Genomic DNA, 72,089 nt, shown 5'->3' with positions numbered 1-72,089 from the left:
ACTTTATTTATAAAGACACAAAGGAATTACAGACATTAGCTGGCAATGGGCATTGGTTTATATCAATGGTGAAGTTGAAAATTTGTGACGGACTGGGATTCGAACCCGGGTCCTATGCTTACTAGGCAGTTGCCATGACCCTACGCCATCTTGACACAGTCGTCGCCATAACCACATGGGCTACCCCTAGCCCACCTCCCGTCAGACCCAAATTCTCAACTTACGCCGCACACCACTGATGTAGTGCCTCTGCTCATTAGCCTCATTACTCGCGGCGTCTCGAAGATTCTCGTAAGAGCTCGAGTTTGGTCTCACTAAAGGGATCAATGGCCGTCACCGCCGTAGTAACATACGTGGTGTCTGTTCTTTCGGACATGTCCAAAAGAAGACATATCTTTTTTTTTTTTTTTCTTCTTCTTCTTCAGCAGCCGCTGATCAATGCCAAGTGTGTCGCCTGACAACGCAAATGCCTCGTCTGCTGACGACCTCGAAGGGCGACAGGTAATTAACAGCAGCAACCCTATCACAACATTGAGATATGCTCGACGTCAATTCGCTTGTAACAATGCCTCTCATTAACAGCAACATACAGAATTATGTTTGCTAGCAAGTTTTCAGTACAATCGCATATATTTTGGATGCACGTATTTCGTTAACACTTTTCGCTATAATTTATTAAGTATTACGATTATCTATCAGATGACGATCGGTTTGCCTTTAGAAAAAGTAAAGGCACTAGGGAGGCAGTTCTGCTGTTTTGCTTGATAATGGAAGAAAAAGTTTACAAATTTCAAGACGAATTCGCAGCATTTGTTGACGTAGAAGAAGCGTTCAACAGTATACAATGGTGCAAGATGTTCGAAATTCTGAGAAAAATTGCAGTAAGCTATAGTGAACGATGGTTAATATACGTTATATACCAGAACTAAAAGGGGCAAACAAGAATGGACGACTAAGAACAAAGTACTCGGAATGGAAGTTGTTTAAGACAGGGATGTAATCTTTCACCCCTACTATTCCATTTACACACCGAAGAAGCTATGACGCAAGAAAGGTCCAGGAGTGTGGTTAAAGTTCAGGGTGAAACTATATCAATGATAAGATTAGCTAATGAGCTGTTGAGTGTTATGAACACTATGGATTGAGAATAAATCTAAGAAAGACGGACGTAATGAGGATCAGCAGAAATTAAATCAGTGGTACATCTACCGACTTCGTGACAACGAAGTAGACGACGTAGAGGAGTTCTGCTGCCTTGAAAGCCACCAGCCTGTGTGGCCGAGCGGTTCTAGGCGCTTCACAGTCTGGAACCGCGCGACCGCTACGGTCGCAGGTTCGAATCCTGCCTCGGGCATGGATGTGTGTGATGTCCTTAGGTTAGTTAGGTTTAAGTAGTTCCAAGTTCTAGGGGACTGATGACCTCAGATGTTAAGTCCTCTAATGCTCAGAGCCATTTGAACCTTGAAAGCCAAATAGTACATAAGTGACAAAGCAAGCAGGAGATAAAGAGCTGACTAGCACATGCCAAATGAAGTCCACTAGTATCAATCAACAACCTTGAATTGAAGAAGAAATTTTTGAGAACATACGTTTGGTGCACAGTATTGCATGGATGTTAAACGGTAACTGTGGGGAAAACCAGATAGAAGACAATCCAAGCGTTTAAGATGTGCTGTACAACGATGTTGAAAATAGATGAACTGATAAAACGTGAGGTGGTTCTTCGCAGAACTGTCTTGGGGAGGAACACACGCAAAACATTTGCAAGATGTAGGGACTCGATGACAGGACACGTATGAAAGTATCAAGGAAAAACGTCCATGCGCCTTGAGGGAGCTGAGGAGCAGTGGGTAAAAACTGTAGAATGAAACAAGAAATTGAGCTGTTTCCAACAAATTATTGAGGACACTGGATGCTAGTGCTACTCTGAGAGAAACAGTACATTAATGCGTGGGGAACCACTTCAGACTAGGCTGAAGTTTGATGACAAAAAAAAAAAAAAAAAAAAAAAAGTAAGAATGAACGAGTACCTTAAATACAAGCAACAGTTCATCGAAGAAGAGTAACTAAGTATCAGCCATGAGCGGAGTGTTTCATCCTGGAGGGGGCGCGAATTATTTGGGGAAATTTGATAATTCTACAAAATTGAGAAGTGTTATGCAAACGTGAAATAGTGAGTAGCTAGAAATTAACACCCAACATGTAGTGAAGCTTAGAAACGTTCATGTAACGACGACAGGAACAAAGCGAGCGATACAGCAAAAGCTCGTGAGCCGTTAGACCTTGCGTAAATCTTTGAAGTCCATATTAAATTATTATTATTTTTTATTTGTTGTATCAAAAACGGGCAACTCATAACTGAAAAAAGAACAAAAAAATTTAAACTTTAACAATTGCAGACCAGAACCTGGCAGCCTGAAGTGCGCTGACTGAAGATTTTACTTCTCTCTGAATGGTGCTCAAGACTGGGCACAGGCGGCACAGCAAGAAGTGCGCGCCAAGGTCTGCTTATCCCCAGATCCATAGATCATAGATTCCATAGTCAGACCCCACCTCTGGAGATTAGCTGTATCCATTGTGACGCCAAAACTGAGTCGACTGAGTGAGTTCCAGTGAGTCATTCTTCTACGTGGCCATGAGAGGGTCGTCCTTCGGTTATGATCAGTCTTTCCATCTGCTGGATGTAACACGCCACATCTGTAGTATAGAATGCAGTGACGTCTTCTGTTGTCCCCAATTAAATCTAAGACGTCGTTGCTGGTCACTGATACTCTTGCGTTGGTCTTCACTTTTCTGTCTGCTACTAAACGTCATACCATGGCCTACGATTACAGCGAAACAGTAGAGCTACTCTAGAGAAAGGGACACCAGAGAGCCCGTAAGAAAACGATGTCCCGTTGACAGCAATATCCACTATTTTGTTATGTGTTAAGCGCCACACGAGATTTCCGAATCTAGGTTTTGGAGTAGCACAAAGCTAGTGCAGAAGTTACCGCAATTTTGGTTGCTTCATACCACAAGTTATAATGTAGGCAGGAACTAATTTACATTAGAGTGGCAGTGCCATGTATGGATTCAATCTTAACTACTGGTTGCCAATTGAAACAACTAAAGAGGAATGGAAAATGTGAGTAAAATTTGTATGTTATTCTATCAACAGAAGCAAATCGGTGAAAACGTTTTATTCTATGGTTTTTTATTCTCCTAAAACTGTTCATAAAGTTAATTATTTCCACAGTGGTGTCTCACAAATTCATTAGGTTATATGAGAGAACGTTAGCTAGAAACCTACACAGCTGACAAAATTGTGTCTTATTTTAACAACGAACGCTACTCAGCGTATTGCAGGAAACTGCGGACGCAAATAACATAGCCTGCTGGCCATAGCCTGTCCTGAAATAACAGAACGCTGTCTCACGAGCGCTCGCGGCTGCTCTCAGCGCGAACAAGATTCGTCAATCGATTTCAGAGCGGCAAGAACTTTCTACAAGGTCGCTGCCAAACTGGAGAGTAGAACGGGAAAGTTCTCCATGCCACCTTAACTTCATTAGAAGAACACCATACTTATTCGCATATGAATTTATAATCTTAACATCAAACTTACAGTGCATGGTGGAGAGTACGTTGCAACTCACTCTTGCTCAAATGACATTAAATAACTCCTTCTTTAAAGTGAAAAGATGGAAGACTAGGATTTAAAGGACAGTCAATAGAGATATATTCAGAGACCATCCTCGTATTACAAATCATTCTACTTTCCCTCTTACGCACAGTGTTTAGAAGTGTCACACGTCCCTATAGGAGGTAGTATTGGTCAAAATTGAACGAAAACTGCCCATAATTTTACGTCCGGAATCCGATATCTGTTGAGATTTTAACCGTTTTCCACGTAACGAGTAATTTGTAGTATTCGGTAGTGCAAGACATCTTACTGTTGCTGGTCACTGCCCATGTCTGAATCGTTGTGATTTGCAACACACTGATGGTGGTGGTGATACCAGACATAGCATTGCAACGATCTGTTACATCAGGCAGTTGTGGGTGTGCTGCCCTTGCACTGTGTTAGCTGAACAAGATTAGTGATTCCGAGCAGTGTGGACTAATTGTACTGTAAACAGTGAAACGGAGGTCTAGTATTCCACGAGGTAAATCGCAGACATATTCTGTTACGAGTTATCCGATGACAGTGACGTCGAGGACCGTGAAATGTATCCAGATCGGCATTCATAATGCGCCATTCCATCTGCAAGAATATCCAGCAGGCTATTCCACCAACTTGCAGACATGGATAATTCGCACCAAACACATCGGACAGCGGTAGGCCTCGCACAGTTCGAACGTCGCAGATGGAGGGACAGGTACATCGACACGTAGAAGATGATCCTGAAACAAGTACATGAAGAACTGTACTTGCTGAGAGTGTCAACTATACTCTTGCGTGGTCAGTTTTTCATGAGAGTTGATTTGCCTCAATCATATGCAACATTTGCAAGTTCTTCGGCGAGCACGCATCACGATGGACTACAGTTTTGCCAATGACTTCTGCAACAGATTACTGAAGATTCGCAGTTCACAACTTGCATTTTAGTAACATAGTAAATTACCACAAGACGCACGTGTGGGTAGACGCAAGTCCTCGGATAAACCACAGAAGTGGAGCATCAGGATCGCTTCAGTACCAACGCATGGGCAGGAATTTACGGTGAGACACCCACAGGGTCATACACTTCAACGAACAGATAATAAGTGCTGTATCACCGTTTCCTGTGCGATGAGTTATCAGCGTTACTGGCGAACGCTAACCTTGCAGAAAGAAAACGATTGTGGTTTATCCGCGATGGGACGCCATTCTACTTTCTGTCGATCATGCAGCAGTATCTCGCCGCAACAATTCGCAGGCGATAGATTGGTCGAGGAGATCCGACAGGATGACCTCCCCGTTCACCGGACCTGCATCTGTTTTATTTCTGGCAATAAGCACATTTAAAGGCATTGGTGTATGCCCAACCCATCGATATCGTGCAGACGCTACAGGAGAGTGTGACTAATTCATGTGACGCAATCCGAATGGAGCCAGACATATTCGATGGAGTGCGTGATTAACTGCGAAGAAGGGCTGAAGGATGTGCTAAGATGCGTGATAACCACATGCCGCACCGCCTACGCTCTCTAGTTCTACGTTACAAACAGATGGAAATAAGAGGACAGGTTGGCCAGTATCTCAACACATATTGGTTTCCACAGGTAAGATTACAGGAACTCTTGTTCTAGTTTAGACCCATACTACATCCTGCAGGAATATGTCATTTTTAAGCACTCTGCATACATACAGTAACTTAGTTACTTCAATATCGATAAGAGTATCTCAATCAAAACAAAAATTAATATTATACGTAGCAAGTAAATTGACATTTGGGCCCTAGCAGACCACGCGAAGCACAGCAACCTACGTTTTCTGGAAGTTCCTCATTTCCTGTAAATAGAACTGTACGACTACTCTATCACCAATACCAACGCTCGATGGACATCCAAGGACACCAGACAGAAGATGTCACTCCCAGGGCTTCTCATTTGAGTTCATTAAGCTGCTCCATACTACTTGCCTGTTGTTCGAACCTACCGGTAAAAAATATGGCAGAATGCTTCTGAATTTCTTCTACGTCTTCCTTGAATCCCACCCACTGAAGATTCCAAACACACTCTTAGTTCTCAGGGATGCGTCGCACAAGTTTTCTATAGGCGCTCTCCTTTGGGGATGAGTTACACTTCCCCAAACCTCTCCCAATAAACCAAGTCGACAATTCCCTTTCCCTACAAAAATCCTTACATGCTCGTTCCATTACATATAGCTTTGCAACGTTACACCTAGATGTTCAATCAACGAATGAAGTAGCGGAATACTAGTGCTGCATCCTAATATTATGGGTTTGTTTTCCCAACCCAGATTAATAAGTGCTGTTGATCACGGATTCCTGTGCGATGAATTATCAGCGTTATGGTAGAACACTAACCCTGCAGGAAGAAAACGACTGTTGTGTATCCGCGATGGGACGCCATTCCACTCTCTATGGATCATTGAATTTTTCTAAATTTAGAACTAGTTGGCATCCATCACACCAAGTAGCGCTGTTGTCTAAGTCCTCTTGTATCCTAGCAACGACGCACCTTTCCATATACCACAGAATAATCAGCAAACAGACTAAAATTGCTGCTCACCCTATCCATCACGGCGTTTATGTATTTAGATAACGAGCAGTCCTGTAATACTTCCCTGTAACACTTCTGACGATACCTTTATGTCTGATGAACACCCGACGTCGAGGACAATGTACTGGGTTGGACAAAAGCTTCTGTCTCAAGCGAATTTGTCATACGATATTGGAGTGCCTGCTTTGTTAAGAATAAAAATACAATTTCCCTTAAGCGGCCTTAAGCGAGCGGTCGCCTTCGTGCACGACTCACATCCAGACCCCAACTTCCGTTTGTTGTCGTTCCTGCGTCACAATCTGTTCTCGTACACATATTGTATAATTTCTGTACAGGGTAGGATATTTTAATTGAAAGTCGCTGCCTGGTATCGGCGGATAAATACGATATTGCACTGCCTGTGTTTTTAAGAAGAACGATGCAATGTTCCTTCGGACATGCATATCCGAAATTCGAACTTTGAATATGCTCAAGAAATCTGCAGCAAACCACCGTTACAGATACTTGTCTGTAATTCTACGGGTCTGTTCTTTCACCTTTACATACAGCAGTAGCCTGCGCCTTTTTAGTCGCTGGAGACTTTGCACTGGGCGAGAAATTCGCGATAATTGCAAGCTAAGTAAGGGGCCATTGCCGTAGAGTCCTCTCTGTAAAACCGAACTGGGATTCCATCCAGACCTTGAGAATTACTTGTTTTCAACTCTTTCGGTTGTTTCTCAACGCCAAGGACGCCTATTTCTAGGACCTTCATACGTCAGTTTGTGCGGCGGTCAAACAATGGAATGTCTGTACGATAAACCTTCGTGAATGGATTTTTAAACCTTTCTTTTTGTTCTTTTCTGTTGCCACTCCAGACTGTTCGACCTCGGGAATATAAAGGGGGCTTCTGTCTCAAAGGGCGCAGTTCGAACACAAGAGGAATGTAGATCTAGGAACCATCGGAATGACAGTTGTAAATTGTCGTAGCTGTGTTAGGAAATTACCAAAGCTTCAAGCGCTCATAGAAAACACTGATACTCAAATCGCTAGACAATGAAAGCTGGCCAAAGATGGAGCAAGTTCAGCCGAAATTTTTGCGAAGGACCTAACGGTGTTCAGAAACGATAGGCTAAATACAGCTGGCGGTGGCGTGTATGAACTGTTCGAATTAATTTGTCTTGAAGCGAAATTTAAGTAGATGGTTGTTGTGATTTAGTATGGGTAGAGGTCATTCTTGGCAACCGGTATAAAATAACAATTGGATCCTTCTATTGATCTCCCAACTTAGGTGATTCAATTTCTGGAAGATTCAAAGAATACTTGAGTCTAATTTCAAACACGTACTAGACTCGTATAATCATAGGTGGTTGTGACTAATTTATCCTCGATATGCTGCTGCTAATACGTGCTCAAATCCGGAGGCACGCAGAAAAAACATCCGAAATCGTGCTACACGCATTCTCTGAAAATTATTTCGAGCAATTAGTGCATGAGCTCACTCTAACAGTAAACGGTTATGACAACACACTTGACCTTATAGCGACAAAAAATCGTGAGCTAATAACGAGCATAACGAGCATCAAAATCGATATAGGGATTAGTAAACACAGAATTGTCATAGCAGGACTGAATACCGCAACTCCCGAAATCCTCCAAAAGCAAACGAAAAGTGTACCTATTCAAAAAGCAAATAAAAATTCCTTTTACTTCTTCCTAAGAGACAATCTCCTCTCCCTCCAAATTAACGATGTAAATTTAAACCAGATGTTGCTTGAATACGATAATAGTATCGTCAGCAGTTGAGAGATTTATACCAAATAAATTAACGAACGACGGAGCTGGTCCCCCTTGGTACACAAAATGGATCATAACACTGTTCAAAACAACGAAAAAAGGATGCAGAATCTAAACGAACGCAAATCTCTAAGATTGGCGACCTTTTACAGAAGTTAGTAATTTAGCGCGGACTTCAGTGCGAGATACTTGTAATCGTTTCCACAATGAAATTTTGTTTGGAAACCTGTCAGGAAATCTAAAGAGATTCTGGTTGTATGAAAAGTAAACTAACGGAAGACACAATCAGTATCTTATCTGCGTGAAAACAATGGAAATACTGTCGATGACAGTGCTGCCAAAACAATGTTACTAACACGCGCTTTCGACATTCCTTCAGGAAAGAAGACGAGGTAAATATTCCAGAATTCGAATGAAGAACAGCTGCCAACATGAGTAACTAAGAAGTAGATATCCTCGGAGTAGTGAAACAATTAATGAAAGCAAGTCTTCCGGTCCAGACTGAAAACCAATTACGTTCAATTTGGAGCATGCTGATGCCATAGTTCCATACCTAACAATCATATACAACCGCTCGCTCGACGAGAGATCCGTACCGAAGAACTGGGAAGTTGCGCAGGTCACACCAATTTCAAGAAAGGCAGTAGGAGTAACCCTCTAAATAAATTACAGGCACACATCATCAACGTCGATATGCAACAGGATTTCCGAAGATACAGTGTGTTCGAACATTATGAATTACCTCTAACAGAACGGTCTATTGACAAACAGTTATTAAGGATTTAGAGAACTTCGTTTTTATGAAACACAACTAGTTCTTTACTCACATGAACTGCTGAGCGCTATCGACAAGGGACTTCAAACTGATTCCGTAGTTCTGTACTTCTAGAAGGCGTCTGACAAAGTACCTCACAAGTGGCTTGTAACCAAATTGCGTGGTTATAGAATATCGTCTCAGTTATGCGACTGGATTCGTGATTTGTCGGATAGATCACAGTTCGTAGTAACTAACGCAAAGTCGTGGAGTAAAACAGAAGTGATTTCTGGCGTTCCCCAAGGTAGTGCTATAACACCTCTGCTGTTCTTCACCTACATAAACGATTTAGTATACAGTCACAGCAGCGGTCTTAGGTTATTCGCAGATGATGCTGTCGTTTATCATCTAAGAACGTCATCAGAAGATTGAAACAAATTGCAAAACAATTTGGAAAAGATGTGTACGTTGAGAAAATTGGCAATTGAAACTGAATAATGGGAGGTGTGCGGTTATCCGTTGAATTAAGCAAATCTTAAGACCGTAAATTCAGCTAAATACCTAGTAATTACAATTACGAAAAAGTTAAATTAGAAAGAACACACAGAAAATATTGTGGGGAAGGCAAACCAAAGACTGTGTTTTATTGGCAAAACACTTGGAAGATGCAACAGTAAGACTGCCTACACTACGCTTGTGCGTCATCTTTTTGTAGCACTGTTGAGTGGTGTGGGATCTTTGCCACGTACGCTTAACGGAGTACACAGAGAAAGTTCAAGGAAGGGCAGCACGTTTCGCATTATTGAGAAATAGGGGAGAGTGTGTCACGGAGATAATACAGGATTTGGGGTGGACATCACTAAAATGCAAGTGCTTCTCTTTGCGGTGTGGTCTTCTCACGAAATTTCAATCACCAACTTTTTCCTCTGAATGCGAAAATATTTTATCGACGCCGACCCACATAGGCAGAAACGATGATCACAATAAAATGCTGCACCACGTGGAGGTGGGTCCTCTAGGTGGTCTTTTGTCCTCATTCTTCGTGTAAATGACAGCTGTGTTACACTTATAAAACTATTATACATCTTACAGGAAATAGTAAATTAACAGCGAAAAAACTGGTTTAAGAAGAGCGACAACAGAGGATAGGATAGATCAAGTAGTAGAGGTCCTTTTCACCTGCACTGCCCAGGGAGGTGGTCTCCGAATGTCATTTCGAGCCCGACATCCCTGTGCACTGTCTTCCAAGATTACTTTCTAAGTCATGTCGATATGATAGTCTATTTCATTCGAGGTTAGTGTGGTGCCTTGTACGATAACCGGCCACACTACGTCATACATACATCCCTGTGTTTAATGTTGTAATGTCTGTGTATCTACGTGTGTTGGAGAGGACTGTAGCAGACGCGCTGTAGGTGCTCGGATATGGGGCCACGCCCAGTCAGGAAATGAACCATTCCACGGCCGGGATCGGCATGAATCACCCGTAACCGTTGCCTCATGTTAGGGAAAAATTTGTACACTTTACGGCCTTTGTCCTCTTCCACTCTTAAGTGATCAGCATGCGGACCATTGTTTGATCGCTATGTCGATCGGGAAAACATCAAACAGCCCACCTAACGCCTCTGTTGAGGTAGTTTGGGGTGACCCGACAGCCTTATGAGTACACTCCTTTGTTCACGCCTCACTGCTGTCCTGTTGGTCACTAGTGCAAGCATGTGTGGCATACACGTGCTGTGAAGCTCATTAACCATTCATAGAGAGCACAGTGGTATGCTGTGATGTATCTTGTTTAAGCGTGAGTTTGTATTCTCTCTGCTTTACTGAAACTCATGGGCGTGTCTTGGATGAAACACTGGTTTTCGTCAATGTATATTCCCAGGTACCGTGTGGCTGTTTTTCTTTTAATATTTATGTACTGTATTTTGATCGATGGGTGTCATACGGCTTTCAGTAATATGTATGCTGTCTTGTGCGCTGCAACTGTTAGTCTGTTTGTGTTGCAGAAATACAGTGTAGTGTTCAGCATACCATTGGCTTTGCTTTCTAGTGACTACCAGTTGTTCGCAGAAACCACTACTAACAGATCATAGGCGTATGCCATGACCCCGTCGGTAAGATGAAGAGGGGGGATAAACTGCCATGTCCTTGGGGGTGTTCCCTGGTCATCTTTTTGATTACCTTCTGGTAATCCCGCCTGCCACTCAGTCACTCTGTTTATGCAATAACCGATGAAACTGTTTTAGAGGGATACAGATATCTGAAGCTCGCGTAGTCGAGCGAACAATAGAGTCTACCAAAGATTATCGAAGGCACCTGCGATATCTATTGAGATAGCGATAACATATGTAAGTTGAGTATACCCTTTGACGTTAAAAACTATTTACTGCGTCGTCTATTGGTTTTCCTACTGATGGGGGCGAAGTCTGTCGAGTCTTTTGGCCACACGACATGCTACCAGTTAGCCACTATCTACACTCCTGGAAATGGAAAAAAGAACACATTGACACCGGTGTGTCAGACCCACCATACTTGCTCCGGACACTGCGAGAGGGCTGTACAAGCAATGATCACCCGCACGGCACAGCGGACACACCAGGAACCGCGGTGTTGGCCGTCGAATGGCGCTCGCTGCGCAGCATTTGTGCACCGCCGCCGTCAGTGTCAGCCAGTTTGCCGTGGCATACGGAGCTCCATCGCAGTCTTTAACACTGGTAGCATGCCGCAACAGCGTGGACGTGAACCGTATGTGCAGTTGACGGACTTTGAGCGATGGCGTATAGTGGGCATGCGGGAGGCCGGGTGGACGTACCGCCGAATTGCTCAACACGTGGGGCGTCAGGTCTCCACAGTACATCGATGTTGTCGCCAGTGGTCGGCGGAAGGTGCACGTGCCCGTCGACCTGGGACCGGACCGCAGCGACGCACGGATGCACGCCAAGACCGTAGGATCCTACGCAGTGCCGTAGGGGACCGCACCGCCACTTCCCAGCAAATTAGGGACACTGTTGCTCCTGGAGTATCGGCGAGGACCATTCGCAACCGTCTCCATTAAGCTGGGCTACGGTCCCGCACACCGTTAGGCCGTCTTCCGCTCACACCCCAACATCGTGCAGCCCGCCTCCAGTGGTATCGCGACAGGCGTGAATGGAGGGACGAATGGAGACGTGTCGTCTTCAGCGATGAGAGTCGCTTCTGCCTTGGTGCCAATGATGGTCGTATGCGTGTTTGGCGCCGTGCAGGTGAGCGCCACAATCAGGACTGCATACGACCGAGGCACACAGGGCCAACACCCGGCATCATGGTGTGGGGAGCGATCTCCTACACTGGCCGTACACCACTGGTGATCGTCGAGGGGACACTGAATAGTGCACGGTACATCCAAACCGTCATCGAACCCATCGTTCTACCATTCCTAGACCGGCAAGGGAACTTGCTGTTCCAACAGGACAATGCACGTCCGCATGTATCCCGTGCCACCCAACGTGCTCTAGAAGGTGTAAGTCAACTACCCTGGCCAGCAAGATCTCCGGATCTGTCCCCCATTGAGCATGTTTGGGACTGGATGAAGCGTCGTCTCACGCGGTCTGCACGTCCAGCACGAACGCTGGTCCAACTGTGGCGCCAGGTGGAAATGGCATGGCAAGCCGTTCCACAGGACTACATCCAGCATCTCTACGATCGTCTCCATGGGAGAATAGCAGCCTGCATTGCTGCGAAAGGTGGATATACACTGTACTAGTGCCGACATCGTGCATGCTCTGTTGCCTGTGTCTATGTGCCTGTGGTACTGTCAGTGTGATCATGTGATGTATCTGACCCCAGGAATGTGTCAATAAAGTTTCCCCTTCCTGGGACAATGAATTCACGGTGTTCTTATTTCAATTTCCAGGAGTGTAGTTTCGTTGTTGTCTGGTCCACTGGAGTGTTAAAGCATATTTGCTGTTGCCACCAATGACCTTAGCGAGGTACCCAACTTCAAATCCCTCTGCATTCAGTTCCCTTCTAAACGTTCGTTTGGAAACTGGTTGGGGTAGACCTGCATTCACTGGCAGCATCAGTTGAAATGTCGTTTGCTTCAATCTGTATTCAAATAGTGCAAGGGGCGTTCAGTAAGTAATGCTACAAATTTTTTTTCTAAGTAAATTTCAGTTGAAAACATGCGGAATTTGTTGTGGGACATCGTATAATATTCCTGTTTGAGCCAAGAAGCTCCATATCCTTCAAACTGGCGTCCATAAAGGAGGTGTGTTCCAAGCACAGACCTGTCATTGAGTTTGTTTTAGCGGAAAACCGAAGCATCGTAGATATTTATAGGCACTTGCAGGATGTCTACGGAGACACAGTAGTTAACAAAAGCACGGTGAGTCGGTGAGCGGCCATCTGTCATCATCGCAACATGGTAGCACTAACGTTTCCGATCTCCCGCTTACGGCCAGCCGCACACAGCTGTGACTCCAGCAATGTTGGAACACACTCATTCGAAGTGCTCAACGGATGCAATTAGACATCTCGCTGCACAACTGGACGTCTCTTTTGGTAAGGCTGACCCACTCGTCCACCCGTTGGGGCAGCCAAAGGTGTTCCTCGTCGCTAAACACAGGACTATAAGGAGCGACGAAGAGCCACCTGTACGGAATTGCTTGGGCGTTACGAGGCTGATCATGACAATTTTTTGTCAAAGGTCGTCACATGTGATGAAACATGGGTTCATCACTTCGAACCAGAAACAAAACGGCAGTCCACTGAGTGGTGCCACACCACCCCTCCTCCGAACATGATGTTCAAAGCCGCGCCCTCAGCTGATAAAGGCACGGCGACGGTGTTCTGGGACACTGAAGGGGTTATTCTGTTTATAGCGTCCTCTCTAATGGTGCAACGATCAACTCCGTAGTGTATTGTGCTACCCCCAGGAAATTAAAGGAACAACGTGAGAAGCTTCGTCGCCACGAAAATGCAAACGAACTACTTCTCCTCCTGGCTGACAACACTGGCCTCAAACAAGTCTGCGCACAAAACTTTGATGGTCTGTTCACCCTACAGCCCCGATCTCGCACCTCCCGCCTTCCATTTGTTTCGCCTAACGAAAGATGCACTCAGCGGGAAGCAGTTCGAGGATGAAGCAAGACGTTGGCCCCGACGTTGACCAGTGGAGTGGTACCATGCGAACATACAGGCCCTCCAAGTAAGCTGGCGTAAGGCCGTCGCATTGAAAGGAGATTATGTTGAAAAAATAGGGTTTTGTAGCCAAAATAGTGGGGGATCCTGAATAAAACCAATCTACTTTCAAAAACTGTTGCATTACTTATTGAATGCCCCTCGCATATTGGCAGCGCTGCTTTGATGTCACTTTACAGACTCATGTCTTGTTACAGTCAGCAGATGATTTGATGAACTAGCAAGGCCCAACACAACTATGTATCCCGCGGGCAGAACCCTGTAATTCCAAAAAAGTTTAGAGACTGGATTAATAAACAAGTGAGGAAGTTAAGATGATTCTTTTAATACGTCAGAGAGTCTACGTAGTCTCTCCTCACCTGAGTACAACCCACCGAACGATCATGTAACCATGTGAGTGTGTCAGAAAAGTCTTTCTTACGGATGATGTTCCACTCGCATGCCATACTGGCTGGAATGTCGGTTATGTCGTCAAACCTTGACGCCCCATGTAAATTTCTGCAACAAGTCGTTATGTTATAAGTTCGTATTGATAACATCACGTCTCATCACCAGTGAAGATTTTTTCCAGAAAAGAACTTTCCACGTCTTTCGTTTCAATAAAGTCACGACAGGCGTCCAAGCGTCGCTTTTGTTCGGGAGTCAAGATGTGTGGGACAAACTTAACACACGCTTCTCTCTTCCTTAAAACATTCTGGTGAATGTCTCGATAACTTGATTTAGAAATAATGCTCCACTGCAATTTGTGACAAAACAACGCTACAGCAACACGTCCGCTGCTGCTCAACAATGCCTGCTCACAACTTACTGGTCGAATGCACATCTGTTTTTTTCACTTGTTGGCCGAAGCTGCCACCATAGTTGCTTACACCTCACGAATAATATCAGTCTCCATAAAAGCACGGTTGCCGCCGGAGGATTGGCCGTTTTCTATACAGGCGCTAATTTACGTAGCGGCTGCAACCAGCGTCGCCGCGCGGGATAGCCGCGGGCTCGCGGGCGTCTTGTCACGGTACGCGCGGCTCCTCCCGTCGGAGGTTAGAGTCCTCTCTCGGGCGTGTGTGTGTGTGTGTGTGTGTGTGTGTGTGTGTGTGTGTGTCGTCCTTAGCGTAAGTTAAAGTAGTGCGTAAGCTTAGGGACCGATGACCTCAGCAGTTTGGTCCGATAAGACCTTACCAGAAATTTCCAAATTTGTTTCAACCAGAGAGAGAGAGAGAGAGAGAGAGAGAGAGAGAGAGACGGGGGGGGGGGGGGGGGGGCTGCGCTGTCCGGCTGATATGTAATTATAAAGCGAAGGTAATTGTGCGGAATGATGACACAAACACTTTGTTATAGAAGAACAGCCTGTTGCTGCACCTAATAACAGACATCACGAGGTTGCGTGTATACCGTTCCAGTCCTCTCAACGAGGAAAATCCCTGGAAGTACCGGGAATCGAACCCAGGTCCTCCACATAGCAGCCAGTCACGCTAACTACTGGCCTATGATGGCGAACCGGGATGTAACAAATGTAAATAATAATCGCCAATATGAATGTGTGCCCTTGTTAGGAGTTCTTAGTCATAGGCGACATGGGGCAGGGTTCGTTGGAGTGTAGTTACAAGAGGCCAACACAAGATGCGTATTTCCCACTGAACACGAAAGAACAGTGGTTACATCCGATTGTCGCGTTCAGTTGTTTATGCACCGTACACGAGGTATTCAGTGCTGTAACAAATACTATGTCACCGATTGTCAATACTGTCTCACCAGCTTTATATTTCTTCTTTACATGGGTTGCTTATGCCTTTGAATAGTGTCAAATTCATGATATTATACATATTTTTATCTTCAAAGTGTTATATTCATAATTAAAGGCTAAAACCAGGAAATAGCTTCCTCAGAGCAACTCAGTCATAAGAACACAAAACACTGCCTACGGCAGAGATGTGGTGACCTTCATGGAGTATCATTGGATGGTATCACCAGGAAAACTAGCCACTAACCATCTCGAAAAGTGTAAAATCTGGAAATAGCTTTACCGACTGCGGTCAGGAACTACAAGATCCAAAGCAAATCTCAAAGCGGGAATAGCCCCTAGCGTCTAACCGCTGTAAGAGTCCTAAGGCACAGACAACCAGTCGCGTATATTCTTGGCCAGACTGCACAACACATAGAAGCCTCGAGAATATGATGTCAGCAAATTCTAATTCAACTAACGTCACCCGCTTTTGATTAAATTATCGTAACTCTTCTTTTCAGATTTATATGTATTTAGTTGTCTTTTTCCTATTCTTTGCTTTAGGTGTGCAATTTGTGATGTTATCAGAAATTCCAAGTGGTGGAGCCAAATTAACATATTGCTAGTATTTCGGAACCCTTACCTCGCTTCCAGCAAAAATGGAAAATTATAAATTAAATATTCTAAGCGATAGAGGTGTACTTGCCTGTTCTATTCCCACGATTTCTGCTCTTAATTTGTAATCTGATGCTTCTCACGCGAATAAAACCTGTAAGTATGTATTACAAAGGCATGCTGAAAAGTAATCCCTCCAATTTTTCATGTGAAAACTCTTAACTGTTTTTTAATAAGAAAACATTATTAACATTCTACATCTTTACTCATCATGTCTAGCTATTTGCAGCCCTCTGCTACTGGAGGGCTCAGAATTGTAGCATGTAACATGGCGGTGTGTAATGAAACTATATTAGTATGTGAGAAACAGCGTGCTGTAACAGTTTCGGATTCGAAGAGTTGTTCCACACATGGAGCACCCTCTCCTTCAGGATGAGAATGCCAGATCACAGAAGAGCATTACGACATCTGAAGCAATCAGACTTCTTGGGTTCACTGTCATCGATCATTCTCCATTCAATCCCGACTTGGCCCCACCCGATTTAAACTGTTTCACTTTGATAGTGAAGAAGCGGTACAAGTAGAGGTGAGACTGGCTCCGCCAACACTAACGACATCAACAAACTGGTCTCTCGTTGGGAGATATACTTTTGTCTCCAGGGGGTCTACATTGAGAAATAAATATGTAGACATGTAGAATAAAGACGTAGAACATTAATAACGTTTGTCTTATTTAAAAAGCTCTAATAGTTTTCCCATTAAAATGGGAGAGGCCTCACTTTTCAGCACGCCCTCGTAGTTGGCCTTATGATTAAAAATGAATAAAGAAACAAAAATGTTACAGGACAATTACCATGTTCCTAGTGGATGAATATCTGTACACAGAAGCTGTAATAATAATCGTTCTGAGGAGCTAATACTACAAACAGAATCCCACCCAGCTCCAGCAAACCTTTAAGAGTTGAAGTCACGAATTCAGATTAATAAAGAATCGAGCAGGAAAAGACAAACTTTTTCTAACGTAACTTCCCGGTATTCACGTTCTATGATTTATTGGAACAACTGAAACCTAACTCTAGCTGGTCGGACGACTGTTCGAATACCGTTTCCTCGCAAAGCGAATCCAGTGTGCTATCCATTGTATCAAATTTCTATTTCTTAGCGTGATTCCAGCTGGAATATGTTGAAGATGTGTGGAAAAGTATGACCTTGAAACCAACTGGACACCAGCTGTAGCAAATGCACAATGAAGTGTTACTAATGAATGGTCTCCATATTTGAGATACACCCATCTGCCATGCTACCTTACATGTATTACACATTTACTACAACTGCTACTGTCAGTTAAGTTGCTGGAGTCTGTTCAATCATAGAGATTCGGATGTTTAACAATAAGAGTAAAAATTTCTCCCTCTTCGGGAATAGTTAGTTACCACCGTTTGTAGCTATATGTAAAACGGACAAGCTCAGGTCTGTAACATAAGCTACATGGCCTCATTTTCAATTGGAGATAAAGGCATGTGGGTTCAAGTCACGAGTATTTACAAATTCGTGAAATGTCGTCTTAAAAGAATCTTCGACCAATATAGCTTTTTCACAATTCAGTTTATATACTCAATATCAAGAAAATTTTGGGAATTATCTTACAAAAATGATTCCTGAACTTACTGCGGCCATTACAGCTCAAAGTGATAATGTATCAGCAACATACCGAATTTCAACAAATGAACTTAACTTTGGGTAAATAATGTTTTTAAAATGCTTACTAAATTGGTGAGGGCTACTGGCGGATGTAGAACTGTGGGGGTGGGTCGTGCCTGGATAGTGGGTCATCTGCCTGCCCAACGCAAAGTCTCCCTGTTCGAGCACCGGTTAAAACATAGCTTTAATCTGCCAGAAGGTTTCAGATCAGCAAGAACTCCGTTGGAGAGCGAAATAATTTTCTAAGTAATACTTTTTCAACGTTCGTTCTCAGCTGTGTTCGAAGTTCAGTCTGCTCTCCGCTTTAGTTTTCATTGCTGTCAATGTCGGTGATTCACTTCAACAACTGTAAGCTGTCCTAAATTAAATCAATTTCCTTCAGGCTTTTCGCAATAATAATGGCTACGTCGAACTGAACTGCTGCTATCTTCAAAATGTCTGAAAAGTTTTACTGCCGTTCCAGTTTCACACTTCGTCGATAATGGACTCTGCCTCACGTACTGTGAACTCTATTTTTCCAGTAAATGTAATTACTCAAATGAAATTGTATGGTTCCAGAGGCCTTTTCAAGTCTCAAACATATATGATTTACATATACAGACGAAGCAACGAATGGAAATTTGTTGTAAGGCCAGGATTGGCATCTGCTCGCTAGGCAGATGCACTAACCACTGCTTTACCCTTGCACAGTGGCTTTGCACAACTGGCCGGACCACCCTAGCATGCCTCACTCCTCAACCCAAATTCCCATTCCCGCCTTAGCCCACTTGGTATTCACTCTGAACTCTAATGCCGGCTTTGGTACAAATTTTCATATTCACTTCAGTCTTCATATATACATAACAGATGTATGAGACACTAAAATGTCTCTGGAAACCTGGAGCTTCATTTGATTGAAACTACCTGTACCTGGGTTTCGGACAAAATCTCCCATTTTGTTTGAGGGTTTGGGTTGTTTTGGGAAGACCAGACAGCGAGGTCATCGGTCTCATCGGATTAGGGAAGGGCGGGGAAGGAAGTCGGCCGTGCCCTTTCGAAGGAACCATCCCAGCATTTGCCTGGAGCGATTTAGGGAAATCACGGAAAACCTAAATCAGGATGGCCGGACGCGGGATTGAACCGTCGTCCTCCCGAATGCGAGTCCAGTGTGCTAGTCACTGCGCCACCTCGCTCGGTCCCATTTTGTTTGATGCTGAGGTTCTGTTCCAATACAGTTGGAGAGCCTCTGCAATGCTGCTCGAGTTTAGGGGGAGTACCAAGTGGGCTCATGCCCGAATGGGAATGCAGACCGAGGAGGGACGCCAATTAGTGCAGTCCGTGCAGTTGTACAAACCCGCCGGCCGGAGTGGCCGTGCTGTTCTAGGCGCTACAGTCTGGAGCCGAGCGACCGCTCCGGTCGCAGGTTCGAATCCTGCCTCGGGCATGGATGTTAGTTAGGTTTAATTAGTTCTAAGTTCTAGGCGACTGACCACCTCAGAAGTTAAGTCGCATAGTGCTCAGAGCCATTTGAACCAGGGTGGAGTAGTGGTGAGTACATCTGCCTAGTGAGCAATAGATCTGGGTTCGAATGCCGAGCTTGGTAAAAATTTTCATTCATCGCTTCAATCTGCATATATACATCGCAAATGGTATTACTTTCGAGTGGCCCCGATTTCTCTGGAACAGCTCGTCGAAATCTATAGATCTCAGGGTCTTGCCTCTTCGTATTAGTCACACAAACTCTGTCGCTCATTTTAAAACAAGTGTTCACTTCCGGCGCCTGATACAGAACACACATTCTCTGAACAGCCTACAAATACTCTATCGCCGGAATACGAAAGGTGTTAGTTATGAGACGTTGCATGAAGTTTTAATAACCAGCTCCTAAAAATGTTTTTATTTGTTTGTCGCTAAATAACTGTTCTCCTGGTACACATCGCAGTCCCAGCTGCAAGTACCGTAGCTGCTATAGGTGCCAAAATGAAGTGGTGCAACCCACAGGAGAAGTGAATTATCGTGAGATAATTCAATCAGTCTTTATCTGAAGGGGAACAACACTGCAACAATCCATGCTGACTTGGTGGAAGCGTACGACAGTGTACCATCGTGACATAGTGGTCAGGTGGCGCAGACACTTCCAGTGTGATCAAACACGTCTGAATTATGAACAAAGTGGAAAATCAAGAGTCACAAGAGAAGTAGAAGCCCTGGTGACCGGTGACGGCTTTATCACAATGGAGATGACAGAGGAAAAGCGGAAAGAAAATCAGTCGTGCATCAGTTTTCAGCATCAGGCACGACATTTCAAACATCACCGCCCGCTGGGTTCAGTGACTGCTCCCAATAATTCAAACAGGCAACCGAATCTAAACAACAGACTAAATATCAGGTCAATCCAAATTACATCCTTATCCGCCTAATCTCCAGAGACGAGAGCTGCGCGTATCAGTATGATCCCGAGACAAAAGAGCAAATGAAGTAATGGGAGCATGTGGACCCGCCGAAAAAGATCGAACCATCATATGGTATGATGATGCTGGGTGGTTTTTTGAACTGATACGGTGTGGTGCTAACAGGCTATGCCGTAAGGTGCAAACTATCTCAGGATAATACTACCGAAAGTTCTGAACGAGGTGACGAGAGACGGTAAAGACAAAGCGTCGTGAAAGCTGTCCACAGGGATATATTTGCTCCACGACAATGGTTCACATCATTCCGCAGACGACGAAGCTGCTTCTTGCAGCTATCACATTTTGTCTCACCTCCCGTATTTTCCTGACGTGGCACCCACTGACTTTTCCCCCTTTCTTCGTATGACGAAACGATTCCTTGAAAGCATTTGTAGAATGACGACGAGGTGAATTTCGAGGTGGAACGTTTCCCGAACCGTCAAACTGCAGACCTATAAAACCAAGGTCTCTACCATGTCACTTATCGTTTGGAAAAAACGTACCGATTTTAAGGGAAAACATGTAGAGGACTGACACCACCACAAGGTCTCACGATTGCAGCTTTTAATTATCGCCTAAAAATATAAAAAAAACCATTTTATGACTACTACCCGAAAAAATATCGCACTGAAACATCTGTGGACTGCTAGACTTTTTTTTTGTTGTGACAGTGCTGGAGCAGGCATACAGAGTATCTGGAGGCCACTGTAACTGTGGCGGGAGGTCCCATGGAGGTGACCGCATTAAAAGCTCATCCCGGGCCAGGCGCGCTCATTTCACGGCGCGCGCCTCTGCTCTCGCCTGAGCGAGACCCGCCGCTATACGTGCCGCCACGACAAAATAAGTTCCAGTGTCTACTGCGGAGCTGTGTGCTACATGCAAGACATGCTGCCTGTACAGAACAAACATCAGGTCTCTATCAATCAACAAATGATTAAGCAGTCGCACTCGAGAAAACATTAATCACTCCTTAAGATGGGAAACTCTTCGCTTTGGGGAGCTGCAGATGCGTAGAGCCGGTACAACGCTCTCGTGTAACCCTTCAGCACTGATGTAAATCATGGTAGTGAAGTAATTTGTGTATAACAGTCTTCGCTTCATTGCCGCATCATGTCAGACCTGCAAGGAATGGTGTGCAACTCACAACTACGTAACATAACGTACAAACAGCAGTAGTAAAAAGGACCTAATCGACAGGAACCGCAGACGAGCGTCACGCCTAGTCACTAACAATCTATTTCAAATTTCATATTCATATTCATATGTGCTTGCAGAAAGTCTACGGAGACCTGACAATGAATAAAATAACGATGAGTCGTTGGGCGAGGCATCTGCCATCATCGCAACAAGGTAGTGCATACCTGTCCGATCTCAGGCGTGCTGGAATGCCGCACACACCTGTGACTCCTGCAATGTTGAAATGTGTGGACATATTCATTCGAGGTGATCGACGGATCACAATCAAACACCTCGCTGCACAACTGGATGCCTCTGTTGGCAGTGCTGACACACTCGTTCACCAGTTGGGGTACTCAAAGGGTGTGCGCCCACTGCGTTCCTCGACACCGAAGTTCATAAAGAGCACCTTCCGACTTTCATTCGTTTGGCACAAAGAAGGATGCACTCCGCGGGAAGTAGCACGTGGCCTATGGGAAGCGAATGGCTTTGTTACCATCACAGCCATAAATCTAAGGGATTAACGTCAGATGAACGCGGAGTACGAGTACTACTGGGTCGTTTGGATAGATCCCTCGCTCATCAAACGTTTGTGTTAGGTATCGTCGTAAGAAGCATAGTAAACAGGGTCCTATTGTTCATTAACCATACCCACTGTCTTTCTGCAAGGGTAGCGAACTCTAATAGCGCATAGGATTTGTCCCGCCAAATCTGGTCATGAACAGCATCCGTTAATTGTTCTGTCAATTAATATGACCCTAAGACTATGTCACCCGCAATCTCTCCCCACACACTGATACTAAAGTGAAATCTGCTATCTTGCTTCCACGTTTACTTCAAGGCTTGCATTCTTCGCACAAGTTGTGATAATTATCATACTCTGTGAGAACCCCACCTCGTCCATAAATTAAACGCAAGCTGTGAATTTGTGATCTTCACAGCTTCGACTTAGAATTGTTTTGGTAGAAATGTAAGCTAGCAATATTTTCTTGCTGACTAAGAGCTTGTACATAACATGGAGCTGATACTGATAAAGTAACTGCTGGCGCAGAATTTACCAAGCAAGAGAGCTATTTATGCCTTCAGTAGCCCTACTTCGCAGCGTATTTCTTCAAGAACCACATTTTACATTTTCCAAACGCCCGCACTTCCATATTCAGCGTGCTGACTGTGGGAGGACCACAGAAATCCCTTCCCCTTGTTGCGAATTAAGTCGTGTCTGCAACTGGCTGAAATAATATGCTGGGCATTTTCCAAATAAAATGCGGCTTTGAGGCTTTGTGTCACCGTAAATAATACGTGCCTGTCAATTACCGTCATTGGCTCAACCATAGCAGAGTATAAGTCTGCTATTTCCGGCAGGGACTAACAGGACTCAATTTCACTGTTTAATATGTTCACACTCCCCGTAATCACTTACCTTGTTTTAGTGCCAACACATCCTCTAAACGCTACGTGTGAAATAATTTATGTAGAAAACAGTAGAAAGTGTGCTGTTTTTTACAGAAGCATTAGTAGGAAGTGTAACTAAAGAGACATACACAACCAATTAAAAAAAATCAGGAAAGAATGCTAATAGGAAAACGTCTTACATCACGGAATACTGAAAGTTCTCGTCAGAAGTAAAACGGTCCATGTATCAATAAGTATTTGTTTAGAGATGTATTTTAAAGTTCCTTTCTTTTGACCAGTATTATATTCTTTAAGATTGGGATCTTTTTTCTACAGTCTTGAATATCGTCAACAGGTAAATATACACTTGAGTGAAACGGGGCAGCACACCCAGATTCCTGAATAGAGTGGATTTTTAAAAAGCTATTGCATAGTGAGGCTTTTAATTATCATTTATTTTTGAAAAAGTTAAAAGTTGGCTGGAAAAGTATTAGTCGTTCGAAGGCTGTAGTTATGATACACAAACGGCCAATTCCTTTGCTGGATAGTTATTTCCTCTAAAATGCGAATGACCATCGCATCGAGTCACGTTTGTTGAGAACCTTACACTGATAAGCCAAAACATTATGACCACCGTCCACCGCGAGATTTGATGCCGCCAGGTGACGTTGCGGGCACGTGACGCGCTATGAAAAGTATGTAAATGCAGCCGAGACGGATCACTCTAGGTGAAGATATGGGTTGACTATGAGCAAATCCACTGAGATAAGCGACCCTGTCGAAGGATAGATTATTATTATTATTTCTTTACTTTCTCAGACGTTAAGTCTGGTTAAAAACGGAAAGTGACGCGGACCTTGATCTAGCGTCACTTCCTTTTAACTGTACGGTATGTGTTATATTGCTTTTAGGAACTTTCGGGTAATTGAACATGTATCAATAATTACAGATTTCTGTAGTTGTATATATAAGTTTGGATGTAGCTGTATTGCATTGATGTACTGGTGGATATTGTGTGGTATGACTCCTGTAGTTGATAGTATAATAGGTATAATGTCAAGTTTATCCTGATGCCACATGTCCTTGACTTCCTCAGCCAGTTGGATGTATTTTTCAATTTTTTTCCTGTTTTCTTTTGTATATTTGTTGTATTGGGTATGGATATTTCGATTAGTTGTGTTAATTTCTTCTTTTTATAGGTGAGTATGATATCAGGTTTGTTATGTGGTGTTGTTTTATCTGTTATAATGGTCCTGTTCCAGTATAATTTGTATTCATCATTCTCCTGTACATTTTGTGGTGCATACTTGTATGTAGGAACGTGTTGTTTTCAAAGTTTATGTTGTAAGGCAAGCTGTTGATGTATTATTTTTGCGACATTGTCATGTCTTCTGGGGTATTCTGTATTTGCTAGTACTGTACATCCGCTTGTGATGTGATCTACTGTTTCTATTTGTTGTTTACAAAGTCTGCATTTATCTGTTGTGGTATTGGGATCTTTAATAATATGCTTGCTGTAATATCTGGTGTTTGTTTGATCCTGTATTGCAATCATGAATCCTTCCGTCTCACTATATATATTGCCTTTTCTTAGCCATGTGTTGGATGCGTCTTGATAGATGTGTGGCTGTGTTAGATGATACGGGTGCTCGCCATTTAGTGTTTTGTTTTTCCAATTTACTTTCTTCGTATCTATTGATGTTATGTGATCTAAAGGGTTGTAGATGTGGTTATGAAATTGCAGTGGTGTAGCCGATGTATTTATATGAGTGATTGCTTTGTGTATTTTGCTAGTTTCTGCGCGTTCTAGAAAGAATTTTATAAATTGTCTACCTGTCCATAATGTAGGTTTTTTTATGTCGATAAATCCCCTTCCTCCTTCGTTTCTGCTTAATGTGAATCCTTCTGTTGCTGAATGTATGTGATGTATTCTATATTTGTGGCATTGTGATCGTGTAAGTGTATTGAGTGCTTCTAGGTCTGTGTTACTCCATTTCACTACTCCAAATGAGTAGGTCAATATCGGTATAGCGTAAGCATTTATAGCTTTTGTCTTGTTTCTTGCTGTCAATTCTGTTTTCAGTATTTTTGTTAGTCTTTGTATTTTTCTTTTAGGTCTTCTTTAATATTTGTATTATCTATTCCTATTTTTTGTCTGTATCCTAGATATTTATAGGCATCTGTTTTTTCCATTGCTTCTATGCAATCGCTGTGGTTACCCAATATGTAATCTTCTTGTTTAGTGTGTTTTCCTTTGGCTATGCTATTTTTCTTACATTTGTCTGTTCCAAAAGCCATATTTATATCATTGCTGAATACTTCTGTTATTTGTCTGTATCCTAGATATTTATAGGCATCTGTTTTTTCCATTGCTTCTATGCAATCGCTGTGGTTACCCAATATGTAATCTTCTTGTTTAGTGTGTTTTCCTTTGGCTATGCTATTTTTCTTACATTTGTCTGTTCCAAAAGCCATATTTATATCATTGCTGAATACTTCTGTTATCTTTAGTAATTGGTTGAGTTGTTGATTTGTTGCTGCCAGTAGTTTTAGATCATCCATGTATAGCAAATGTGTGATTTTGTGTGGGTATGTTCCAGTAATATTGTATCCATGATTTGTATTATTTAGCATGTTGGATAGTGGGTTCAGAGCAAGGCAGAACCAGAAAGGACTTAATGAATCTCCTTGGTATATTCCACGCTTAATCTGTATTGGCTGTGATGTGATGATATTTGAATTTATTTGGATATTAAGTGTGGTTTTCCAATTTTTCATTACTATGTTTAGGAGCTGTATCAATTAAGGATCTACTTTGTATATTTCCAATATTTGTAGTAACCATGAGTGGGGTACACTATCAAAAGCTTTTTGGTAATCAATGTATGCGTAGTGTAGTGAACTTCGTTTAGTTTTAGCTTGATATGTCACCTCTGCATCTATTATCAGTTGCTCTTTACATCCTTGTACTACTTTGCAACAGCCCTATTGTTCTTCATTTATAATTTTGTTCTGTGTTGTATGTGTCAATTTCTGCGTAATGACTGAAGTTAATATTTTCTATATTGTTGGTAGGCATGTTATGGGGCGATATTTAGCTGGGTTTGCTGCGTCTGCTTGATCTTTAGGTTTCAGATAAGATATTCAATGTGTAAGTGTATCAGGGAATGTGTATGGGTCTGCAATGTAATGGTTAAATAATTTAGTTAGATGTGAACGTGTTGAGGTGAACTGCTTTAGCCAGAAATTTGCTATTTTATCTTTTCCAGGGGCTTTCCAATTGTGAGTAGAATTAATTGCTTGGGTGACTTCATGTTGCAAAATTTTTACTTCAGGCATTTGTGGTATCAACTTGTATGTGCCTGTTTCTGCTTGTATCCACCGTGCATGCCTGTTATGTTGTACCGGGTTTGACCATATGTTGTTCCAGAAGTGTTCCATGTCTTATGTTTGGTGGATTGTCTATTTTAATGTGTGTTATCTAATGTCTGGTAAAATTTCTTTTGGTTTGTGTTGAATGTTTGGTTTTGTTTCCTTCTATTTTCACTTTTTTGTATCTGCTAAGTCGTTTGGCCAATGCTTGTAATTTCTGCTTCTTTTCATCTAATTGCTCTATCGCTTCTTGTTGTGAGATTTTACCTAACCTTTTTCGTTTTTTCTCTGATATTTCATTTCTTATAAATTGTGTTAGCTGTCCTATGTCTTTTCCCAGTTTTTCTATTCTGATCTGTAGCCTGTGTTGCCATGCTGGTTTTGTGGGTTTCTTCTGTGTGTTGGTTGGTTCTGATCTCTGCCTAGTGTGTATATTTAGTGTAGTGAGTGCTCCTATATAAACCAGTAGTTGTAACTCTTCCATAGTTGTGTTTTCATTTATTTTGTTGTGTATGATTGTGTTGATAGTTTTTATTGTTCTTTCGACTTGTGGGTTATTTGGCGGTCTCTGCAAGAATGGTCTAATGTCTGTATTTGTGTCTTTGTATTCTATATATGTCAGCTGAAATTTTTCTTCTATATCTAACATGTGTGTCACTTCGTGTTCTATTTGTGCTTGTTCTGGTGGCTGTCTTAAGATTTCGTTCTCCTCTGATTGTTTAATTGATGCGTGTTGTTCTTTGTTTGTTTGCTCTGGGATGTTTGAGTGCATTACTGTATTTTCTTCTTCTTCTTCTGATTGCACATTATTTAGTTCCAGTATTTGTTGTACTTGTCGTTTGATGTTTTCTAATTCTGACTGGGGTATCCTGCTATTTTTGATTATCACACGGATCTGATCAGCTAGTCGTCGTTCTGTTAAAAATTTTAATTCTGGGTATCTGGTAATAAATGTTGTGTATACTTGTGATCTGTATCCAGTTGTGTTGGTTCCTAAGTTTGTTGCTAGGTAATAACAGAACATGAGGTGTCGGTTAACTTCATCTGGCCCCCTCATCCTCTGTCTGTTTTCCTTCTAGGGTGGTTTCAGGAAGCATATCCTGCAAAACATCTCTATTTGGATTTAAATCCGTTTCCAGTTGGCTAGCAGTGTTGTTACCATTGTGGGCGGGCATAGGGTTCAAGCGTCGTCCCCGACCATGACTGCGCTTGTCCGAGGCTTCTTTAGATCTGTCCTGAACCAACTCTTCACACTAAAAGGGGGGGGGGGGTTAGCCCTATTAGTGGTTTGTTCTTTCCGTCGCCTTTTACGACTGGCAGAACATACCGGAGGCCTATTCTTTTCCCGGGCCTCCACGGGATTTATTATTATTATTATTATTATTATTATTATTATTATTATTATTATTATTATTATGCAAAGCATGTGAACGAATGTCTCGAAAACGACGAATCTGGCCGAATGTTCACGTGCTACTGTCGTGAGCATCTTCTGAAAGAGGTGGAAAGGCAGTGGAACTTCCACTAGGCGTTGAATGGTTGAAAGTCCACGACTCTTCGAAGAATGGGGCGTTCAGAAGCTTATTGTAAAGTAGGATAGATGATGATCTGTGGTATCTCTGCCAAAAGAGCACAATGTTCGTGCAAGCACAAGTGTTTTGGAGCACACCATTCATCGTTCCTTGTTGAACATGGAGCTCCGTAGCATACCACCCCAACGTGTTCACATATTGACCTAACGACACCGTCAATTATGATTGCAGTGGGCAAGGGACCATCGGAATTCGACCGTCGATCAAAGGAAACGTGTAGGCCCTTCACGTGAATCACATTTTTCGTACACTAGGTCGATGGTCGTCTCCACAAAGGCCATCGTCGAGGTGAACGGCGGCTCGAAACGTTCAGCATGCCACGAACACAGGCTGGTGGGAGCAGTATTTTGCTATGGGAGACATTCTTCTGCGCTTGCATGTGTCCAGTGGTAGTAATCGAAGACAAGCTGACAGCTGCGAGTCAGCTGCATCCTTTCATGCTTGACGTCTTCCCCGACGCTGATGTGATATTTCAGCAGTGTATTTGTCCATGTCTCTAAACCAGAAGCATACTACATTACTTTGAGGAACATTATAGTGAAATCACGTTCACGTCTCCACGATCAAATTCGCCTAATGGAATGGAACCCATCTGGGTCGCTATTGTGGGTCATCACCGCGTATAAAAATCAGCGGTCCGTTATTTACGCAAATAACATGAACTGTGCGTACAAAACTAACGCCACATACCTACGAAGAAGCTGCTGGGTCAGTGATACGCAGAATCAGTGATTTATTTCATCCCAAAGACGGACAAACAAGCTATTAAGCAGGTGGTCATAATGTTTTGGCTCTTCAGTGTACAGTCACAATTGACAGCGGAATATATGCCACACGTGCTATCGCCCCTACTCTCCGATTCTGTCTCCATAAAGCTGGAGTGGTGGGATATTAGAGGTACTAAGCACGATAAGCCTTAAACCTCCGCACGTATTGTCCAGAAGGAAGGTGACTGCACGGAGCGGTATTTCCTGCCACAGTATACCTTGTCCTTCGGTCAGCTGGATTCACAGCTGATGAAACTGTTGCTAACATTTCAAAGCAGAATGGGACACAGAACCCTTACAGTCACACTGCACAGCTGCCAACACCACATTCCAACTAAAAAGCTAACCTCCGCCACTGAGCCCAGAGAACCACCCGATGCCAACCACTCGTCATATCAACATCTGCCATGTAGAGGCCTGGAAAGGTTGACCTCTATATGGGTGATCGAATTGGATTTTAAGTGGTCAGGAATGTAGCAGTTCACCACGCTGACTAGAGTAGTAGTGAAGTGGCGGGAGGATACTTCGTTGAGCAATGCAGTGTCATGGGAACGGCACTGTTGAACGCTCGTATCATTGTACAGCAAACTACAAACACTCATGACGTGCTCAGAGATGCCACCGCCGCCAAATTGTAAGCTGTGTACAGACAATAAAGTGGTGGTGCCATCAGCAAGCGGCCTGTTGTCACTGTCAGCCTGCAGTATTTCTCGGCTGCTGAAGTGATGACGCCAGCGACTCGGCAAGGGCGCTGACTCCAGTAGCTGACGTCAGCCCGCAATAGCATAGCAGCCACACAAACTAGAGGCAGCCACGGGGCTTGGAGGAGGCGCGGCAGATTGCACTGAATCAAACCGTTAACCCAATGTGGAGGACGCGGCTCAGCAACAGTGCTTGCCCACGCAAGCGGAGGCGGATAGTGGTAGAGGTTGCCCACACAAGCGAAGGCGGATGAATACCTTGTAGTGCCCCCAGTCTTGAGCCGAAGATTACTAGGGCAGGATCTGTCCGTGATGGGGGCCCACTAGTAGCCCACCTGTTGGAGAGCGCTACATCAGCCTTACCATAAATGGTAGGTCTACGGCTAGCAGAGGCAAAACTCGGTTGTTGACTGATGTCGACTCTAAAGGTACGTTGTCCAAGACGCGACACACACTAGCGACTGCGACGGGTTGCTACGTGACGTCAGAAGCTGGCTGCTGGAGCATGCGCAGTTCGAGTTCGGGATGCGACGCAGGACTGTTGCGGCAGCTGCCGCAGCACTGCACCAGTGAGCAGTGTTGCGACGGAAGTCTGACGACACAAAGACGTACGGCTGCCAGAAGTATGTCGAGCCAGTCAAGGAAAACTGAAATGAGCCACTCACAGGATGTGATGCTCTGGTCTCGCAACATCCTTGCCTTTACGATTTGAAGAACCATAAATATAGGGACACTGTTCAGAGACAGAATTTGGGAAGAAATTGGTGCACAGTTGAAACTGGCGGGTGAGTGAAATATATATTATTTTCCCATTAATGCAGATTTTTCAGTCCTGTTATGAAAATCAGTATAATCCATACAGATGTAGAATTAGAATGATAAAAATGAACTTGCAGGTCAATTTTCGCATTACTCTTTTTTTTTTGACGATAAAAATTGAAAACTGCAATTACATTACAAAATGAAAAATCTAAAGTACAACGAGAAAGTTACATTTTACAATACCTTTACTTTGAAAGTAAACGGTAGATTGGTGTCTTGATATTAAACTAATTTGAACGTTTTTTCGCGTTTTTGACATTTGTTGGTTTTGTTAGGACGTCTGCTTCTACTTGGGTATCCTCGTCCAGGTTCAGAAGAAAATACTAGAGGTGAGTTATTTATCCTCTTCCCAAGAATGAGAAGAAAATATATTGAAGGCAGCATGTCTTTACTTTTAAGAAACCTACATTTCGTGGCATTTTAAATGAAATTGTCAAGAGCATATGGAGAAATATTAGTAACTCATACCGGAGAAATATATATGACATAAAATGGTTTCATTAGGTCCAAATGTGTCAGCGAAACAAAACAAATGCATTCTCTATCGTGTGATGACCACATGATTCACGTTGCGCGTCGACAGAACTGGCGGCTGGTCGCGACGCTCCCGAAGATATATGAGCCCAAATCAAGGAAACGGAGATCTATATCATTCTGATCTCAACTTTAAAAATAATTTCGATATGTTAGCTTCTTTTCATCGGCAACGATGTATGACCTAACGTGAACCATACGCAAAGTAGCCAGCGACAACATTTTTCACTGTACACAATTCAAATTTTATGCAGTAGGTTACTTCTAAATTAAGTACCGGAATAACTGTGACGAATATCGGACAAATAGGCACCTTATTATCAAGCTGTGATGTGAAACTGTAAGATAAGCAAACATCAATTTTTTGTGCCTTTTACTTTCCTCACAATCGATAGAGAAGTAATATACAGCGAAAAAAACACGCAAAACCGGAAGAGATACTTTTCAATTTTTTAAAGTAGGAGAATCTGTATCGAAAAACTAACTCTGGGAGCCAATGTAACTTTGGTCCATTAACATACAGTATTTTTTACAGCAAGAAAATCGGAATTCTTATTTTTCTTATGTATTTGAATCCGCCGCCGCCGACCAGAGCTTGGGAAACAGCGACGACTCTTGTCGCGTTGCGGCCTTGTCGCCGTCTGCCAGGGTGGGAAAAGAGGAGGGGGCACCGTCGTAGTCGCAGCCAACTGTCGCGTCTTGGACAACGTAGCTTCAGTTACGTTGTGCAAGACGCGACAGTTGGCTGCGACTGCGACGCTGCCCCCTCCTCTTTTCCCACCCTGGCACACGGCGACACGGCAGCAACACGACTGGTTGAGATCAGAATGATATCGATCTCCGTTTCCGAGATTTGGGCTCATATACACTCCTGGAAATGGAAAAAAGAACACATTGACACCGGTGTGTCAGACCCACCATACTTGCTCCGGACACTGCGAGAGGGCTGTACAAGCAATGATCACACGCACGGCACAGCGGACACACCAGGAACCGCGGTGTTGGCCGTCGAATGGCGCTAGCCGCGCAGCATTTGTGCACCGCCGCCGTCAGTGTCAGCAAGTTTGCCGTGGCATACGGAGCTCCATCGCAGTCTTTAACACTGGTAGCATGCCGCGACAGCGTGGACGTGAACCGTATGTGCAGTTGACGGACTTTGAGCGAGGGCATATAGTGGGCATGCGGGAGGCCGGGTGGACGTACCGCCGAATTGCTCAACACGTGGGGCGTGAGGTCTCCACAGTACATCGATGTTGTCGCCAGTGGTCGGCGGAAGGTGCACGTGCCCGTCGACCTGGGACCGGACCGCAGCGACGCACGGATGCACGCCAAGACCGTAGGATCCTACGCAGTGCCGTAGGGGACCGCACCGCCACTTCCCAGCAAATTAGGGACACTGTTGCTCCTGGGGTATCGGCGAGGACCATTCGCAACCGTCTCCATGAAGCTGGGTTACGGTCCCGCACACCGTTAGGCCGTCTTCCGCTCACGCCCCAACATCGTGCAGCCCGCCTCCAGTGGTGTCGCGACAGGCGTGAATGGAGGGACGAATGGAGACGTGTCGTCGTCAGCGATGAGAGTCGCTTCTGCCTTGGTGCCAATGATGGTCGTATGCGTGTTTGGCGCCGTGCAGGTGAGCGCCACAATCAGGACTGCATACGACCGAGGCACACAGGGCCAACACCCGGCATCATGGCGTGGGGAGCGATCTCCTACACTGGCCGTACACCACTGGTGATCGTCGAGGGGACACTGAATAGTGCACGGTACATCCAAACCGTCATCGAACCCATCGTTCTACCATTCCTAGACCGGCAAGGGAACTTGCTGTTCCAACAGGACAATGCACGTCCGCATGTATCCCGTGCCACCCAACGTGCTCTAGAAGGTGTAGTCAACTACCCTGGCCAGCAAGATCTCCGGATCTGTCCCCCATTGAGCATGTTTGGGACTGGATGAAGCGTCGTCTCACGCGGTCTGCACGTCCAGCACGAACGCTGGTCCAACTGAGGCGCCAGGTGGAAATGGCATGGCAAGCCGTTCCACAGGACTACATCCAGCATCTCTACGATCGTCTCCATGGGAGAATAGCAGCCTGCATTGCTGCGAAAGGTGGATATACACCGTACTAGTTCCGACATTGTGCATGCTCTGTTGCCTGTGTCTATGTGCCTGTGGTTCTGTCAGTGTGATCATGTGATGTATCTGACCCCAGGAATGTGTCAATAAAGTTTCCCCTTCCTGGGACAATGAATTCACGGTGTTCTTATTTCAATTTCCAGGAGTGTATCTCCGGGAGCGTCGCGACTAGCCGCCAGTTCTGTCGACGCGCAACGAGAATCGTGTGGTCATCACACGACAGAGAATGCATTTGTTTTGTTTCGCTGACACATTTGGACCTAATGAAACCATTTTATGTCATTTCTCCGGTATGAGTTACTAATATTTCTCCATATGCTGTTGACAATTTCATTTAAAATGCCACGAAATGTAGGTTTCTTAAAGCCAAGTGATCAAGCAGAACCCATTTTCTTGGTTTTGCTGAGGCATCTGAACCTGTTCCAAGCTTGCTTTCTCATTTATTTCTCTGATACGAGTCCCGAATATTCCTCCATCTGTTTTTGCACATTTCACCTAAAATTCCAATGAAAGATAAGTTTATTAACAAGCGCACGATAGCGTCATTGCATTGTTTCAAGTTCTTGACAACAAGATAGGGTTACACCTTAAACATCTCTAGAATTTTCATTCTGAACGTCTACAGTATACACTGGCAGAAATGTGGAAGAAATAATGTCCGTGCTTGTTCACAAAATTTCCCCAAATTATACTTGTCAGTTTCTTCCATGCAGAAACTTTTGGAACAAGCTAAGGGAACTTTCATAGCCGACAGACCCTTTATTCCCATCCAAATGAACTTCCAATTTCTTATATTCTGACAGCATACATCGTTATGGATGGCATGAACATTTAATCTTGCCAAGCTGCACTCAAAAGCTGACTCCAGGATTTACAAAAGACGAATTTCAATTGTGAACTGTGTCAGACCAGAAGGGCCTTGTAAAACAGTTGTGCACTTTTGGCACAAGTTTTTGGAGCACCATCTTCTACCAATGAATTGAAGTGAATGTGACAAAGTACTTATTGCAGCATACTGTTTGCGCAATCTGTTGAGAAACGCCTTCCTCAAAAACGAACATCTATTCATTACAGAAAGCTGTACAACAATCTGGTGGTGGTTTTTCACAACTAGAAGGTATCATCAAGACACCAATCTACCGTTTACTTTCAAAGTGAAGGTATTGTAAAATTTAACTTTCTCGTTGTACTTTAGATTGTTTATTTTATAATGTACTTGCCGTTTTCAATTTTTATCGTCACAAAAAAGAGTAATGCGAAAATTGACCTGCAAGTTCATTTTCATCATTCTAATTCTACATCTGCATGGATTATACTGATTTTCATAACAGGACCGAAAAATTTGCATTAATGGGAAAATATTATATATTTCACTCACCTGTCAGTTTCAACTGTGCACCAATTTCTTCCCAAATTCTGTCTCTGAACATAGTGTCTCTATATTTAGGGTTCTTCAAATCGTAAAGGCAAGAATGTTGCGAGACCAGCTCACAGAGCATCACATCCTGTGAGTGGCTCATTTCAGTTTTCCTTGACTGGCTCGACATCTTTCTGGCTGCCGTACGTCTTTGTGTCGTCCGACTTCCGTCTAAACACTTCTCACTGGTGCAGTGCTGCGGCAGCTGCCGCAACAGTCGCGCGTCGCTTCCCAAACTCTAACTGCGCATGCGCCAGCAGGCAACTTCTGACGTCACGTAGCGACCCGTCGCAGTCGCTAGTGTGCGTCGCGTCTTGGACAACGTACCTGTCCTGCTGGAATTGCTCAAGTCTGTCGGAATGCACAATGGACATGAATAGATGCACGTTATCAGACAGGATACTTACGTACACAATTTGAAACGACACTCATCCGACCAGGCAACATGTTTTCAGTCTTCAACCGTGCAATGTCGGTGTTGACGGGCCCGGCGAGGCGTAAAGCTTTGTGTCGTGCAATAACCAAGGGTACACGAACGGGCCTTCTGCTCCGAAAGCCCATATCGATAATGATTCGTTGAATGGTTCGCACGCTGGCACTTGTTGATGGCCCAGCACTGAAATCTGCAGCAATATGAGGAGGAGTTTCACTTCTGTCACGTTGACAGATTCTCTTCAGTCGTTGTTGGTCCCGTTCTTGCCGACTGCAGCGACGTATTCTACCTGTTTACATAACTCTGTATTTGAATACATATGCGTATACCAGTTTCTTTGGCACTTCAGTGAATAATAATACCAGGTACAGTACGTAGCAGTATGAATAGGTTTACTGATAAAGGGTTGACCAATATTCACCTAATGTACGAGTCCACTGAATGCGAGACTGCCGCGAAGACGCTATGTTGAGCTGTTTCCGGAACGACGGCACCTACATATTGAATACATATTCTGTTTGAGTGCTGGACGTTTTGATGATTGTACATTAATTGTTTCCTCACTGTTCTGAAGGTGTATATATATAACACTGGTAAACTGAATGAACGGTGATTACATTATTACTTTGAAACAGGTCATCGGAGACCACAACTCCCTTTATACGAGGGTTAAATGAAAAGTAATACCTCCACCTCCGTTAATTGGGTTTGGATGGGAATATTTCAATAAATCAAACGCAGATATAATCCTTAGAATGTGATCTTTAATTACCAATATTCACTTTGCCACATAATCACCAGCCAATTAGATATATTTCTGCTAACGATGAACAAGTTTTCTGAAGCCGTCAAGGAAGAATCCGACACATTGTTTCTGCAACCACAGTCTCACAGTTCTCTCAACGTCTTCATCAGAATCATAATTATGTCCCCACAGATCACCTTTCACTATCAGGAACAGATGGAAGTCAGACGGTGCTAAATCTGGACTGTATGGAGGATACCGTACGGTGGTGAGATTCTGTCTCTGAAGTTCTGCTGTGGTGGCACGTGAAGTGTATGGTTTGGCATTTTCATGCTGCAGGAAAACATTTCCCTTTTCCTTTCGGACCCTTGTTAACCACCGTTTCAGAGTTTACAGCGTTGAGATGTACCGCTCTGAATTTATTATTGTTCCACGATCAAGGAATTCAACATGGATAACACCATCCGCCTCCCAGAACACTGTGGCAATGATTTTTCCAGTTGAGGGCGGCGTCTTTAATTTCTTTTTCTTGGGCGAGTCTTTGTGTCGATATTCCATATACGTAATGGTGTACGCACGATTCGTCTCCTGTCACAACTCAATGGAGAAAGGCGTCACCTTGAGTCCCGTAAGGCGGGAGGAGTTCCTGGCAAATTTCAAGTCTGTGCGTTTTCATTTCAGGAGTCTGCATCAGGGGTACCCATCGTGCTCAGATCTTCCGATATCCAAGCAAGCAATAATGTGACCCACACTTTGTTAAATGCCGATTGAGCTTGCAGTTTCTCTGAGTGATACGACGATCGTCCTGAAACGATCTGTCAACATTTTGCTTTTGAAACTTGGTGGTTGCTGTCACAGGACGTCCAACTCTGTCACGCAGGTCAGATGTTCCCACCTCAACATCTTTAAACTTACTCACCCAACGACGCACAGTACTCGCATCAATACAATCACCATAAACTACTTTCATTCTCTGATAAATCTCCGTTGGGGTTACACCTTCTGCTGTCAAGAATTCAATTACTCCACTTTGCTTAAATAGCATTGACCAACCGCCTGCGCAGGATTCCATACTTTACACTGTAACAACATAACCGTTCAATGCTACGGCTTCCCGCGAACTGGAGCTGTAGAGAAGAGGCAACGGAACAAGACAGTACCTGCCGCATACCGATGCTGCCATCTGTTTAAGAGTTACGAAGGTGGAGGCATTACTTTTCACTCAACCCTCGTAGTGAAACACTCAGGAAACGTCCTCAACATTCTCCGAAACTTTGTCCTGGCTCTTTTTTCTGATAGTTTTGCTGGCGGTTCTACTCTCAAAAATTTGGTGGTGATGTTCGCAGAGATATAGTTAATAAAAATAAGAATTCCGCGTGGAAATAACTATTTTACGTATTACATAAAAATGGAAGTCAGTGAGTGAAGCAAGACTTGTGGAACCCTGCAGCCTCTATTTTTGACGGTGTATGATATTGTTACAGAATTCAGTAAGGTAAAATCCAGCAGGTGTTAACTTTATACATAAAAAAGGCTGACATTCTCTTATTTTAATTTTGACAATTACTTTCTTAAAAAAATAATCACATTAATTTTATTTTTGCTCAATTTAACTGCAACTCCTTTATTTCATTTCTCAGTCCGCTCTTATTTAAATGAACCATTATGTATTCAGTTGGAAGCATATTTTTTTATTTAGGAAAATCAAAGTATTTCTAGAGGTTATTAGAGCCACCTACATCGTATGGGTGTTCGCTGGTTCTCCTATTAACGAAACCATTTAGTCTGCAGTCACTTTAAACCGATCAAGTTGCTGCACGTGCATGCGTCAGTCCAACTCGCCCGGTATGAAATGCCCAGTAATGTCGCGTGCGCGATTTGTACGTCTACATACATACAGTGCACATTGTTGAACATTGGCTCGACAGAGGACAGTCACTACGTGTTCCTCTGTAGACCTAACGACAACTATAGTTACGATTGCAGTGGGCATGGAGACTGGACCAGGAAATGGAACCACGTCACCTGTTAGGATGAATCTCCTTTCTTGCTACACTTGGTCGATGCTGATGTCGTCATGCGTCGTCTTCCTAGCGAACAGCTGCTTGAAACATGCCATGTGCTACTGACACTGGCCTACAGAGGCACTACTATCCTATGGTGGACATTCACCTGGGCCTCCAATGGACCTGTGTTATTAAATACAAAATTTGTGCTGAAATCCGCTCGCTCCTACTGGATCCCCAGTTGGACCTATGATGGCTTCGCCAATATTCTATCAATCAGACTTCTTTTATTTCGACATTTTTGTTGTGCATTCTTGGATAACAGAAGCAAGGGTGGTACCTGTATTCTTCTATAGCGTACATTACTCTTCCTTCCGATCACTTCATCACTCACAACTCAAATCAAAAATAAAAGTAGTTCGCATACAGAAAAGCAAAGGACTGTTATCTATGTTCCTACCACTGAAGCGGAGAAAACTCCGTCTTTCTTTGCTGGTTTCCTAAAATACCAACAACGTGCAGCACACGAGCGAATATGAGCGAATGCGAACCCAACAAGACCGAATTCTGTTCGCTCGCGATCGCCTTTTATTTACCACAGGGAAAAGTCTCCTTCTTTGATTCTCGTTAGCTTTTTTGTTTGTTTGTGTTTTCTCCAGTGTGTATCAGACTGGAGGGCAGCGCAGAAGTGACGGGTCATCAGCATGTCGGCTTCCTTCCCAAGTCATGGGCAGTGCATAAGTAATAAGGATGGCGCTTCTTCAGTGAAGCTCTATGCAGGGATCTTGGTATCGAGCACCTGAAGAAGCTTGGAACCTTCAGCACGATTTGTCAGCTGCACTAAACGTCAGGTTACTGCACAGGAAATGACAAATATGGCAGTGAGACATTCATTCACTAACTCTGTAGAAACATCGTTAGCAAAGAATATGCACCATCCGGTGCAGCACTTCTTGCCAGAAGAGTTACAAGAACACGAACTCCAAATCCGCAGAACTTACATAATAGGATGTAGAAACTACTAAAAAGGTGCCAGTGGCACTTTGGCCATTGATAATTTTTTCTCGATATCAAATCGACCAGATGAGAGACCGATCTAATGTCTACGCATAGCGCAGAAGTGTCTCAATTTGTGTGCTACCCAACTTCGTCGATGTAGTGGTATATTATTTATAGCTGTGCCCAAGACTTTGTATACGTAGAATTTATTTCTGATTTATAAAGCTTCTTTGTGTGCAACGTTTAAAATAGCATTTTTGGGGACATGAAAGAAGAGCTTTTTTGTTTCACTCACATGGAAGAGAGCCATGTCGAGCTGCCCATGCGAAAAGTAACTGACACTTAGGTTACTGCCCTCGACATAAAATGTCTGGCCTAGTGCTTTAGTTATGGTCGTGGAATAACATAAGCTCATCAGGAATTGTACACGTTTAAAGCGAAATGGTAAATTTTTAGGACCACGCGGGATTCGGGGTAGATTTCGTCTTCAAAGTGCCATTATCAAGTGTTTTCTGAAAACAGGTTAGACAATAACAGTGAAATACATAACAAGTGATAACTATATAACAATCCAGATTTGTAATGCTTACTTACAAGTGTTATAAATTGCCTAAGATGGCATAGTGTCGTATTAAAGTACACTATTAGATACATTGTCTAAGAGTCGATATTTCTGGCAGAGCCTACTGCTTTGTTTCATTACTGAGTACACCATCTTGACTGAATGACAGATGGCTAAGAATCAAATTGTCTTGGTTACTGAAATTCCTGTTACAAGCAGCTGACCTTTTCTTTTCAGTCTTTAGGCTCAGTTATCTGCACTTATTCGTAAGTAATGTTCCAACACACACAACTGGATTTAAATGCCTAATGATACTTACATCATAAATATCGCTTCAAACCTCACTGGTTAATTAAAGAGTGAGTAGAAAAAGTAATTGTAATGTATTGTATTGTATTAATTCTGAATTGAGGCAAAATTACACAACTTAGATTTGGCCATGTGTTAATTCCACGTACATAGCCATATACTTACCTACTAATACGTACTTTAAACAACATCAATGACTAGCTGGAATTTTATATTTATGGATGCAGCGAATATTATGAAGAGGTTTGTTACCGTTTGTTTATGAGCAAACAACTTCATTCGCAGGAGAGCTTCTGTAAAGTTTAGAAGGCAGGAGACGAGGTACTGGCAGAATTAAAGCTGTGAGGACGGGGCGTGAGTCGTGCTTGGGTAGCTCAGTTGGTAGAGCACTTGCTCGCGAAAGGCAAAGGTCCCGAGTTCGAGTCTCGGTCCGACACACACTTTTAATCTGCCAGGAAGTTTCATATCAGCGCACACTCCGCTGCAGATTGACAATCTCATTCTGGGAACTTCATTGTACACTAAGATAAACAGGTACTGCAAAGATGTAACAACCACCAAAGAAAATAAATTGTTCCTAACCTCTGCTGTCCTACCGGACACTGATTCCAAAGACTAAAAAAAGATCAGCTGCTTGTAACAGGAATTTCTTTGACCAAGACAATTTGACACTTAGCCAACTGTCATTCAGTCAAGATGGTGCACTCAGTAATGAAACAAAGCAGTAGGCTCTGCCACAAATATCGACTCTTAGACAATGTGTATAATAATGTATTTTAATACGACAGTATGCCATCTTACGCAATTTATAACACTTGTAAGTAAGTATTACAAATATGGATTGTTATACGGTTATATCACTTGTCCCTTTAGTCAGCCATAGTGCCAGTAGTGTCAGTGTCGTCGTAACTGCCGTCTGCTTCACGTCTGCTGTGCAGCGAGCCACCTTAATTTAACTATTAACTGTATTTTTCTTACTTGTCACTTCTTCCGTGTGTTTTTGCTTTTAGGAAGCTTTAATTGTCGAGTGCTAGTAATAGTGTTCCATAGATTTCGTGTTTGTTTTGAATACAGTCAGAGAGAGTCCCTTTAGTCAACCATAGTGCCAGTAGTGCTAGTGTTTGTTTTCAATACAGTCCAGAGACAGGTAGTGCTATTTTCATTGTTTTCTACAAGAAGTGGCTAGCAACCACAGGTTAGTCAACAATCAGCCGCCTTTAGTGAATTAGCAGTCTAGTTAAAAGTTGATTAACTCTCTACAGTAAATTGATTTCATAGAATGGATAGGATGTGTGACTGCCGTGTACGGACGCAGGAGGAGCTGGCCACTGTTCGCGAACAGCTGAGCGTGTTGATGGCCGCGGTCAGCCGTCTTCAGGCTGCTGCCTCGAAGTGTAGCGGCAGTGGGGTGTCTGGTGCGTCGCATGGTACACCCCAGGTGTTACATGCTTCACCCACTGTCCCTGCTGTCGAGACATCTTCGCGGGTACCGGGCGCGGTTGGGCCACCCTCTCCCCAAGGGGAGTGGCGGGTTCAGCGGCGTTCGCGGCGCACGAGGCGGAGGGTAAATGTGGAGGCTGGCCGTGTGGCATCGCCCGCTCTGCCTGTTAGTGGACATGTGGCCGCTCCTTCACCAAGATCCGAGCAGGCACACGGGGGGAGGGGGTTATTAGTTATTGGGAGCTCCAACGTTAGGCGGGTGATGGAGCCCCTTAGGGAAATGGCGGAAAGGTCGGGGAAGAAAGCCAGTGTTCACTCTGTCTGCTTGCCGGAGGGTCTCATCCGAGATGTGGAGGAGGCCCTGCCGGCGGCGATAGAGAGCACTGGGTACACCCGACTACAAATTGTTGCTCATGTCGGCACCAATGACTCCTGCCGTCTGGGTTCAGAGGTCATCCTCAGTTGGTACAGGCGGTTGGCGGAATGGCTTCAACCAGAGGCTCAGACGATTCTGCGGAGATCTGGGGTGCCAATTTCTCGACCTCCGCTATCGGATGGAGAAATGTAGGGTCCCCCTGAATAGGTCAGGCGTGCACTACACGCCTGAAGCGGCTACAAGGGTAGCGGAGTACGTGTGGAGTGCACATGTGGGTCTTTAGGTTAGAGAATTCCCTCCCTAGGCCCGACAAGACGCCTCCTGAGATGCGGCAAGGTAGGAGTAGGCAAAATGCAACAGGGAATAACAATATTAATGTGCTAATAGTAAACTGCAGGAGCGTCTATGGCAAGGTCCCAGAACTGCTCTCATTAGTAAACGGTCACAACGCCCATATACACTCCTGGAAATGGAAAAAAGAACACATTGACACCGGTGTGTCAGACCCACCATACTTGCTCCGGACACTGCGAGAGGGCTGTACAAGCAATGATCACACGCACGGCACAGCGGACACACCAGGAACCGCGGTGTTGGCCGTCGAATGGCGCTAGCTGCGCAGCATTTGTGCACCGCCGCCGTCAGTGTCAGCCAGTTTGCCGTGGCATACGGAGCTCCGTCGTAGTCTTTAACACTGGTAGCATGCCGCGACATCGTGGACGTGAACCGTATGTGCAGTTGACGGACTTTGAGCGAGGGCATATAGTGGGCATGCGGGAGGCCGGGTGGACGTACCGCCGAATTGCTCAACACGTGGGGCGTGAGGTCTCCACAGTACATCGATGTTGTCGCCAGTGGTCGGCGGAAGGTGCACGTGCCCGTCGACCTGGGACCGGACCGCAGCGACGCACGGATGCACGCCAAGACCGTAGGATCCTACGCAGTGCCGTAGGGGACCGCCCCGCCACTTCCAAGCAAATTAGGGACACTGTTGCTCCTGGGGTATCGGCGACGACCATTCGCAACCGTCTCCATGAAGCTGGGCTACGGTCCCGCACACCGTTAGGCCGTCTTCCGCTCACGCCCCAACATCGTGCAGCCCGCCTCCAGTGGTGTCGCGTCAGGCGTAAATGGAGGGACGAATGGAGACGTGTCGTCTTCAGCGATGAGAATCGCTTCTGCCTTGGTGCCAATGATGGTCGTATGCGTGTTTGGCGCCGTGCAGGTGAGCGCCACAATCAGGACTGCATACGACCGAGGCACACAGGGCCAACACCCAGCATCATGGTGTGGGGAGCGATCTCCTACACTGGCCGTACACCACTGGTGATCGTCGAGGGGACACTGAATAGTGCACGGTACATCCAAACCGTCATCGAACCCATCGTTCTACCATTCCTAGACCGGCAAGGGAACTTGCTGTTCCAACAGGACAATGCACGTCCGCATGTATCCCGTGCCACCCAACGTGCTCTAGAAGGTGTAAGTCAACTACCCTGGCCAGCAAGGTCTCCGGCTCTGTCCCCCATTGAGCATGTTTGGGACTGGATGAAGCGTCGTCTCACGCGGTCTGCACGTCCAGCACGAACGCTGATCCAACTGAGGCGCCAGGTGGAAATGGCATGGCAAGCCGTTCCACAGGACTACATCCAGCATCTCTACGATCGTCTCCATGGGAGAATAGCAGCCTGCATTGCTGCGAAAGGTGGATATACACTGTACTAGTGCCGACATTGTGCATGCTCTGTTGTCTGTGTCTATGTGCCTGTGGTTCTGTCAGAGTGATCATGTGATGTATCTGACCCCAGGAATGTGTCAATAAAGTTTCCCCTTCCTGGGACAATGAATTCACGGTGTTCTTATTTCAATTTCCAGGAGTGTAGTAATAGGGACAGAAAGTTGGCTGAAACCAGACGTAAACAGTAATGAAATGCTAAACTCAGGCTGGAATGTATACCGCAGAGACAGGCTGGACAGTGAAGGGGGAGGCGTGTTTATAGCGATGAGAAGTGCAATAGTATCGAAGGAAATTGACGGAGATCCGAAATGTGAAATAATTTGGGTGAAGGTCACGGTTAAAGCAGGCTCAGACATGGTAATTGGATGTCTCTATAGGCCCCCGGGCTCAGCAGCTGTTGTGGCTGAGCACCTGAAGGATAATTTGGAAAATATTTCGAGTAGATTTCCCCACAATGTTATAGCTCTGGGTGGAGATTTTAATTTGCCGGATACAGACTGGGAGGCTCAAACGTTCATAACAGGTGGCAGGGACAAACAATCCAGTGAAATTTTTTAAAGTGCTTTATCTGAAAACTACCGTGAGCAGTTAAACAGAGAACCGACTCGTGGCGATAACATATTAGACCTTCTGGTGACAAACAGACCCGAACTATTTGAAACAGTTAACGCAGAACAGGGAATCGGCTATCATAAAGCGGTTGCGGCATCGATGATTTCAGCCGTAAATAGAAATATTAAAAAAGGTAGGAAGATTTTTCTGTTTAGTAAAAGTGACAAAAAGCAGATTACAGAGTACCTGATGGCTCAACACAAAAGTTTTGTCTCAAGTACAAGATAGTGTTGAGGATCAGTGGACAAAGTTCAAAACCATCGTACAATATGCGTTATATGAGTATGTGCCAAGCAAGATCGTAAGAGATGGAAAAGAGCCACCGTGGTACAACAACCGAGTTAGAAAACTGCTGCGGAAGCAAAGGGAAATTCACAGTATACATAAACATAGCCAAAGCTTTGCAGACAAACAAAAATTGCGCGAAGCGAAATATAGTGTGAGGAGGGCCATGCGAGAGGCGTTCAATGAATTCGAAAGTAAAGTTCTATGTACTGACTTGGTAGAAAATCCTAAGAAATTTTGGTCTTATGTCAAAGCGGTAGGTGGAACAAAACAAAATGTCCAGACACTCTGTGACCAAAATGGTACTGAAACAGAGGATGACAGACTAAAGGCCGAAATACTAAATGTCTTTTTCCAAAGCTGTTCCACAGAGGAAGACTGCACTGTAGTTCCTTCTCTAGATTGTCGCACAGATGACAAAATGGTAGATATCGGAATAGATGACAGAGGGATAGAGAAACAATTAAAATCGCTCAAAAGAGGAAAGGCCGCTGCAGCTGATGGGATATCAGTCCGATTTTACACAGAGTACGCGAAGGAACTTGCCCCCCTTCTTGCAGCGGTGTACCATAGGTCTCTAGAAGAGCGTAGCGTTCCAAAGGATTGGAAAAGGGCGCAGGTCATCCCCGTTTTCAAGAAGGGAGGTCGAACAGATGTGCAGAACTATAGATCTATATTTCTAACGTCTATCAGTTGTAGAATTTTGGAACACGTATTATGTTCGAGTATAATGACTTTTTGGAGACTAGAAATCTACTCTATAGGAATCAGCATGGGTTTCGAAAGAGACGGTCGTGTGAAACCCAGCTCGCGCTATTCGTCCACGAGACTCAGAGGGCCATAGACACGGGTTCACAGGTAGATGCCGTGTTTCTTGACTTCCGCAAGGCATTCCATACAGTTCCCCACAGTCGTTTAATGAACAAAGTAAGAGCATGTTGAGTATCAGACCAATTGTGTGATTGGATTGAAGAGTTCCTAGATAATAGAACGCAGCATGTCATTCTCAATGGAGAGAAGTCTTCCGAAGTAAGAGTGATTTCAGGTGTGCCGCAGGGGAGTGTCATAGGACCGTTGCTATTCACAATATACATAAATGACCTTGTGGATGACATCGGAAGTTCACTGAGGCTTTTTGCAGATGATGCTGTGGTGTATCGAGAGGTTGTAACAATGGAAAATTGTACTGAAATGCAGGAGGATCTGCAGCGAATTGACGCATGGTGCAGGGAATGGCAATTAAATCTCAATGTAGACAAGTGTAATGTGCTGCGAATACATAGAAAGATAGATCCCTTATCATTTAGCTACAAAATAGCAGGTCAGCAACTGGAAGCAGCTAATTCCATAAAATACGCTTGTTCGCCCACTACTTGAATACTGCTCAGCAGTGTGGGATCCGTACCGGATAGGGTTGATAGAAGAGATAGAGAAGATCCAACGGAGAGCAGCGCGCTTCGTTACAGGATCATTTAGTAATCGCGAAAGCGTTACGGAGATGATAGATAAACAGTGGAAGACTCTGCAAGAGAGACGCTCAGTAGCTCGGTACGGGCTTTTGTCAATGTTTCGAGAACATACCTTCACCGAAGAGTCAAGCAGTATATTGCTCCCTCCTACGTATATCTCGCGAAGAGACCACGAGGATAAAATCAGAAAGGTTAGAACCCACACAGAAGCATACCGACAATCCTTCTTTCCACGAACAATACAAGACTCAAATAGAAGGGAGAACCGATAGAGGTACTCAAGGTACCCTCCGCCACACACCGTCAGGCGGCTTGCGGAGTATGGATGTAGATGTAGATGTTATGTATTTCACTGCTGTTGTCTAACCTGCTTTCAGAAAACACTTGAGTTACGTCGCGCCTCGCTTTCGGAAGGAGTTTCCGAAGAGTAAGTTAAAGCTTGATGTTCTCGAGCTGCATCGAGTCTCACCTCACGATTTTCACTGGTTTCAAATGGTTCAAATGGCTCTGAGCACTATGGGACTCAACTGCTGAGGTCATTAGTCCCCTAGAACTTAGAACTAGTTAAACCTAAGGACATCACAAACATCCATGCCCGAGGCAGGATTCGAACCTGCGACCGTAGCGGTCTTGCGGTTCCAGACTGCAGCGCCTTTAACCGCACGGCCACTTCGGCCGGCTCACTGGTTTCTTGCGACCGCATAGTACTCAGTCTTTTAGCGATTCTGACGTATTCAGGGAGACTCTACCGTTTTCTAGGCATTTTTATTCGTAAACAAAATGAAATCTAAATGTAATGGGTAGACACCTAACTCACAAAGAAAACTTAGTGAACTTTTCCTAAGAATGAATACAGTAGTATAAATCAGTATAAAGGCAGTGTTCAACGAAAGTAAGTAGATACATACAAGACAGAAAAAAATCATAACACAATTACGAAGTTCCTTTCAGAACACGAGTCATAAAGTAAGGAGTTTGCATTTGCTAGATGAAAACTGGCATAAAAGCAGTCACTGTCCTGTTGCGTTATTGCATTGTTAGTACTTTTTCCAACATCCATTATTTCTAGTTACTTCGAAAATTCTCTTCAGCATTCATTTTGTTGGGTTTATAGTACCTGCAGTGAAACTGTCGCCCACTCTTCTCGTGTCGCTCTTTTCACCTCTCATACGACCATTGCGATAAACACACCTTGCGATTATTCCACAAAAAATTTCCATTGGGTTCAAATCCGGGTTACGTACAGGCCAGGGAAGACATGTATATCTTTATCTTCAAACCACTTTTTGGCTCCAGAAGCAGCATACACAGATCCATTACCTGGTTGAAACATTGGTCTTTCGTTTTCTACGTTCTCATAGATTCTAATCAATTCTATTTCTAGCATCTCAGTGTTCATAGTGGTCATTCTAGTGTTTAGCCAAGCAATGCATCCTGTACCTTTAGCGCATAAGGCTGGCCAAATCATAACACGTCCACCACCGAAATTTCTCCTAGTTCTTATCTGCTTCTCTGTTCTCAGATCACGCCAATTATACTGAAATCCATCCTGCCCATCTACATTAAGGTCTTATCACTGAAGCTCACTTTATCCGATTCTGAAGCCCATGACATATGTTTTTTAGCAAACTCCGATCTAGGCTGTTTATCTTTGGCTGTTAGTGCGCCTTTCTACAGTCGTTTCTCGAATGCAGATGTTTGTCATGTGACAAAATATATGTCATAGACGTTTGGCAGTTAGTGGCAAGTGTAAATCAGCAACAAGTTGAGAATAATAACGGTTTGTGGCCCTTGCTTCGTGCAAAAGTAATCCTTACTATGCCTCAGATAACTTTCTACTTTGGTCATATTTCCCGTCATGTCTACATCGTGCGCCCAAAATAACGAAATTATCAACCACTGTACTTTAAATTTCATCTTCGTGGTATTTTGACGATGAGAGAGACTCATTTCCTTGTACGTTCCGATTTTTTCCTTTTCATCGCATGATAGCTGCCTTCTGCGTGGCGCTGTCATAATTGTTGTTTAGGTACACAAGATCTACTGTCACTAATGGTATCTGTTTCTTATCTGCAGTAAAGGCACGTACGCACATACTAACATCGCACGGAACCTGTTGCCTTTATACCGAGTTCCAGCCTCACCTAACGCGTTCATGTCTCATTGTATACTGTACTACTGACATCAAATGCGAAACCATTTGACTGAATTTGTCGTTATACTGAATTTCGTACTATTGCATATACATTTTGCGCAACTATTCCAACCGAAAATATTGGTGTTCCTGCAAATATCCTTGCCCTTTACCGATTTCCACCACCGTACAAATAAAACCTATCGAAAGAAACAAAGTAATGTCCTTGAGTTTGTAATACACAAAACGAATTCATTAAAGCCATATGTCCTTGCCAGTAGGTTCAATGTTAGTTTGTATTTGTGAAGGTAAGAACGTGGCGCTTAATTCTGTCATTGACGTTAACTTGCGAAAATATACTTTGCACTGAGTTTAAAAAGTAACAGTGCCGTCTATTGATTCTTTGGTGCATTACACTGTGATAATTAAATATCCGAAATACTAAGCTGAGCAGATGATTTTATTTACAACTTTACACTACTGTATATTATTTCCGTGTTCCGATTTTGATTAAATAAATCCTGTAAGTTGCCCCAAGCTAAGCTGAAAATACCTATGAAAACCCCAAGAAAATTTATCTAGCAGTTTTGGAGAATGGTGTGTTCCAACACACAAGCAGACACGACTATTTTTACAGTTTTATTATTGGTACAGACATGACTAATTTTGGGCCATTTGCAGATTGGTTTACTGTAAAGCTACAAACCCTCCAGATTAATACCAACTGTAACAAAAGTGTATTACTATACTTTCGAAAGTCGAATTTCTTTATGGAGCAAAAGGAACTATTTGTACCTAACATTTTGCGCCGAAGTCAAAGTAAATTTCGTACTAAGTTTGTGTCATGTTTTCATGAACTGGTACACTGTGATATTTTGTCTTGAGGAGAGAGTGTGCATTATCGAACAAAAACTATAGGATGCTGTCCAAAAAGACGTAAATGCTTTTCATATCTTCATAACGAACCGAGTGACACAAATGGCTATCACGCTGGGTAATGATTCCCTCCCTTCCCCCTCGCCCTCTCCCCTGGCGGCTGAACAATATTTGCTTCACACATATTTTATCTTGTTTCTAGACAAACACGTCATTTGCGTGCGTGCAACCTACTTTTATTTTTCATAATAGTTCACACGCTCTGGAGAAAAGAAGGTTTTGATATTGAGTAACGAAGTTTATCCTCTCTTTTGATATTTTATTATTACTGAATAAGCCTTTTCCTTTACAGTAGATTTTATGCTACTAAGTAACGTGCTGGCAAATTAAAACACGGTGGAAAGTTAGCTGCTCAGTTTCGAGTCCTGACTATTCAACATTTTTATATCCCCACTAAGTACCGACGCCAAGATGATTATCTTTGAACTCCTACCGGAAAGCGACATCGTTACGTAGGCCATGAATGGTATCAGATGGACGACGTGCTTGGCTATTATTCCTGACGCTGATAGAAGCAGGCGTAAAGTTCGTCGATATGTGGAACCTGTAACTCGTTATGCCCTATGAAGTCAACAACACAACAACAGCGTTCTTTCCTCCACCCTCACATATTCTGCAAGCCAAGATGCGGTGTGAGGCAAAAAGTACTTAAAATACCAGTGTCATTTCTCTTCCTGTTCCATTCGCGCATCGAGAGCGGGAAGAAAAACTGTTGGGAAGACACTATAGATAAGATCTCTGTCATTTCATCCTCAGTGCCTTTTCCCGAGATTTTCAGAGTGTTCTCTGTATCTTAACAACCCCAAGAAAGTTTATGCTCAGAAACGAAATGAAAATATTACCAATTGAATGTTGTTTAATAGCCACGGTGGTATTAACAAGCACGACTAACTTTCTTGTGACTTTGCGCGCTATGGAGATGTGAACAGCAGTGTATCTTTTTCAAATGTCACCCTATAGCTTTTAATTTGTTTATCCGTTTCCTCTCCTCAAGCTACATTCAACAATCTTTCGCAGTGTACCATTCATGTAAACATGACAACATTAAAAACTTAACGAAGTTGGCCTTTAATGTCCTGTACTAATACACAGTGCAGGTACCCGAGATGGCCCAACTCATCTACCTGCTGTAATTTTCAATAATTAAATGAAATACACACCCATTATTCAGTCATCGGTCTTCAGTTGAAGGTTTATATGAGTACAGTGTACACCAACGAATAGAAGGTAGAAATGCTTCGTATCTATGAAGACTATACAAATAAGGGACAAATCATTGAATACCTCCTAATATTGTGTCGGACCTTGTTTGGAACGGCGTAGTGCACCAACTCTATTTGGCATGGACTCAAGTCGTTTGAAACCCCTGCGGACATATTGAGAAATACTACCCTATAGGCTTAAATTTTGTAAACGTGTTTGTTTCTTGTTTCACGGTAATTTAACTAGTTTCTCGGTAACAAATAAGTAAACTACCGTAAATAGCGTATAACTTCATTGTTTTAATACAGATTTCAGAAAAACAGCGTAACTTTATATCAGAAACTTGCCTATATACATTTGTTTATAGGCCTAATTCTCGTAACGTTTTTGGAGAATCAAAGTTAAAGTACCTCGTTTAATTGTCCTTTTTTTCATTCAATCGAGTGAAATATATAATAAATAGCGTATACCTTCATTGTTTTAATACAGATCTCAGAAAAACAGCGGAATTTTAAATCAGAAACTTGCTTACATACGTTTGTGAATAGGCTTAATTCTTGTAACGCCTTTTTTGATTTTCGGTAATTTAATTGATTTATTCTAGCTAAAGTATTATTTTTGCCATGAGTGAGAAGTGCCTGACTTGCCGTAGAATTGTTAGTTCTGGGGTTTGGTGTGATGGATGTAGTAGTTTTTTTCACTGGGGGGATTGCAGTGGCGTGGGTGTTGGGAAAGTGGATCAGGCTCATCAGTGGTTATGTAGGATTTGCAGCAGAGATAGGAAGATAGTGGAACAGGAGGGGAAAATTGCTGCCCTTCAGGCTGAGCTAGATCAGGCTAGGGAAGATCTGGACAGGTTAAGGAGGGAGAAGGGCAAAGAGAGGTGGGAAGTGGCAACAGGTAGCAGAAGGAACAGGCCTAGAACTAAGTCTGACAGTTTTGTGGTGAATGTCAAAAATAAGTTTGACCTGTTGCTTCAGTTAGAAACTGATGAGCCTCAAGCAGAGGTAGGTGTAGACAGGACACAACAAACTTTCAATAGGAAATTGAAAAAGAATGTAGGAAAGTCATCGAAAAGGAAGAAAGTTTTGTTGTTAGGCAGTTCTCATGCCAGAGGTGTAGGCCAACTTCTGCAGGAGGAATTAGGACCAGAATACCAGGTCACAAATTTTTTCAAACCAAGTGCTAGTCTGGATCAGGTGACAGAGGATTTAGGTTCACTCTGTAAAGGATTTACCAGGGAAGACACCGTGGTTATTGTGGGAGGGCCAGGGAACAGCATCGACAGAGATCCCGGGTACAGTATAGAGTGTGACCTGGTAAAGATTGCGTCGGCATCGAGACACACCAATGTTGAGTTTGTATCTGTCCTGAGACGCCATGACCGGCCTCATTTGAACTCTTCTGTTGGGAGAGTTAATTTGGAGTTGGAACGGCTGCTTGGGTCGGGTGCGGGGGCTCATATTGGTGTGGTTCCTGTTGATTATCTCAGTAGGTGGGACTATACCAGGCACGGCCTACATCTCAACAGGAAAGGGAAGGGGAAACTGGCTGGGTTAATAGCAGGAAATTTAAGGGGGGGAGGCACTGCCATGAATGGTAAAATACCAGTGGTTACAGGTGTTGGAGCAGCACCTTTTTTAGGATAGGTAAGACAGAAAGATGTCAAGTTCTACGACAGGTCAGGATTGAAACAAATCTTCAGTTTAGGAAAGAAATTAAACAGCACAATTCTAGCACATTGGATCACCAATCACAGCTATCAATTATAAATTTTCACCAATCACCAGAAATTTTATCTCCACCAAGTTGTATCTCAGTCCTAGGTAATTGCATTGATGAATTAAAGTCACCCAACCCAGTTGACATAATCTGCCTCTCTGAACACCGTGTGACCACTGGTATAGGAACTAGGCCTAAGCACAATGAGAAACTCAGACAGGAGAGTACTGCAAATGTTAGAATAAGGAAAGGTTCTCATAAAAGTATAATCAAAAATAATGTAAGTATATTTCATCAAAATATTGGGAGTTTAAAGAATAAAGTAGATGAGCTTCTGGTTTGTTTAGAAGATTTAGAAGCTGAGAATGAAATAGATATACTATGCCTGTCTGAGCATCACATTGTTACTGATATGGATAAGGTAAATGTAAGTGGATATAAGCTCTCTGCACATGTAATGAGAGAAAATATGGAGAAAGGAGGAGTTGCCATATATGTCAAAAGTTATCATTGTGCAAAAAGAATAGAAACAAAAAAGTTGTGTGTAGAGAAACATATAGAAGCATGTGCCTGTGAGCTTAAATTAAATAAAGGCACATTTATAATTGTAACTGTATATAGGTCCCCGTCAGGAAATTTTCATCTATTTCTGAAAAATTTGGACTCCTTGTTGTGCTATCTGTCAGACAGGGAGAAGCAAATTATTATTTGTGGGGACTTCAATGTAGATTCTCTGAAAGAGGGTAATAGGAAAAATGACCTTGAAGTATTGCTCGGTTCTTTCAATTTGACACCCGTTATTGATTTTCCTACTCGGGTGGTAAAGGATAGCAGCTCACTGATAGATAACTTCTTTATAGACCAAGATAAGTTTAACCAGATAAATGCTCAGCCTGTTGAGAATGGTCTTTCTGATCATGGTGCACAGCTAGTTACAATATATGACATAGCTCCATTCAGCAATACTAAACAGTCCTCCAAAGTAGTACGTTCAGTCAACGATTTAACAATTGCAAATTTCAGGGAAAGCCTACAGCAGTTAGACTGGGATGAGGTGTACCGTGAACCTGATGCCAATTTAAAATATAATTTATTTCATGACATTTTTGTAAATGCATTTGAAAACTGCTTCCCCAAGAAAATAGTTAAATATACTCGTAAGAAACCTTGTAACAAACCATGGCTTACTAAGGGTATAAAAATATCTTGTAACCGGAAAAGGGAAATGTATCTGACAGCAAGAAAGAGTAGTGACCCAGAAACTATCAAAAATTATAAAAACTACTGTGTTATATTAAGAAAAGTTATTAAAAAATCCAGGAGTATGTGTATCATGTCTGAGATCAGCAACTCTGATAATAAAATTAAAACAATTTGGAATATTATTAAAAGAGAAACAGGTCAACCAAGAGCAGAGGAAGACAGTATTACCATCAAATTGAATGAAAACTTTACGAACAAAAAGTCAGAAGTTGAAAATATTTTTAATAATCATTTTCTAAATGTTGTGGATATAGTAGGATCCAGGTGTTCATTAGAAGATGCTAGGCTGTTAATGGAAGAGGCCATACCTATGCAATTTGATACAATTGAAATCTCACCCACTTCTCCCTCTGAAATTAGGAAAATAATAAACTTGCTTAAAAGCAAAAACTCACATGGAATTGATGGCATTTCCAGCAAAATACTAAAAGCTTGTTCTCAACAGATAAGTAAGATTCTCAGCCACCTGTGTAATAGCTCTCTGGAACAGGGCATTTTCCCTGATAGACTGAAATATGCTATTGTTATACCTTTGCATAAAAAGGGGGATAGATCTGATGTCAACAATTACCGTCCAATCTCCCTTCTAACAGCTTTATCCAAAATTTTTGAGAAAGTAATGTATTCAAGAGTAGCTTCACATATCTGTAAAAATGAAGTACTAACAAAATGTCAGTTTGGTTTCCAGAAAGGTTTTTCAACAGAAAATGCCATATATGCTTTCACCAGTCAAATTTTGAATGATATGAATAACCGAACACCACCCATTGGGATTTTTTGTGATCTCTCAAAGGCTTTTGATTGTGTAAATCATGAAATTCTGCTAGACAAGCTCAAGTATTGTGGCATGAGTGGGACAGTGCACAAATGGTTTAATTCGTACCTAACTGGAAGAGTGCAGAAAGTTGAAATAAGTAGTTCTCGTAACATGGAAAGATCAGCACATTCCTCAAACTGGGGAACTATCAAGAATGGGGTTCCACAAGGGTCAGTCTTGGGTCCTTTGTTGTTCTTATTATATATTAATGACTTGCCATTCTATATTCATGAAGAGGCAAAGTTAGTTCTCTTTGCTGATGATACAAGTATAGTAATCACACCTGACAAACAAGAATTAACTGATGAAATTGTCAATACTGTCTTTCAGAAAATTACTAAGTGGTTCCTTGTAAACGGACTCTCACTGAATTTTGATAAGACACAGTACATACAGTTCCGTACAGTGAATGGTATGACGCCATTAATAAATATAGACCTTAATCAGAAGCATATATCTAAGGTAGAATATTGCAAATTTTTAGGTGTGTCCATTGATGAGAGATTAAATTGGAAGAAACACATTGATGATCTGCTGAAACGTTTGAGTTCAGCTACTTATGCAATAAGGGTCATTGCAAATTTTGGTGATAAACATCTTAGTAAATTAGCTTACTACGCCTATTTTCACTCATTGCTTTCATATGGCATCATATTTTGGGGTAATTCATCACTGAGGAATAAAGTATTTATTGCACAAAAGCGTGTAATCAGAATAATAGCTGGAGTCCACCCAAGATCATCCTGCAGACATTTATTTAAGTATCTAGGGATATTCACAGTAGCTTCTCAGTATATATACTCTCTTATGAAATTTGTTATTAACAACCAAACCCAATTCAAAAGTAATAGCAGTGTGCATAACTACAATACTAGGAGAAAGGATGATCTTCACTATTCAAGATTAAATCTAACTTTGGCACAGAAAGGGGTGAATTATACTGGCACTAAAGTCTTTGGTCACTTACCAAATAGTATCAAAAGTCTGACAGATAACCTACAAGTATTTAAGAAGAAATTAAAAGAATTTCTGAATGACAACTCCTTCTACTCGATAGAGGAATTTTTAGATATAAATTAAGAAAAAAAAGAAAAAATATTAAAAAATAAAAAAATAAAAATAAAAAATAAAAAAATAAAAATAAAAAATAAAGAAAAACAAAAAAACACAATAAAATAAAGTTGTTATATTAACTTAAGTATGTTGTTAAATTAACCTAATTATGTCATGTATTGGAAAATTCGACTCGTTCCACATCATTACGAAATATCGTATTCATGATCCATGGAACTAGTATTAATCTAATCTAATCCATAATTGTGGAAGTGTTGACAATGCAGGACCAACTGACCTCTCAATTATGTCCAATAAATGTTCGATGGAATTCATGTCGGGCGATCTGGGTGGCCAAATAATTCTCTCGAAATGCCCAGAACATTCTTCGAACCAATCGCCAACAATTGTCAAACTGTGACATGGCGCATTGACATCCATAAAAATTCCATCATTGTTTGGGGATATGAAGTCCGTGAAAGCCTGCAAATGGTCTCCAGGTAGCCGAACATAACCATTTCCAGTGAATAATCCGTGAAGTTGGACCAGAGAACCCAGTCCATTCCATGTAAACACAGCCCACGCCATTATGTAGCCACCACCAGCTTGCAAAGTGTCTTGACAATTTGGATCCATGGCTTCGTGTTGTCTGCACCACAAAGTAATCTCAACTTCAGCTCTCACCAACTTAAATCGGGTCTCTTCTGACCAGGCCACGGTTTTCCTGTCTTCTAGGGTCCAACCGGCCGGCCGCTGTGGCCGAGCGGTTAATAGTTCTAAGTCTAGGGGACTAATGACCTCAGATGTTAAGTCCCATAGTGCTTAGAGCCATTTGAACCATTTTGGTTATGGTTACGAGCCCATTCTACCTCAGGCAACGGAATCCTCGCAAAAAGAGATGGGGCCCCTCCACGCCCGCACCAACGTGGTGACCAAACCAAAAGTTCTACTGTCACCTCCGTAAACATGTTAGTTATCTAGTAAGTGGATCACAGGATGCTGGGCTGTGATGTTGTCCGTGCGTCTGGGTAAGGCTACGCATTAACACGGTCCATCAGGTGATAGATATTGGACGAAACGCGAGTGAGGGTAGCGTTTTGAAGAGCAGAGGGAAAAAAGTGCCATGGCTCGTGCCGTGGGAAAAAAACCTCTGCGACATTGGGATGGGTAGTAAGAGCAGTAGTGGCTTACTAGCTGCGATAGCTCATGCAAGGTTGGATTTGTTAGTATAGGTATTATGCATCATTACCGTGACAAGCGATGGCGATGTGTCCCAGTTGCTGCAGCTGCTACATTCCTGGAACAATCAAGATCGTTATACAGTAGTGGGAGATCGGCCATAGATCATCTCACTGTGTGGGGGATGTGTGGAGCTTGTTTGCATGCAGTGTACGGTACGGCTTCCCTGTGTGGTGCCAGTTATTCGGCAGTGTATTTCAGCTGGATATCCAGTAAATACGTCTGATTAACAGGGGCTCACCTGTGCCCTTATGTTTGCGTATGCTTGGCCATAGATGTTATGTCCTTGCAAGTATGTCTTTTGGTCTTTTATGTTTCCATCTATGGTTGTGGTCGTAGTTCCCCAGATTCAGAATAAACGGGTTCTGCGAGTGTCTGGAGTTTCTGTATAGTCTTGTGGTGAGTTTGTGGATTACCTCCGTGAGAGTCTCAAGTCAGTATTCCCGGTGAAGGTCCGCGATGCGTGTGTATCGTGGAGCATTGCTTATGATTTTGAGTACTTTGTTTTGTATGAGCCGCAGACGGCGCAGGCGTGTAGGCGCAGCGTATCCCCAGACGGGAGCTGCGTACGTCATCAGGGGTCGGATAAGTGTCATGTACATGGACCTCGACACCCTTCTGTTCAGTGTGCTACGCCTGTTGAGCATAGGATAGAGCTGTTTGAGCCTCGCGCTAGCTCGGTTGGTCATGTGTTGTATGTGGTCCCCCCAGAGTAATTTCCGGTCCAGCCAGACACCGAGGTATTTGACTTTCTCGCGGAAACATATTGGACGTGCATGTAGAGTTATTGGTCTGCAGTAGCGGTGTTTGCTCAGTTGCTTCGGTCTTTTGGTGAACAGAACGGCTTCGCACTTGTCGACGTTTACTCTAACACGCCATTTCTCCAACCAAGGCTCGGCCACTCTGAGTGCAGTCTGTAGGCGTGAAGTAATGTTTGATGGTTTCCAATCTTGCGCAAGGATGGCTGTGTCACCCGCGTAGATTGCCATCATTGTGTTGTGTGTGGTTGGGAGATCGTTTATGTAGAGGTTAAACAGTAGGGGCCCTAGGATGCTTCCCTGGGGTACTCCCGCGTGTATACCGTGTCGTGTTGATTGTTTTCCCTGCACGTCAGTGTTGAAACTCCTGTCTGTGAGGTATGAGTGTATTAGACGCAGCAGCCCGTCGGGGAACCCCGCGTCGCTGAGTTTGCGGATGAGGCCGTTGTGCCATAGACGGTCGAAAGCCTTTTAGATGTCCAGGAACACTGCCCCTGCAGCTTTGTTTATGTTGAAGCCATGTGTTATATGTTCAACGACCCGTAGGAGTTGTGTTGTGGAGTGGTGATTCCTGAAGCCGAATTGCTCCGGTCTCAGGATGTCATTTGTTATGCAGTGCCTAGTGATGCGTTTGAGAATCACCTTCTCAACAACCTTACTGAGCGAGCTCAGAAGGCTGATGGGTCGGTAATTTTGTGGGAGGCTGTGGTCTTTCCCCGGCTTCCTGAACATCAGGACCTTGGCCGTCTTCCAAAAGGCGGGGAAGTGTTGGTGTTTTAGTATGGCATTCGTTATGTGTGTTAGGTACTCAGTTGCTTTATCCGTGAACTCCTGGAGGACACGGTTTTGAATACCATCATGACCAGGGGCTTTCCTAGCAGCGGAATGCATTATAGCCCAGGAGACTTCGGCTGTGCTAGCATGTCGAATGTCGTCGCGCGATGGTTGGGCTAGAATGCGTGTAACCTCATGGTCAGTAGCAAGTGTGAACGCTGGATCTGATGGTACCAGGTTCGGTGTGAATGACGCTGCGAGTGTTCGGGCCATTAGTTCTGCTTTCTCTTCCGCTGAGTATGCAGGTCCGTCAGGCCCTTGAAGCGTTGGGGTGTATATTTTCTCCCTGGTGAAGTGTCGGGCTAGTTGCCATACGCCAGGTCGTATGGTGCCCAGCCCTTCGAGTTTTTGGTTCCACTGTTGTGTTCTGTGTGTTTGTATTTTATCGTGTATGATGCCCTGTAGTCTGTTAATGTGCCGTTTGAAGTACGGGCGCCTGGTGCGCTGGCATTGTCTCCCGAGGCGATTCCTCATTGAGATTAGGCCCAGGATTTCCTGGGGCAGGGCCGCACTACGTTGTTGTGAGGTGCGATCAGGTATGGTGCCTGCCATTGCGTCCTGGACGGCGTTGTTGAGGGTTTCTACTGCCTCGTCAATTTGTGCTGTTTTGAAATCGCCGAAACGACTTTTCTTGCTTCTATTGAAATGAATGAACATCAGATTCTAATGTGTCATCAACTCCAACCTCATCATGTAGGCCTATACTTAACCAAAAACTGCATGGAAATGATTTCTAGAACATCACAAGATGTCCCAACTACCAAACATCTTTTTAGTCGAAAGGTTCCCAGTTCGACCCCCATCATGTTTAATTTCCTTAATTTTCGGCCGATTTAAATGACATTTCCAATGTAAATACCTACTTATACCAAACTACGATCCCCACTTTTATATCCAACAAATTGAAAAACATCTTTTTAGTCAGAAAGCTCTCGGTTCGACCCCCGCCATGTTCAGCATTCTTAAATTTCATGCAAAATTTCTCAATACCTACATATATCCGCACATGCCCCAAGATCCAGCCGCCTCATCGCACAGCCACAGAAGAAACATTAAGATATTACCCATCATTTTAACTGACCCTCGAAATACCAATGGGGTGGGGTCTTGGGGTTACTTCATGACTACGTTTTGAAAATATTATAATTTAGTGAGGTACTTTATACACTCCTGGAAATTGAAATAAGAACACCGTGAATTCATTGTCCCAGGAAGGGGAAACTTTGACACATTCCCGGGGTCAGATACATCACATGATCACACTGACAGAACCACAGGCACATAGACACAGGCAACAGAGCATGCACAATGTCGGCACTAGTACAGTGTATATCCACCTTTCGCAGCAATGCAGGCTGCTATTCTCCCATGGAGACGATCGTAGAGATGCTGGATGTAGTCCTGTGGAACGGCTTGCCATGCCATTTCCACCTGGCGCCTCAGTTGGACCAGCGTTCGTGCTGGACGTGCAGACCGCGTGAGACGACGCTTCATCCAGTCCCAAACATGCTCAATGGGGGACAGATCCGGAGATCTTGCTGGCCAGGGTAGTTGACTTACACCTTCTAGAGCACGTTGGGTGGCACGGGATACATGCGGACGTGCATTGTCCTGTTGGAACAGCAAGTTCCCTTGCCGGTCTAGGAATGGTAGAACGATGGGTTCGATGACGGTTTGGATGTACCGTGCACTATTCAGTGTCCCCTCGACGATCACCAGTGGTGTACGGCCAGTGTAGGAGATCGCTCCCCACACCATGATGCCGGGTGTTGGCCCTGTGTACCTCGGTCGTATGCAGTCCTGATTGTGGCGCTCACCTGCACGGCGCCAAACACGCATACGACCATCATTGGCACCAAGGCAGAAGCGACTCTCATCGCTGAAGACGACACGTCTCCATTCGTCCCTCCATTCACGCCTCTCGCGACACCACTGGAGGCGGGCTGCACGATGTTGGGGCGTGAGCGGAAGACGGCCTAACGGTGTGCGGGACCGTAGCCCAGCTTCATGGAGACGGTTGCGAATGGTCCTCGCCGATACCCCAGGAGCAACAGTGTCCCTAACTTGCTGGGAAGTGGCGGTGCGGTCCCCTACGGCACTGCGTAGGATCCTACGGTCTTGGCGTGCATCCGTGCGTCGCTGCGGTCCGGTCCCAGGTCGACGGGCACGTGCACCTTCCGCCGACCACTGGCGACAACATCGATGTACTGTGGAGACCTCACGCCCCACGTGTTGAGCAATTCGGCGGTACGTCCACCCGGCCTCCCGCATGCCCACTATACGCCCTCGCTCAAAGTCCGTCAACTGCACATACGGTTCACGTCCACGCTGTCGCGGCATGCTACCAGTGTTAAAGACTGCGCTGGAGCTCCGTATGCCACGACAAACTGGCTGACACTGACGGCGGCGGTGCACAAATGCCGCGCAGCTAGCGCCATTCGACGGCCAACACCGCGGTTCCTGGTGTGTCCGCTGTGCCGTGCGTGTGATCATTGCTTGTACAGCCCTCTCGCAGTGTCCGGAGCAAGTATGGTGGGTCTGACACACCGGTGTCAATGTGTTCTTTTTTCCATTTCCAGGAGTGTATTTTCAGATTTTGAAAAAAATATTTGTCCTTAATAAAGTCTTCTACCACATTCGATAAATGTTTTAATTTTTTTTATTTATACTTACCTAAGACTGTTAGCGAATGTGTTTATTTATTTATTTATTTAATTTATTTACTTACTTCATGGTGGTCGTGAACTACCCCCGCCCCAAGTAATACGTTATTGAAAATACACTAGTATTGCTAGAGTTAAACACAGAATTCATGCTTAACTCACCAGTACCTTTTTTTCATGACGTTTCATCAATATATGACGTCTCTGATACTCATATAGTGCCGGCCGAAGTGGCCGTGCGGTTAAAGGCGCTGCAGTCTGGAACCGCAGGACCGCTACGGTCGCAGGTTCGAATCCTGCCTCGGGCATGGATGTTTGTGTTGTCCTTAGGTTAGTTAGGTTTAACTAGTTCTAAGTTCTAGGGGACTAATGACCTCAGAAGTTGAGTCCCATAGTGCTCAGAGCCATTTGAACTCATATAGTACGGAAGACAATATTTCCCGTTCTCCATTACGTCTATGAAATTTCACGCTACGATTTTGTGAACTTCGTCACAGTTTTCTGAAGACTGCGCTTCTTTATTGTATGAAGCAAAATCCATAGTCATGTTTCAACAATTAAACTACCCGGATTGCTATCATGTTACAGTGCAATTAGTTTACGCAGTGATAACGTCAAACACATGCTATCAGCATGCTGAAGCAAGTTACAGTGTTCCAGCGAAAGTCATTTGTCACCTACACTCATTAGTAAACACGTAGTGATAGTGGAACCTGACTTAACGATGTATTACCGGTGTACGACAGACAAGTTACCACGTGCGCAACTCGTCCGTCACCAACTCTACTGAGTAAATGGGTATGAAGGAATGTGAAATCCACGTTAACGACATATTACTAAACGAAAGGCAGATGAAATAGGATTTCAGACGCGTTAACATCATGTATGTCCCCAATACTGAAATGCTCGTAATATTGTTATGTATACTGTATGATAGGTAGCGCATGTTGCAGCGAGGTAAATAATTATTAATAACTGAAAACGACTGTATCAGCCGAAAAGTGATCCTATTGGAGCACAAAAAAATGTGAATATGTTTATATGAAAGACCGACTGAAAAGCGGGATACCACCTGCTTTCTTCTACCTTCCTCAGCAACTTTAAAAATTTTCCCCAGCATTTTCCCATGCGGATATATTCGCAGTTGTTTTTGACATGCAACTCACCTCGAACTCCGACAAGCTCCACTAACTGTGACCCACCCACATCCTCTAGTCCATCGCTAAGTCGCTCGTACTCATCCAGTCCCAGTAGCCCTTTCTCACTCTCTTATCCATCCCAGTTCATTCTCATTATCTTTCTGTGTCTCTTCACTCACAGCCACAGTCCCCTTCGTTCTGTCCTACTACTAAAGTTTCCTCTCCCTCTTGCTCGCTCTTACTGCTTGTAACTCATTCTTCCTTCCTTCCTTCCTTCCTTCCTTCCTTCCTTCCGCTGCTGTTTCTTATCCCCCTCTCGTCGTCGCCGTCGTCATATACTCCGTCTCTCATTATCACTGACTCTCACTCACTTCCACACTTCCATTTCCCTTTCTCTTTATTGTCCTCCTCCCCCCCCCCCCCCCCAATTCTCCCCCCGGCACTGTTTCCTTCACTCTTTTGGTAGCATTGTTGTGTCACTGCTATCCGGCCTGGGTGGCCGAGCGGTTCTAGGTGCTACAGTCTGGAACCGCGCGACAGCTACGGTCGCAGGTTCGAATCCTGCCTCGGGCATGGATGTGTGTGATGTCCTTAGGTTAGTTAGATTTAAGTAGTTCTAAGTTCTAGGGGACTGATGACCTCAGCAGTTGAGTCCCATAGTGCTCAGAGCCCTTTGAACCATTTTTTCCCTTCTTTTCCCTGCTGCAGCAGGGCATGTAACTCATATGAAAGGATATGTACTGGTCAGTAATATTTATGCAGATTACTTATGTGAAACTGAAATAACGCAAAACTGTACCTTAGACCGGATCTTACGTGGAAAAAAAATGCATGTGTTTCATTACAACATGACCTTCCTATATGATAACAACAGAATTCATTAAACCTGCACTGAACGGTATGTATGATGGTAGTGCGGGTAGCGGCATTGACGTTCAGCATAAAAACTTAACAGTTTACCTGTGCAGTATATATAATGTGACGATCTAAGCGCGCTTTTAGATTGTTTAGAACTGCTGACGGCTCCGGAAAGCGTTGGGAATACGACTCAAAGGAAATCATTTGTTATTTCGAAACTACGAGAACTCCATGTAATCGAATAGTGAAAACAGTGGTTAACGAACTTCTTAAGCTTACACGAGTAAAGATTCAACGTAGATATGTTTTAATACACGGCTTAGACGACTTATGGCAAACGAATCGTGTGAATATGAAGCTGTATCAACGAGAGAGTACAGCTTTTAAGTGTATTTTAATGATTATTGATGCATACCCTAACTATGCATGAACGATACCTGTGGAAACTCTCAGTGTGCAGTTGCACGTACGACAGCGCAGTTACTGCAGACTTGAAGCAATCGAATTCGAGATAAACTAGACTGAATAGTAGGCTGTTTCTACACTGAAGAAATGCGGGAAACTAGTGAACCATTCGTGTTGTTTACTGAAAAGGTCGTAAGATGTCAGGGGAATATTGTAGTGGTTCGATAGCAAGGTTTCCGATCTACCGAACTTCTGACCAGCTGCAGGCTCAGGATGTAAAGGTAACACAAGACATTGGCCCATACTGAAGGGGACTTCCATGAGACTACCAGACAAGCGTCAGCACAGGGTATACATGTAGCACGACCCCAGGACGCTACCTGCAGCTCACCACCTTCCAGGCAGAGGTGTAATTAAGGTTGCTCTTCCGCAACATTACACCAAGAGCTAATTAGTCGACTGCGGATGAGTTATCATAGCACACAGCTGTGCGTGCGCCATTTCACTCTGAGCGACTATACATCACGGCTACAGAAGTTTCATTCTGACTTTTATGATGTGATAGCTATGGAGATAGGGAGTAAGGCTATATAGACACTCTTGTCTTGATGTTGACATTTCAAGTAAATGGCAAAACAGTGTGTGTGTGTGTGTGTGTGTGTGTGTGTGTGTGTGTGTGTGTGTGTGTGTGTGTGTGTGTGCGTGTGTGTGCGTGTGTGTGTGTGTGTGTGTGCGTGTGTGTGCGTGCGTGCGTGCGTGCGTGCGTGCGTCTGGTGAAATTTCAACAAAATGTGATGCACCTATCACTTAGTACCAGGAAAACGCTGAATGTTGGTGTAAGATGCCTCTGACACCCCCACTCGTGGGGTTATCAGCGAGAACATCTTGACATCTGTGCAGTAACTGCAGAACCTCTGCAGCAACCTCAACCCTACTCGACATAAATATTGGTTCAAATGGCTCTGAACACTATGGGACTTAACATCTGAGGTCATCAGTCCCCTAGAACTTGGAACTACTTAAACCTTACTAACCTAAGGACATCACACACAACCATGCCCGAGGCAGGATTCGAACCTGCGACCGTAGCAGTCCCGCGGTTCCGGACTGCAGCGCCTAGAACCGCACGGCCACCGCGGCCGGCTGACATAAATATTATTTAGTATCTGGGGTAAGTAATGCTGTGTGAATGAACATGGTAACCGCCCCTCCCCCACGGCACCACTAAAAGTATGTGTTTACTTGGGAAGAACATAACATTCTTATCTTGTAAAAATAATTGAAAACGACTGATATTAGTGTCGAATATATACACTCATGATCCAAAACCTGCTGACCGCTGCCCACCTTGAGATTGAATGCCGCCTGGTGGCGTTGTGAGCATGTGACTCGGTAAGCTAAGTATATAACTGGAGTAGAGACTAATGGGGAATTATTGCGGGCAAGGTTGGCCTGCGAAAATCATTGAATGTGCAGCCCCTGTCTGGGGCTATGGAGCAGAACAGTGAGTCCATAACCAGACACTGAACCTTGCGCTGCATCTTCTACCAAACTACCCAGCACAGCTGGTTCATCCATTGGCAGACATTCCTCATCAACAACTGCGTTTCCATACGGTGTTGCAAGCCTTGTTTGCCAAGATTGAAGTCTCAGAAAACAGACACGTCTGGGCGCTGGGGATAAGCAGTACCGGCAAAATAGTACCAGGTTGCCAAATCTGCTGCACATTTCAAGTGACGGCTCTCAAGAGAGAAGACAAGAAGAAATAAAAGAAAAATGTAATAACAGTAATGGGTAGAGTTAAATGGAGGAAAAACTGGAAGACTTACCCTCCATTATACTGTATGATACAGAAATCCAGGGAAGATATATTGGCTGCTGATGGTGAACCAATTATTTTATGGACGATTCAGTTAGCAAATTGGGAAATCCAACGACGTAAGCGGCCAGGACAAAGTGCATCTCTGTTAGCTCTATGCCTCGTAACGACAATCTCTGAAATAACAAAGCTGGTCCACTGTTCACATGCTGTTGTGATCATCCACGGAAAGTAGTTGAAAGATGGTGAAACCACAGGTGGGCGACAACAGTGGTGGATGTCCACGCCTGATCACAGAACGTGGAGTACAGAGGCATGCCCGCTCTGTAAAACCGTACAGGCAGTGATCAGTAGCATATCTGACGACAGAGTGCAGTGCTGGTGCAGGCTCAAGGGATTCAGAGTATACCATTCAGTGGACTATACCGAACCCGGTGCTCGACGGCAATAAAGCTCCACGTGGTTCCATGTTAACGCAACGGCATCGTCAACTACGATAGGAGCGCATGTGCGATCATTGCGATTAGATAGAGTCGATGAAACTTACTGCCTTGTCGGTTTAAAAACCGTTTCTTGTTACACCAGATCGATGCCCGAGTCTGCGTACGCTGTCGTCCAGGGGGAATGGCTGCTTGAAACATGCTCCGCACCACGGAAACAGGACGGTGGTGTATGTTATGCTATAGAGGATATTCACGCGGGCTTACATGGAGCCTGTGCTAGTAACCGGAAGCACGATGACAGTGAGGACTACGTGAACATTATTGCGCATCACCTCCGTCCCTTCATATTTTATGCTTTCGGATAGTGATGGCATCTTCCAGCAGGAGCGCTGTCCATGTCGCAGTGCCAGAGTCCAGCTACACTGATCTGAGGAACGTGATAGTGACCCGAATGGTATTCGGAATGGAACACAGTTCACGTACATAGCTTTTTATACTAGTGGGTGCCGATTCTGTCTTCCTCAGCTATGTCTAACTCCTAACGTCTGTTCTCGGAATATCCTTACGTCGTGGCCCATACTGTCTAATTTCCAGTTCACGACTGATTGCAGCGACTATACGAACGCGTCCGGTTCAGAGAAAATAGCACTCAGCTGCTACTTGTGCGAGTGGTCACGAAATAATTTTGCCGTAATGCAGAATATGCACACACAGTATACATTTACAGTTTACAAAATGACGCTATACCTGCTGATGTTGAACAGTTATGACCTTTCCCAAAACAAATTCCGAAATTTTGCGTTTCTAACATCTTGCTTGAAAGCAGTAGGATTTCCATTTGCATTTTTAATCTGAACGTTGCGTTTGACGACATGTGCATGAACCGTACATCATTATTGGTTTGTTCGACGTAGTCCTACAGCTAGCAAGCAATAACTGTCTACATGGTTCTTTGATCCATGAACACATATACGTAATACATTACACGCAGAAGTTTTATTTCGATATCATTTTATGCATTTGTAACACAACAAATAATAATGTATATTATCTTTATGAAACATGTAATTTTGTTATAACAGTTGGTCCCTATTATAAGATAATATTTATCTTGTATGAACTGTGCCCTAAAGATTTCATAAATTTAGAAAATGAAACTCAGTTAATGTAAACAGATAAAATATCATAAAGGGTGTGTCACAAATAATTTTACTAACCTTGCGGGCAGACCTAGTATACCTTAACGTATTTCGGGGAAGTCATCGGTTTTGAGTTCTTAATTAAAATCATTTTGCAAATTATAAACTCATAACATATGCTCAAAATGTCCTATAGTGATTACACCCGCATACATGCACAAACATTTGTGGGAGGATGAAAAAACCTCATGGTACAATAAAGGCTACATACCAGTAGGAGTTCAACGAGTAATGTGTAAGCTTCTATTGCCAGTAACTTACGTTCTGCCAGTAAGTCTTCTATGCCGTAACCACGAAGATGTTATTTAGAACATTCTTCTAGCCTTGCTACTGGATAATGGTGGTACTACGATGTATACCAACACAGACTAACAGAAATACTTTCGCAAGCTTTGCGAACGGTTCCTGGAACCAAAACGAGGAAAAAGCGTCTTTCAGTCTCATTGTGTTTAACACATCAGAACAAATAGATTAGCTATGGCATAAACTTGACATATGTAAAGGCGGCCTTATTAACGTCCAAACATTCGTGCATGTCGCCGAGACTGTATTGTTCCAGGCAGCATAACTGTTTCTATTAGATTAATAACTTTACAATTTTCAGGTGAGTTCAAATCCGTGTTAGCTTCTAAATGTTGATTTGGCGATTATTTCAAAGGTCGACTTAACTTAATACGAAGAACGTAACATTGAAAGATGGGGGCAGCATTTTACGATCTTCATTAAGCTGGTAGGCAAACGATAAAATATGGTTGTGCGGCAGCTCGATGTAACTTTTGTAATTCAACGTAGCGATCGAATCAACCAAGAGACTAATTTCTGTGTAATTGCAACACCCCCAGTGTCTCTTCCAGCTTTCAGCGTTCCAGGTACGTAGTCCCCTGCACTTCATGATATCTACATTTATTATGAGAACGCACGTACGTTACGCTCAGACTGAAACACTGTTAGTCTCGACGTACAATCTATTTTCGTCATACATGATCCACTGTACTTACATGCGCAATCGAGAATTTTGATCTTGAAAACCAAAAAGAATAGAATACCCAACGGAGGAAAGACAGTGCAGTCAAGAGTACAGCCTAACTGCTAGGGCACCGCATGTTTCAGCCACGCAGACAACTGAGGTTCAAAATGGATCTGAGCACTATGGGACTTAACTTCTAAGGTCATCAGTCCTCTAGAACTTAGAACTACTTAAACCTAACTAACCTAAGGACATCACACATCCATGCCCGAGGCAGGATTCGAACCTGCGACCGTAGCGGTCGCGCGGTTCCAAACTGTAGTCCGGCCGGCTTTTAGGCAACAGATTTTATCTTGGGCCTCTCTGCAAAGAACGATGAAGGTAATGGAGATCTATCTACAATAAAATCGGTACACAACATGGGTTATTTCAGCGCATGATTACTTCACTGCTTACCTTTTAGCTTTATCCTCGTAACAGTCACGAATGGATTGCAGACTGGCATAATATTATCACACGACAGTCACTCTGTGAAAGTTACTATTTGCACGAGAATTTGCTGTCATCAGCTCTGATGGAGAAATTGAAGAATATCCTCTTACAGATTATTTAACTCTACTGAAATGAATCTCCTTTACTGCAGCTCCTTTTTGTGTTTATGTGGAACCAAGATGAATGAAAGCTGTGGATGTTATGACGTAGCTCAATGGATACCATCTTTAAATTTTTTAATTGTACATCTACATAAACATTTATACTCCGCAAGCCACCCAACGGTGTGTGGCGGAGGGCACTTTACGTGCCACTGTCATTTCCTCCCTTTCCTCTTCCAGTCGCGTATGGTTCGCGGGAAGAACGACTGTCTGAAAGCCTCCGTGCGCGCTCGAATCTCTCTAATTTTACATTCGTGATCTCCACGGGATGTATAAGTAGGGGGAAGCAATATATTCGATACCTCATCCAGAAACGCACCGTGTCGAAACCTGGACAGCAAGCTACACCGCGATGCAGAGCGCCTCTCTTGCAGAGTCTGCCACTTGAGTTTATTAAACATCCCCGTAACGCTATCACGGTTACCAAATAACCCTGTGTCGAAACGCGCCGCTCTTCTTTGGACCTTCTCTACCTCCTCCGTCAAGCCGATCTGGTACGGATCCCACACTGATGAGCAATACTCAAGTATAGGTCGAACGAGTGTTTTGTAAGCCACCCCCTTTGTTGATGGACTACATTTTCTAAGCACTCTCCCAATGAATCTCAACCTGGTACCCGCCTTACCAACAATTAATTTTATATGATCATTCCACTTCAAATCGTTCCGCACGCATACTCCCAGATATTTTACAGAAGTAACTGCTACCAGTGTTTGTTCCGCTATCATATAATCATACAATAAAGGATCCTTCTTTCTGTGTATTCGCAATACATTGCATTTGTCTATGTTAAGGGACAGTTGCCACTCCCTGCACCAAGTGCCTATCCGCTGCAGATCTTCCTGCATTTCGCTACAATTTTCTAATGCTGCAACTTCTCTGTATACTACAGCATCATCCGCGAAAAGCCGCATGGAACTTCCGACACTATCTACTAGGTCATTTATATATATTGTGAAAAGCAATGGTCCCATAACACTCCCCTGTGGCACGCCAGAGGTTACTTTAACGTCTGTAGACGTCTCTCCATTGGTAACTACATGCTGTGTTCTGTTTGCTAAAAACTCTTCAATCCAGCCACACAGCTGGTCTGATATTCCGTAGGCTCTTACTTTGTTTATCAGGCGACAGTGCGGAACTGTATCGAACGCCTTCCGGAAGTCAAGGAAAATAGCATCTACCTGGGAGCCTGTATCTAATATTTTCTGGGTCTCATGAACAAATAACGCGAGTTGGGTTTCACACGATCGCAATTTCCGGTATCCATGTTGATTCCTACGTAGTACATTCTGGGTTTCTAAAAACGACATGATACTCGAGCAAAATACATGTTCCAAAATTCTACAACAGATCGACGTCAGAGATATAGGTCTATAGTTTTGCGCATCTGCTCGACGACCCTTCTTGAATACTGGGACTACCTGTGCTCTTTTCCAATCATTTGGAACCCTCCGTTCCTCTAGAGACTAGCGGTACACGGCTGTTAGAAGGGGGGCAAGTTCTTTCGCGTACTCTGTGTAGAATCGAATTGGTATCCCGTCAGGTCCAGTGGACTTTCCTCTGTTGAGTGATTCCAGTTGCTTTTCTATTCCTTGGACACTTATTTCGATGTCAGCCATTTTTTCGTTTGTGCGAGGATTTAGAGAAGGAACTGCAGTGCGGTCTTCCTCTGTGAAACAGCTTTGGAAAAAGGTGTTTAGTATTTCAGCTTTACGCGTGTCATCCTCTGTTTCAATGCCATCATCATCTCGGAGTGTCTGGATATGCTGTTTCGAGCCACTTACTGATTTAACGTAAGACCAGAAGTTCCTAGGATTTTCTGTCAAGTCGGTACATAGAATTTTACTTTCGAATTCACTGAACGCTTCACGCATAGCCCCCCTTACGCTAACTTTGACATCGTTTAGCTTCTGTTTGTCTGAGAGGTTTTGGCTGCGTTTAAACTTGGAGTGAAGCTCTCTTTGCTTTCTCAGTAGTTTCCTAACTTTGTTGTTGTACCACGGTGGGTTTTTCCCGTCCCTCACAGTTTTACTCGGCACGTACCTGTCTAAAACGCATTTTACGATTGCCTTGAACTTTTTCCATAAACACTCAACATTGTCAGTGTCGGAACAGAAATTTTCGTTTTGATCTGTTAGGTAGTCTGAAATCTGCCTTCTATTACTCTTGCTAAACAGATAAACCTTCCTCCCTTTTTTTATATTCCTATTAACTTCCATATTCAGGGATGCTGCAACGGCCTTATGATCACTGATTCCCTGTTCTGCACATACAGAGTCGAAAAGTTCGGGTCTGTTTGTTATCAGTAGGTCCAAGATGTTATCTCCACGAGTCGGTTCTCTGTTTAATTGCTCGAGGTAATTTTCGGATAGTGCACTCAGTATAATGTCACTCGATGCTCTGTCCCTACCACCCGTCCTAAACATCTGAGTGTCCCAGTCTATATCTGGTAAATTGAAATCTCCACCTAAGACTATAACATGCTGAGAAAATTTATGTGAAATGTATTCCAAATTTTCTCTCAGTTGTTCTGCCACTAATGCTGCTGAGTCGAGAGGTCGGTAAAAGGGGCCAATTATTAACCTAGCTCGGTTGTTGAGTGTAACCTCCACCCATAGTAGTTCACAGGAACTATCCACTTCTACTTCACTACAGGATAAACTACTACTAACAGCGACGAACACTCCACCACCGGTTGCATGCAATCTATCCTTTCTAAACACCGTCTGTACCTTTGTAAAAATTTCGGCAGAATTTATCTCTGGCTTCAGCCAGCTTTCTGTACCTATAACGATTTCAGCTTCGGTGCTTTCTATCAGCGCTTGAAGTTCCGGTACTTTACCAACGCAGCTTCGACAGTTGACAATTACAATACTGATTGCTGCTTGGTCCCCGCATGTCCTGACTTTGCCCCGCACCCGTTGAGGCTGTTGCCCTTTCTGTACTTGCCCGAGGCCATCTAACCTAAAAAAACCGCCCAGCCCACGCCACACAACCCCTGCTACCCGTGTAGCCGCTTGTTGCGTGTAGTGGACTCCTGACCTATGCAGCGGAACCCGAAACCCCACCACCCTATGGCGCAAGTCGAGGAATCTGCAGCCCACATGGTCGCAGAACCGTCTCAGCCTCTGATTCAGACCCTCCACTAGGCTCTGTACCAAAGGTCCGCAGTCAGTCCTGTCGACGATGCTGCAGATGGTGAGCTCTGCTTTCATCCCGCTAGCGAGACTGGCAGTCTTCACCAAATCAGATAGCCGCCGGAAGCCAGAAAGGATTTCCTCGGATCCATAGCGACACACATCATTGGTGCCGACATGAGCGCCCACCTGCAGATGGGTGCACCTTGTACCCTTCATGGCATCCGGAAGGACCCTTTCCTCATCTGGAATGACTCCCCCCGGTATGCACACGTAGTGCACATTGGTTTTCTTCCCCTCTCTTGCTGCCATTTCCCTAAGGGGCCCCATTACGCGCCTGACGTTGGAGCTCCTAACTACCAGTAAGCCCACCCTCTGCGACCGCCCGGATCTTGCAGACTGAGGGGCAACCTCTGGAACCGAACAAGCAGCCATGTCAGGCCGAAGGTCAGTATCAGCCTGAGACAGAGACTGAAACCGGTTCGTCAGACAAAATGGAGAGGCCTTCCGTTCAGCCCTCCGGAATGTCTTTCGCCCCCTGCCACACCTTGAGACGATCTCCCACTCTACCACAGGTGAGGGATCAGCCTAAATGCGGGTAGTATCCCGGGCAACCACAGTCGTAGTCCGATCGGGGGATGCGTGGGACGAGCTGGCCGTCCCCGACAAACCCCCATCCGGACCCCCACAGTGATGCCCATTGGCAACAGCCTCAAGCTGTGTGACCGAAGCCAACACTGCCTGAAGCTGGGCGCGAAGGGATGCCAACTCAGCCTGCATCCGAACACAGCAGTTGCAGTCCCTATCCATGCTAAAAACTGTTGTGCAAAGAACGTCTGAACTAATCTACAGAGAGCGCAAACAAATCGACAAAATTTAAACGGTTATTAAAATACAAGATTGCCTAATAAATGCAGTAATGCTGCTACTTGCGCACTGCTGACACACTGCTCGGCGGCGGAAGGAGACTACGCGATTTTACACTATTCAGGTACTAAAACGCGATGCTACAACTCTCAAATACTATAATACGCCCGAAATTTATGAATTAAACAATGCAAGTACCAAAAACACTCAAAGAAATTAAGAATTAAACTATGTAACAAATGAGTGAGCTAGGAGCATACGACTTGCTGCTGCAGCTGCTTATCCAACGGCGGCAGGGAGCACGAAAATTAAGTAACTGGAAAATAATGGTCGTGACTTTGGAAATTTTATACCATATGTTTACATTTGATTCAATCAAAATTATTTAAGTACAATGGCAAGGAAATAATATACTGTTCATGTCCTTACGGCTATTGAATCTGTAACAAACTTTTTAATATATGAGTACTAAATCATGACTTACGGAGTTTCGACTGTAATATTAAGTACAGTTCTACAAACTAAAGATTTGATAAAGGTTATTGGCTTCTTTAACGATGACATTGTGGTGCCGGAGTTGAAGACTGCAGAATAATAATTGACTAGGCTCTTTCACGTGTCCTTTGAAATGGAATTAATTTATTACTACCACGTTGCTTGCGGTAGCTATTTTTCCTTAATGCAGTTTCCTGAGACGACTTGACGATACACAAAAAA

Source organism: Schistocerca nitens, chromosome 3, assembly GCF_023898315.1.
Source record: "Schistocerca nitens isolate TAMUIC-IGC-003100 chromosome 3, iqSchNite1.1, whole genome shotgun sequence".
Taxonomy (NCBI): Eukaryota; Metazoa; Arthropoda; class Insecta; order Orthoptera; family Acrididae; genus Schistocerca; species Schistocerca nitens.
Note: the sequence above shows the minus strand (reverse complement) of the source record.